A 72089-nucleotide genomic window follows, 5' to 3' on the forward strand; every position below is an offset into this window, starting at 1 on the left:
TACAGTCAACATCCGAATCAACAACACCGATAACATCACAAACTCTGTCAGTTCAAGAATCACTGTGGACATCATTATGAATCAATAACGTGTATATTGTATCAACGAGTTATGAAGAATTAACTCATTCCCTCTGAAGAAATTATATGTAAATTATATATATATATATATATATATATATATATATATATATATATATATATATATATATATATACATATATACATATATATATACATATATACATATATATATACATATATATATATATATATATATATATATATATATATATATATATATATATATTTTGAAATAAATCTTTCCGTGCTAAGCTATTATGTGTGAATCTTAACTACTCGGTTAATTCATATTACAAATATGCAATAATGTACGTCCTTCGACCGCAACTTAGCCAGCGTTAACTACAATCTCTGTCGCAATTCAACAAATTCCAATTCATAATAAATCAAGTATATATTTGATTTTACACTTTCATCATCGATGTACCCGAAACTTTTCAGATAACATCATTCGTACTTTGCGAAATTCACAAGAATTCCACGAACCGAACATCATACATCAACAAATAACGAAGTATTGATTCATAATTTCAATGTCATTAAAGAAATACTGCGTAAAAGTTATGTACTTTTTAAAGCCTTTAGGGATTATTCAATTCTAGTTTCAACCGTAAATCAAATGAGTTTAATTTAACATTAACTCATTAAATCTATGTTACATCTGAAGAAAATATACATATATATATTTTCATAAAGACTGTAATAAAATTCTTTTGTACAAAATATTAATTGTGAAATTTTTTTTTAACGGGTAGGTAATACCCGAGAGATATATAAATTCACAAATAATATGTTACATTCTTCGAATCTGATTCAGCAAATCATCCATTATACTCCCTACTTTCACAACAATATACATTCTTTTATAGAAATCAAAACAACCATACTCATTCAAAATTTAATTACATATTCTGATTTTCAAATCTCAAAATTTAACTCGAGATATGACCAAAATCATCACTCTTAGATCCTTACATCTTTCACAAGCTATATTTTGACTTCAAAACTATGTTAGAATATCAAATGTATGTTAACGATTACAATCTGTGTTCAAACCCTTCGAAAATTTCTGAAGACACTTCGAATGATGAGCAATCGAGATGATGATCCAACCACATGTTATCCACAGTTATGTACCCGAAAAACTCTTGAAACCAAAGTAAAAGTTTAAACAACGTATCCGCGTCAGATTCTTTGGCATTTATTAGCAAAAATAACTTTGCGACTCCTATTCAAAGTAGCCAGTTTTGTCACAGCTCCAGCAAGTCAACTTCGACTTTTCAATCAGACTAACCTTATTATAACCTTGAGATATACACCATCGTTACCAGGGAACCTTTTACATTCCACCACATTATTAGCAGATGTACCAACAAATTCATTACCCTTTGACTTTAGCCTCTCCAAAAAGTCATTATAATTATTTATTGAAACCCCATCATTTACTCATTTGCATCTTGTAATGAGAATTGCCATACGAATCATTGGGAATTAGCAATCAGTATTTTGAAATCTCGCATCATGTCTACGCCAACAGTTATATGTGTATATATAACGTCTATCTTCCGGACTTAATTTGAATGTGAAGTTTCTGAAAAACACTCCGAACTACGAATTGGTTCTCCGAAAATGGAAAAAATGCTGATGAAGCAGCAAAAACTATAAACGACTTTAAACGGTAAAAGCTGGATGATAATGATGAAGTGTGCTAGCAAAACGCAGAAAAAGAGAAGTTTTGGAACTGGAAAACGGATTGAGCAAAGTAGGAAGGAGGCTGTGGACAAATTACAAAGACTGAACCTGACTTCAAAGGATCTAAATGATTCAGTACCTGCTGAAGTCATTAACGAATACCTTGCTCCTGACTCTAAACCCCTGCGAACAATATTCTTCATCAGTCTCTGATATTAGAAATTCTAAAATATCATCATATCTTTCATTATAAATATCCTCCATATTTCTGAAGATATTTTCTTAATTTTTCTTATTTGAAATCATTTACCTCTTCGCGCTATCTGTATTACATCATAAAAGAAACTATTTTAGTTCTAAATTCTGAAACATTCAAGTTTAAATAGGAATATTTTGAAGTAGTGTTGGGAACTGAAGCATGAATTAGTATAATAAAATGACACTTGATCAACGTGATTATATTACAGTAGGTCATGTGGAGTTTCTAAATGGAACGTGATGATTCACAGATCATAACATCATCATGTGCCATGTTATACGACTCTTGTATTCTATTTAACCTCTAAAATATCAAGAAAATATTTCTTGATGATTCGGCCTTTTCCAAGGTATTCTAGTAATTTGACAAGTCAAGATCGTGCCATCACAATTTCCTTCCTAGAACATTAACAATGTTCATTCCGAAATTCATATCTGTGAATTCTGGACCATTACAAGCGGTGCTTAATCGCAAGAAGAAGAAACGAAAGGACAAAACTCCGAAATAGAAATTGGGATATAAATTGCAGCAAATAAAAGAGAGCATTAACTGTGAATGATAATGATTAAAGAAGACAGAAGCAGAGACTTTGAAATATAAGGGAACATATAAAGCCCAACGATAAACTAGAAATTATAAACCATATATATTGATGCATATAGCAATATAAAGACACATGAGAACTAGAAACACTATAAACGCAAGAATATAGTAGAAGTAAATAGATTCTTCCGGCAGTAGATGAAAAAGAAGAATGACCGATATGAAAGTTAGAAGTATATCGAGAATCAAAACTGGATGGAGCATATTTATGAATACTTTAAAATATGAGTTGAGGGGGAAAGAATAGAAGGTGATGAAACATGACTATGATCTTAGAAATCAACAGATTTAACTCACACAATGGCGGAATAAGTGAATCAAACCCTCTAGTGAATAGGTTAAGTTTTTTTTTGATTAATTTAGTCAAACCACAACTAAATCAAGTGTGATTAGATCAACACCTAGAGCTATTATTCACCACCTGAGTGATTTGGACTGAGAGAGAATCGGAGGAGCTCACTAGATCTGAGTGTGTGTAACAAATGAGAGGCTTAACCTAAAATGAAGAACATAAGACTTTATATACCCCTACTGTTGACTCACCCATACGATTCATTCATCACACGTACGAGTTGGCTTCATCAGCCGTACGGGTGATCGCTCACTCGTGTCTTCTCATTTAGGTTGTAATTGTGACTTAGCTCAGCATCAACCGTGCGTATGAGCCTGTCAGCCGTACTAGTGAGGCTTCACTCGTACGTCTGACTAAGTCTAACATAGTCAAACATCTAAATCTCGTTCCCGTAGTTCCTGTAACCACATACAAACATGGATAGGATAATAACTAGCAATCATGGTGGCCTGTAAACTGTTGTACCTGCAATGGACGTGGGTAGATGTCTAGGGACTTGCATAAAATGCATCAACAGAAGGTGTGAGTTGTAAGGAAACGAAGGGGGTGAATTTATAAGAAAATCTTCGATAGAACAATTAAAATGGACGATCGCATTTAAAGCGGATCCTAATTTCCTTGATTACCGGAGAGTCAAATCTTATTAAGAAGATTTTCTTAAAATCCCTTGAAATCTGGGAATCAATCATATCTACGTCAAATGATAAGATGAATCTACACTTACTCATTTCACTCTTCTATGTTAGCTTCATTCGTACTCTTCATATAAATGGATTGTTTATCCAAATTATTCGCTGATGATAAAACTCTAATTTTCAGCCCGTATGCATCATGAAAACATACTTATAATCAATTGAATTTTCAATATTTTTATTAAAAATGATTATTATTATCGTCGTTTTTATCGTCGTTCTAGTTTTATCTCATTATTATCATTATTATTATCTTTATCAATAAAAGGGATTTATCATTAAAAAATGTTATTTTTTTTATTATTACTATCGTTATTATCGTTAAAGTTATAATTAGTATTATTATTATCCTCCAATTATTATTATTATTATTATCATTATTAATATATATATCATTATTTAAAAATGGTTATTGTTATTGTTATTATTATTATTACTATATTATCATTAAGATAATTATTAGTATTATCGTTAATAATGTTATAGTAACTATCATTATTAATATTAGTGTAATTAAAACAAATATTTGTAACACCTAATTATTTTGATTACTATTATTATCATTATTATGAACACGATATAAAAGATGATTAAAAGCTATTAAACGAAACGATTAGGAAATAATGGGTAAGAGTATCATGATGAAATTAAAATATTATAAGATATTGATTTAGATAAAATTATCGTTCTTATTATTTTTATCATTACTATTATTATTAAAAGTATCGTTAGTATTAAAACTATCATTTTAACAAAAATTATCATTTTAATAGAAATATCATTGTTACTATAAAATATCATTATTATTATTATTTTAAATAGAATTATTATTTTAAAGATAATATTAAAAATTATTGTAAATATTAAAGTTATCATAATTAGAATTATTGTTTTATCATAATGTCATCTTAGTAATTATAAATATTGATATTTTTATAATAATAATTATTATTACAAAATAATACAACTTTTACTTACTAACATTATAGATATTATTTTATCAAATAAATATGTGATACAAACATATTTTACTATGTGTAATAACTTATTTTAATAATACCTATCATATTATCTTTATGATATTAAATGAACCCTATAAATTTTATTACTTAATATATATAAAAGTATATTTTATTATATAAATTTAATATAAAATTTTATTTATTAATAACTAAATTATATTATTTACTCTAATAAATCTTGTAAAAATATTTAAAAATATAAAACGACGATATTTAAACTATATATTAATCATGTATTGATTTTTGGAAATTATTTTGAGTCAAATTTACTTTTGTTGACTTTTGCATATTAGTCTCGAGCATTAGGATTGTGGTACACTATGACTTGACCTAATTTGTTAGACAAATATTGACCAACACATAAATATATATAATTAATTTAGGTTCGTAAATCCGAGGCCAACCTTGCACTTGTTCAATGACGTTATATGTATTTTTACTATGAAATACAGTATGGTGAGTTTCATTTGCCTTTTTACCCTTTATATTTTTGGGACTGAGAATACATGCGCTTTTATAAATGTTTGACGAAATAGACACAAGTAATTGAAACTACATTCTATGGTTGAATTATCGAAATCGAATATGCCCCTTTTTATTAAAGTATGGTAATCTAAGAATTAGGGAACAGACACCCTAATTGACGCGAATTCTAAAGATAGATCTATTGGGCCTAACAAACCCCATCCAAAGTACCGGATGCTTTAGTACTTCGAAATTTATATCATGTCCAAAGGAGGATCCCGGAATGATAGGGGATATTCTTATATGTATCTAGTTAATGTCGGTTACCAGGTGTTCACCATATGAATGATTATTTTTGTCTCTATGCATGAGACGTATATTTATGAGAACTGGAAATGAAATTCTTGTGGTCTATTAAAAAGATGGAAATAAATGATTATGATAAACTAATGAACTCACCAACCTTTTGGTTGACACTTTAAAGCATGTTTATTCTCAGGTGTTAAAGAAATCTTCCGCTGTGCATTTGCTCATTTTAAAGATATTACTTGGAGTCTTTCATAGCATATTTCGAAGAACGTTGCATTCGAGTCATTGAGTTCATCAAAGATTATTATTAAATCAATTTATAGTTGGATAGTGGATATTATGAAATGGTATGCATGCCTGTCAATTTTCGATGTAAAGAAAGATTGTCTTTTAAAAACGAATGCAATATTTGTAAAATGTATCATATAGAGGTCAAATACCTCGCAATGTAATCAACTATTGTGAATCATTTATAATGTATATGAACGGGTCCTTTCTAATGTTGTTTGTGAAAAATGCAAAAAGACCGGGCATATTGGCAGAGACTGCAAGATCACCACCATGACTGGGAAGCTGAACCCCACGGGACCGAGAAAGTGCTATGAATGCGGACAGATGGGCTACTTCAAAAATGAGTGTCCCAACAAGCGAAAGGATGGCAGACCAGCGCGTGGCAGAGCTTTCAATGTAAATGCAAGGGATGCCCGTGAGAACCTCGACTTGGTCACATGTATATTCACTATCAACAATCTATTAGCTTCTATCCTATTTGATACTGGTGCCGATAGAAGATATGTATGTAGACACTTTTGCTCTAAGATAAATTGGTCGTTAGTTCCTTTAAAGGAGAGTATGCTTGTAGAGGTAGCCAATGAAAAACTTGAGAAAGTTGACCAAGTTAGACGAGGAGCTATTATCAACATAGCTGGTGTGGATTTCAAGATTGACTTGATACCCATTAAGTTGGGAAGCATTGATGTTATTGTCGGTATTAACTGGTTGACCAAGATAAGGGCTGACATTATCTGTGGAGATAAAGCTCTTCGTATACCCCACGGAGACGGTGAGCCACTGATTATTTACGAAGAGAGATGTAGCTCGAAACTGAATCTCATTAGTTGCATGAAAGCGCAAAAGATCATGAAGAAAGAACGTCTTGCTGTTTTGGCACATGTGAAAACGTTAGAAACTGAAGATAAGAGCGTGGATGATGTACGAATTGTGAACGAATTTCCCGATGTCTTCCCAGAGGAATTTCCTGGATTACTGCCACCGAGAGCAGTAGAGTTTCAGATCGATTTAGTGCCAAGAGCTGCACCTGTAGCTCGCGCACCTTATCGACTCGCACCTTCCGAAGTACAAGAGTTGCAGAGCCAATTACAAGAACTACTAGATTGTGGATTTATCCAACCAAGTTTCTCGCCTTGGGGCGCACCTGTTTTATTTGTGAAGAAGAAGGACGGATCCTTCCGCATGTGTATCGACTACCGTGAACTCAACAAATTGACGATCAAGAATCGATATCCTCTTCCCCGAATTGACGATCTTTTTGACCAACTACAAGGATCGAGCGTTTACCCTAAGATCGATTTGCGATCCGGTTATCACCAGTTGAGGGTGAAAGAGAGCGACGTGATGAAGACTGCATTCAGAACCCGTTATGGTCATTATGAGTTTCTCGTGATGCCATTCAGTTTAACCAATGCACCTGCCGTGTTTATGGACCTCATGAATCGTGTCTGCAAGCCATAGCTAGATAAGTTCGTTATCGTCTTCATAGATGATATCCTCATCTACTCCAAAAGCGAAGAAAAACATGAGCAACATCTTCATCTAGTGTTGGAACTCTTGAGACAAGAGCAACTTTACGCCAAATTCTCCAAGTGTGAGTTTTGGTTGAAGGAAGTCCAATTTTTGAGTCATGTTGTGAGCGACCAGGGTATCAAAGTTGATCCCGCAAAAATTAAAGCTATCAGCAAGTGGGAAACCCCCACTACTCCGACTCATATCCGCCAATTTTTTAGGCCTTGCCAGTTACTACCGAAGATTTATTGAAGGTTTCTCTCTGATTGCGCGTCCTTTGACCGCGCTGACTCATAAAGGGAAGAAGTTCATTTGGGAACCCGAACAGGAATCAGCATTTCAAACTTTGAAAAAGAAGTTAACCACCGCACCTATCTTATCACTTCCTGAAGGCAGTGACGATTTCGTCGTTTATTGCGATGCTTCGAAAAGTGATTTTGGTTGTGTACTGATGCAATGTACAAAGATTATCGCTTACGCCTCTCGACAACTGAAGATTCACCAGCGAAATTACACTACTCACGATCTCGAGCTTGGAGCCGTTGTCTTTGCATTAAAGCTGTGGAGACACTATCTTTATGGAACTAAGAGCACTATTTTCACCGATCATAAAAGCCTCCAGCACATCTTCGATCAGAAGCAACTGAATATGAGATAGTGTCGATGTATCGAGACACTGAACGACTATGATTGTGGACTTCGTTATCACCCGGGCAAGGCAAATGTTGTAGCTGACGCTTTGAGCCGAAAGGAGAGGATGACACCTCTTCGTGTTCAGGCACTGAACATCACCATTCATTCTAACCTAAATAGCCAGATCCGAGCAGCCCAAGAAGAGGCTCTCAAGGAGGAGAACATATCTCATGAATACTTGAACATTCTCGTCTCTCGATTCGAAGTTAAGGAGACTGGACTCCGATGCTATGCCGGAAGAATTTGGGTACCCTGTTATGGAGATTTACGGAACCTTATATTAGATGAAGCCCACAAGTCGAGATATTCGATTCATCCAGGAGCCGGTAAAATGTACCACGATCTTAAGGAACAGTATTGGTGGCCTAATCTTAAGAAGGATGTTGCAACTTATGTTGGGAAGTGTTTGACTTGCTCGAAAGTTAAGGCCGAACATCAGAAGCCCTCTGGATTACTTCAACAACTGAAAATCCCGCAAGGGAAGTGAGAAAGGATAACAATGGATTTCATTACGAAGTTACCAAAAACGGTGGGCGGATACGATACCATCTGGGTTATTGTTGACCGTCTCACCAAATCTTCACACTTTTTAGCCATGAAAGAAACTGATACGATGGAGAGACTCGCTCAACTATACATCAAAAAGGTTGTGTCTCCTCATGGTGTGCCCTTATCGATCATCTCAGATCGCGATCCCCGTTTCGGTTCCAGATTTTGGCTTTCTTTGCAAGAAGCCTTGGGGACTCATCTAGACATGAGTACTGCGTATCACCCACAGACCGATGGACAAAGCGAACGCACGATTCAGACTTTAGAGGACATGTTGCGTGCTTGTGTTATTGACTTTGGAAAGGCTTGGGAAAGGAATTTGTCGCTAGCCGAATTCTCTTACAACAACAGTTATCATTCGAGTATTAATGTTGCACCTTTTGAAGCGTTGTATGGCCGCAAGTGCGGATCTCCTATTTGTTGGGCCGAAGTAGGCGAAACGCAAATCACCGGACCCGAGATAGTCCATGAAACAACTGAGAAGATTGTCCAAATTTAAGCGAGACTTAAGACGGCCCGTGATCGCCAAAAAAGTTATGCAGACCTTAAACGTAAGGACTTCGAATTCAACGTGGGTGACCGTGTAATGTTGAAGGTTGCACCTTAGAAGGGTGTAATTCGTTTTGGAAAACGTGGAAAGTTAAACCCTCAATACATTGGTCCTTTTGAAATCTTGGAGCGTGTTGGACCCGTTGCTTACCGTTTGGATCTTCCAACACAATTGAGCTCAGTTCATCCTACCTTTCATGTATCGAATTTGAAGAAGTGTCTTGCTGAATCGGAACATGTCATACCATTGGAGGAACTTATGATTGATGACAAACTCCACTTCGTGGAATAGCCTGTTGAAATTATGGACCGTGAGGTCAAAACTTTGAAGCACAACAAGATTCCGATCATCCGAGTACGATGGAATGCCAAACGAGGACCTGAGTTTACCTGGGAACGAGAGGATCAAATGATGCGGAAGTATCCTCACCTTTTCCCGACTCCTCCATCTACCTCAGCTTAAAATTTCTGGACGAAATTTTCTTTAACAGGTGGGTAATGTAACGACCCTGGATTTTCTGACGTTTAATTATTAATAATTTATTATTAATGCTTGCATTTTAATAAACGTGTTCTTATACGTGTTACTTGTTACCGTATTTAACTTTACATGCCCGCTTTGTCTTTGTGACACACGTACTTTACACGAATAATATTTTTGAATATTATTTACATTCATGATTAATTAATATTAATCATTTTTAATTAACTAGTGTAAGTAGTTAATTACTTGGGCTTATTTATTTAATTTGTTACATACTTGGACTTGGGCTTTTATTATTTGAACATGGACTTGGAAGCCCACCCTACACTCTTAATGGACTTGTAAGCCCATGTATTAAGCTAATATCACATTAAGTTTAAACTTGAATTAATCAACTTGTTGGAGACTAGTTACATGCATACTTACACCATTTTCCAACACCATTTTACTTTAATACCACTTCTAGCTCACACCATTCTCCCACATATGAAAGTGTATTTGATTCCTTCCTTTTTTTTTTGTTGAAAACCGTCGGCCAAAGTGGTAGGAGGGAGGAGTTCAAGTTTATTTTTTTGTATTACTTATTCACTAGTCTCATTTCATTTTATACACACAACTTACTACACTTTTCTCTCAACTTTCTCTTATTTATTGTAAGTAACATGAACTATTTTTCTCTTCTTTCTTTTCTTTAAAACCGAAATATAAACACATCATCATCATCATTACTTGTTCTTTGTTGTTGTTTAATTACTTGTAGTTGTTTGTTGTTGTTAAGGATCAAGTTCTTTAACTTGAATCTTCATGTAATCTTGGTTACTTTCTAGTTTATGGTTCTACACTTAATGTTTTAAAAGAAATAAAGTTCATGAGTTTTAAAATCATACTTGTATTCATGTTTGTAAACTTAAGGTTTACTTTCTTAAAAGATCAAAGCCTTGGCTTGAATCTTTCTAAGTATGAACAACCATGAACTTATTACTTGTAGATTTAATTTATTTCTTCATTTTATGTACTTTAAAGTTGTGATGTTGTTAAATTGGTCAAGTATTACTAGTTAATCTTGATCTCTTTCTTGAAACTAAAAGTTAACTTTATAAGTTCAAGAACATGGAAGTATAACTTTCTAGTTATAACTTCATATACTTATGTTGGATCTAAGTTTCTATAGCTTATGGTCTTCTAATTTTGTTGTAAATAAGAGCTTACAAGCTTACATACATTTTTCAAGTTGAAAATCTAAGTTTCATAACTTATGGTTTCATTAAAGTGTAGATCCAAGTTTTGTAACTTAGGATCAAACTTAAGAACACTAGATCTAGACTTTCTAGTCTAGGATCTTTAAGATCAAGCTAAGATCTAAGTTCTACAACTTAAGATCTTGATTATTTAGTTTACTTTCAAGTTTGTAGCTTAATATTACTATTAGAACTCATGTATGTGTCGGATCTAAGATCTTGATGTAACTTTGGTTCATCAAACTACATACAACTCTTAAGTGAGTTGTGCTACATATCTTAGACTTACACTAGTGTTATGATGGTCAAACCTTGGTTAATATGATGCAAACCCATCAACGAGTTGTACACTTGAAGCTATACGCATCAAGGATGAGAACCGTGATGAGCATCAAGCACCAAGAACCCACCGGAACATATTTCTTACTATTTCTGGAACTGATTAGACTACCTGGGATACTGGAAAGTTGATTTTCAGTTAGTTCAGTTGGATTAGATGATTTTCCATTTAGACCTCGTCTTAATCCGAGTTACGGTTTAGGATCTATGGCCTCCTGAAAGTCACTACACCCTATTAACGTTGTGCTGAAATTTCTGACCTACTCGCACTTAAACCGTCACCACGGTCAAAAAAAGACGAGTTTGGTTTTGGAAATTGGTCAGCCTCTAGGGGACTCATATATGGAGCCACGGCCACTGGTTTCACCTCATTTCAGTTTGTTTAGAGGTCGTGGCGACTGAACGAAGTCAGCCCTTGTTTCAAACCCTAGTCTTGACTTAAAACTTACTTTACACTTTTTATTTAATGATGAATGATGATGATAATTAAGACCTAATTTACATACATTTAAACCTTTGGGAACGATTTACTGACTTAGTAACTTTTGACTTAGGTTGAGGACCTTTCGGACCAACCACTTGCTTACTATTCCCGCGTATCGACTTTTACTACTTTCCACTGTGAGTTATAGCATCCCTTTTTACTTTAACTATTTTGGGAACTGAGAATACATGTGCATTTTACATTTTACATACTAGGCACGAGTACTTAAACTTTATATATGTGTGGGTTATACAACGGCATAAACTTTCCCCTTAGCTCGGTAACGTTTAGTCATTGGTCTTTGAACCGGTGAACGCGCATCTTAGATATGAATCCATAGGGTTTGACATCCCCACTCGGGCTAGTAGCGCTAGCATTTAACGGGTGTTTAATACTTTGTAAACATACGCACTCGCCAAGTGTACTTTTAGGGGGTGATAAACGTTAAGTTAGTTACCAAGTGCCCACGGTTATACATATACTTTTCATACTGTTTTGAAACGCTTTTGAAGCACTGAAATCTCGTGGCCTACCTTACATTACTGTTATGCTTAAACTATAGCTCACCAACCTTTGTGTTGACGTTTTTAAGCATGTTTTTCTCAGGTGCTTAAGGTTTGCTTGCTTCCGCTGTACTAGTCATGCTTTGTAGACACCCGCTGCGCTTATTAGAGATGTCACCGCATGAAACGTTTAATTTGCATTCAAACAATGTTATTTTTGAAACAATGTATTTGTAACGACCTATGGGTCACATACTATTATTTTTGCTTGCTATTCGTAGAAGCATACTTTGGTTGTTAAACATTTGACGTTGGTTAAAACGTCACCTTTATTCATGAAAGCAAACTTATTTTGAAACAGCATATAGTATTTGACCTTGTAATGATCCTGTTGTTGATGGTCCGTACATGTTGATTTAGTACGGGGCGTCACACACACACACACACACATACACACACACACACACACACACACATATATATATATATATATATATATATATATATATATATATATATATATATATATATATATATATATATATATATATATATATATATATATATATATATATATATATATATATATATATATATATATATATATATATATATATTTATTTATTTATTTATTTATTTATTTATTTTAACAGTAACCTAATTATTCTAATTATTATTATTTTTTTCATTTTTAAAGTGTACTTTATTAATTCCCAATTATATATACACTTTTATATATATATATATATATATATATATATATATATATATATATATATATATATATATATACACACAATTGTTCGTGAATCGTCGGGAGTAGTCAAAGGGTAATTGCATAAATGTAAACACTTCAAAAATTTTGAGATTCAACATTACAGACTTTGCTTATCGTGTCGAAATCAGATGAAGTTCAAATTTGGTCGGAAATTTCTGGGTCGTCACACATAAACTGATCCAGTAATGGATAGTTGATTTTTAATTGCTCAATCTTCTCATCAGTCATGTATAATGAAAACTTATCCGCAGATACGGCGAAAGAAGACTGATGAGTAGATGGAGATGCCATATTGAATGTATAAAAGAATTAAATTTAAAAGTGCTAAAGGAGATAATGAAGGAAGAAAGTGAATGATAATCGTCAGAAAGTTGCGAGTATTGATCTGCGTGATTAATGCTTTAATAGAAAGATAGTTGAATGCAAATGAGTAAAAGGAAAATTGAATTACAATCGATCCTATTTATAGTGGTAATTGAAGGGATCAAATTTATTCGCAATGATTATAATCAACAACTATAATGTAGCAGCATTCTATCAACGGCTAGAAAAGAGCAGTTAGGCAATCCTGATTGGCCACGTACAGTTTGTCAGACGCAATATAATATGTTGTATGCGTAATGGAATAAAATTTTGTGGATCGTTTGAGAAGTGCATTTTAAACTACATTTTTAGAGTTTATTATGTTATATTTTCTACGTAAATATATCACAATAATCTGAGGGGAATTGATCATATATATAGGCATATATATGTATATTTTAAGTGCAAAAGCAAACAGATGCGCAGAAGTAAACAAGTAACTTTGCGCTGTGTTTAAACTCTCAGGAACATGCGCAAAGAATATCTGCGAAAGTGTCCCGCACAATTACTGCGGATATGTCGGTAATGCGCGGTTGTTAGCTCCGCGGAAATCCGAAGCCTATAAATAGGGAGCTTGGCCTCTCATTTTAGGTTGTTGATTTTGTGCAATTGCTAAGGTTTTTATGGTTCGCTTGTGAATACGCCCAAGCCTTAATCATAATCAAGCCAAGGTAATGCAATCAAGACCGGGACATGGTGATTGATCACTTGAATCTAAGTGAAAGACGATCATAAGGTCTCAAAAACATTATCAACACCACCATCTGAAATGTCCCGTTCATAATGATTATAAACGTTTCATATTAATTGATTTCGTTGCGAGGTTTTGACCTCTATATGAGACATTTTTCAAAGACTGCATTCGATTTTTAAAACAACCATAACCTTTATTTTATCGTTAAAGGTTTTAAAAACATTACGACGATTATCAAATAATGATAATCTAAAATATAGCGTTATCACATGACCATTACATAATGGTTTACAATAATATTACACATCAACTTAAGTCTTCGAATGCAGTTTTTAAACAATATTATACAAGCATGCAGACTCCAATCTTGTCTTTATTTAGCATGCAACAGCGGAAGCTCTTAATAATCACCTGAGAATAAACATGCTTAAAACGTCAACAAAAATGTTGGTGAGTTATAGGTTTAACCTATATATTTATCAAATCGTAATAATAGACCACGAGATTTCATATTTCCATTTCTCATAAACAACATGCAATCTGCATAAAAATTATTCATATAATGAACACCTGGTAACCGACATTAACAAATGCATCTAGAATATCCCCAATATACAGGTACACTCATCTGTATATAAAATCGAAATACTAAAGCATCCATAACATGGATGGGGTTCGTTAGGCCCATAGATCTATCTTCAGGATTCGCGTCAATTTGGGGGTCTGTTCCCAAATTCTTAGGCTATCAAGCTGAAAGGGTGATATCCGATATAATGATTCAATCATAGAATATAGTTTCAAGAACTTGTGTCTATTTTGTAAAATATTTATAAAACTGCATGTATTCTCATCCCAAAAATATTAGATTTTAAAAGTGGGACTATAACTCACTTTCACAGATTTTTCCTTCGTCGGAAATAAGACTTGGCCACGGGTCGATTCACTAACCTATAACAAATATATACATATATATCAAAGTATGATTGAAATATATTCACAATATGTTTTATTATGTTTTAACGGTTTAAGTTTGTTAAGTTAACTGTCCAACGTTCGTAGTCTACAGTTAGTTGTCCACAGTTAGTAGTACAGAAGTAAATCAATATCTATTATCTCGAATCAATCCACAACCCAGTGTATACAAGTCTCAGAATCGATCACAACTCAAAGTATATATATTATTTTAGAATCCACCTCAACCCTGTATAGCTAAATCGAACATTACCGCATATAGAGTGTCTATGGTTGTTCCAAATAATATATATAGATGACGTCGATATGATATGTCAAAACATAGTATACGTGTCTATGGTCTATCAAGATTACATAATATATGTTAGAATATATGTATAATACAATATAAGTTAGTTAGGATATGGTTAGTATAGATTTTTGTCAATTCATCCCATAGTCATATTAACCATTTTTAACCAATTTTGTTTTACCCATAACTTCTTCGTTTTAAATCCGTTTTGAGTGAATCAACCTGCTATGGTTTCATATTGAACTGTATTTTATGAAACTAAACATAAAAAGTATAGGTTTATAGTCGGAAATACAGTTTACAAGTCATTTTTGTAGAGGTAGTCATTTCAGTCGAAAAAACGACTTCTTGATGACCATTTTGAAAAACATATTTCCACTTTGAGTTTAACCATGATCTTTGGATATAGTTTCATATTCGTAAAAAAAATCATTTTCCCAGAAGAACAACTTTTAAATCAAAGTTTATCATAGTTTTTAATTATCTAACCCAAAACAGCCCCCGATTTTACTATGACGGAGTATGTCCGGTTTTACGGTGTTCTTCGTGTTTCCAGGTTTTATATCATTAAGTTAGCATATCATATAGATATAGAAAATGTGTTTATTTGATTTTAAAAGTCAAGTTAGAAGGATTAACTTTGTTTGCGAACAAGTTTAGAATTAACTAAACTATGTTCTAGTGATTACAAGTTTAAATCTTCGAATATATATATGAATTGAATGATGTTATGAACATCATTACTACCTCAAGTATAGTAGGTAAACCTACTGGAAATGACAAGAAATGATCTAGAGCTTCAAAGGATCTTGGATGGCTTGAAAGTGCTTGAAGTAGAATCATGACACGAAAACAAATTCAAGTGAGTTTACTACTCGAATTAAGATTGTTATTGTTATAGAAATTGAATCAAAGTTTGAATATGAGTATTACCTTGAATTAGAAAGATTACCTACTATAAATAACAAAGATTTCTTGAGATTGGATAATCACTCGAAATGGATTTGCAAGATTGAAAGTAAGCTAGTAAACTTGAAAGTGTTCTTGATGTGTTCTTGAGTTGTTATTTTGTAAGTTGGTTTATGTATGGATTTATGAGCTAGATTGATGTAGATTCTGATGAAGATGATGAAGAACACTTAGAACATCAAGAGAGAATTTGAGAGAGATGTGTTTGATGCAGAAAAGTTGGAATGAAAATGTGTTTGTGGTGGGTGAAAGAAAATGTGAATATGGAGTCAAGATATAGGCTCCATTAGTTTGATTTTTAGTGTAATCATTCATGCTAGTTGCTAAATGATGGTTCCCACATGTTTGATGACTCATTAAGGCTACTAAGGAGCTGATCATTGAGTGTATATACCAATAGTATATACGTCTAGAGGCTGGGTATTGTACGAATACGAATACGGATTGAATATGAGTAAATAGTGTACTGTAGTAAATAGTATTTGCTGTAGCAAATAGTATTTTACTGTAGCAATAGTATTTTACTGTAGCAAATAGTATTTTAATGTAGTAAATAGTATTTAACTGTAGTTAAGTGAAAATTTACTGTAGCAAATAGTGTTTTACTGTAGCAAATAGTGTTTTACCGTAGCAAATGGTGTTTTACTGTAGCAAATAGTGTTTTACTTGTACATCTTTGATTTAATTGTATTTCTTCTTATATATATATATATATATATATATATATATATATATATATATATATATATATATATATATATATATATATATATATATATATAATAAAAACTTACATCATAAAAAAAATAAAATGATTATATAATCATCACAAGTTATGACGTTCGTGAATCATCAGGCAAACGGGGTGGTCAATTGTCTACATAAACTCATTTCAATTAATCAAGTCTTAACAAGTTTGATTGCTTAACATGTTGGAAACATTTAATCATGTAAATATAGTTTTCATTTAATATATAAACATGGAAAAGTTCGGGTCACTACAGTACCTACCCGTTAAATAAATTTCGTCACGGAATTTTAAGCTGTTGAAGGTGTTGACGCATCTTCTGGAAATAAGTGCGGGTATTTCTTCTTCATCTGATCTTCACGTTCCCAGGTGAACTCGGGTCCCCTACGGGAATTCCATCGAACCTTAACGATTGGTATTTTATTTTGCTTAAGTTGTTTGACCTCACGATCCATTATTTCGACGGGTTCTTCAATGAATTGAAGTTTTTCATTGATTTGGATTTCGTCTAAAGGAATAGTGAGATCTTCTTTGGCTAAGCATTTCTTCATATTCGAGACATGAAAGGTATTATGTACGCCGGCTAATTGTTGTGGTAATTCAAGTTGATAATTAAATGGCCCAATATATCTCGGGTTTAGTTTTCCTCGTTTTCCAAAATGAATAACGCCTTTCCAAGGTGATACTTTAAGAATGACCATGTCTCCAATATCAAATTCTATATCTTTTCTTTTACTGTCTGCGTAGCTCTTTTGTCGACTCTGAGCGGTTTTCAACTGTTGTTGAATTTGAATGATTTTCTCTGTTGTTTCTTGGATAATTTCTGGACACGTAATCTTTATATCCCCCACTTTACTACAACAATTTGGAGACCTGCACTTTCTACCATAAAGTGCCTCAAATGGCGCCATCTCAATACTCGAATGGTAACTGTTGTTGTAGGAAAAAATTGCTAACGGTAGATGTCGATCCCAACTGTTTCCAAAATTAATAACACATGCTCGTAGCATGTCTTCAAGCATTTGTATCGTCCTTTCACTCTGCCCATCAGTTTGTGGGTGATAAGCAGTACTCATGTCTAGACGAGTCCCCAATGCTTGTTGTAATGTCTGCCAAAACCTTGAAACAAATCTGCCATCCCTATCAGAGATAATAGAGATTGGTATTCTGTGTCTGGAGATAACTTCCTTCAAGTATAGTCGTGCTAACTTTTCCATTTTATCATCTTCTCGCATTGGTAGAAAATGTGCTGATTTGGTGAGACGATCGACTATTACCCAAATAGTATCATAACCACTTGCAGTCCTTGGCAATTTAGTAATGAAATCCATGGTAATGTTTTCCCATTTCCACTCTGGGATTTCAGGTTGTTGAAGTAGACCTGATGGTTTCTGATGTTCAGCATTTACCCTAGAACACGTCAAACATTCTCCTGCGTATTTAGCAATATTGGCTTTTATACCCGGCCAACAAAAGTGTTTCTTGAGATCTTTGTACATCTTTCCCGCACCAGGATGTATTGAGTATCTGGTTTTATGTGCTTCCTTAAGTACCATTTCTCTCACATCTCCAAACTTTGGTACCCAAATTCTTTCAGCCCTATACCGGGTTCCGTCTTCCCTAATATTAAGATGTTTCTCCGAACCTTTGGGTATTTCATCCTCCAAATTTCCCTTTTTTAAAACTCCCTGTTGCGCCTCCTTTATTTGAGTAGTAAGGTTAGTACGAATAATTATATTCATAGATTTTACCCGTATAGGTTCTCTGTCCTTTCTACTCAAAGCGTCAGCTACCACATTCGCCTTCCCCGGGTGGTAACGAATCTCAAATTTGTAATCATTCAACAACTCAATCCACCCACGCTGCCTCATGTTCAGTTGTTTCTGATTAAATATATGTTGGAGACTTTTGTGGTCGGTATATATAATACTTTTGACCCCATATAAATAGTGCCTCCAAGTCTTTAATGCAAAAACAACAGCGCCCAATTCTAAATCGTGAGTCGTATAATTTTGTTCGTGAATCTTCAATTGTCTGGACGCATAAGCAATTACCTTCATTCGTTGTATTAATACACAATCGAGACCTTGCTTTGAAGTGTCACAATAAATCACAAAATCATCATTCCATTCAGGCAATGATAATATAGGTGACGTAGTTAACTTTTTCTTCAACAATTGAAATGTTTTCTCTTGCTCATCCTTCCATTCAAATTTCTTCCATTTATGCATTAATCCAGTCAAGGGTTTTTCTATTTTGGAAAAATCTTCGATGAATCTTCTGTAGTAACCAGCCAATCCTAAAAATTGGCGTATATGCTTCGGAGTTTTCGGGGTTTCCCACTTTTCAACGGTTTCAATCTTTGCCGGATCTGCATGAATACCTTCTTTGTTCACTATGTGACTGAGGAATTGAACTTCTTTCAACCAAAATGCACACTTTGAAAACTTAGCATACAGTTTTTTTTCCCTCAACAATTCTAGCACTTTTCTCAAATGCTCTTCGTGCTCTTGATCATTCTTTGAGTAAATAAGTATGTCATCGATGAAAACAATGATAAACTTGTCAAGGTATGGTCCACACACTCGGTTCATGACGTCCATGAACACAGCTGGTGCATTAGTCAAACCAAAAGGCATAACCATAAACTCGTAATGACTGTAACGCGTCCTAAAAGTAGTCTTCAGAATATCATCCTCCTTCACCCGCATTTGATGATACCCAGAACGTAAATCAATCTTCGAATAAACTGACGAACCTTAGAGTTGATCAAACAAGTCGTCGATTCTTAGCAGTGGATAACGGTTCTTGATGGTAAGTTTGTTCAACTCTCGATAGTCGATACACAACCTGAATGTACCATCCTTCTTTTTGACAAACAAAACAGGAGCTCCCCACGGTGATGTGCTTGGTCGTATGAAACCACGCTCTAAAAGTTCTTGTAATTGACTTTGGAGTTCCTTCATTTCACTGGGTGCGAGTCTGTATGGAGCACGAGCTATTGGTGCAGCTCCTGGCACAAGATCTATTTGAAATTCAACAGATCGGTGTGGAGGTAGTCCCTGTAATTCTTTCGGAAATACATCGGGAAATTCTTTTGCGATGGGAACATCATTGATGTTCTTTTCTTCAGTTTGTACCTTCTCGATGTGTGCTAGAATGGCATAGCAACCTTTTCTTATTAGTTTTTGAGCCTTCAAATTACTAATAAGATTTAGCTTCGCGTTGCTCTTTTCTCCGTACACCATTAAGGGTTTCCTTTTTTCTCGTACAATGCGAATTGCATTTTTGTAACAGACGATCTCTGCTTTCACCTCTTTCAACCAGTCCATGCCGATTATCACATCAAAACTCCCTAACTCTACTGGTATCAAATAAATCTTAAACGTTTCATTAACAAGTTTAATTTCTCGATTCTGACATATTTTATCTGCTGTAATTAATTTACCGTTTGCTAATTCGAGTAAAAACTTATTCTCCAATGGCGTTAATGGGCAACTTAATTTAGCACAAAAATATCTACTCATATAGCTTCTATCCGCACTCGAATCAAATAAAACATAAGTAGGTTTATAGTCAATAAGAAACGTACCCGTAAAAAGCTCCGGGTCTTCCTGCGCTTCAACCGCATTAATGTTGAAGACTCTTCCATGGTTTTGGGCATTATTATTTACTTCATTCGGGCATGCAGTTTTGTAATGGCCCATCTTTTCGCACCCAAAACAAGTAATGGCGGCATTAAATGTTCCGACATTATTTGTTCCTTTACTCCTGTTAATCTTCGGTCCATAGATTCCACACTTTGCAGCACTGTGACCCGTTCTTTTGCATTTTGTGCATAACTCCCTACAGTAATTATCCTGATGGTATTTCTCGCACCTTAAGCACCTGGTTTTCTGCCTTATGTTGTCATTATTGTTGTTGTTGGGACGATTGTTGTTGTCGTTGGGACGGTTGTTGTTATTGTTGGGACGGTTGTTGTTGCGATTAATGTTGCGGTTGTTGGGATAGTTGTTGCGATTGTGGTTGTAATTGTTGTTGTTGTTGTTGTATTGGTGACCCTTGTCATTGTTTTCCTCCCACTTTCTCTCGACTTGTTTCGTGTTGGCTTCTTCGGCCTCCTGTTCTTTAATCCTTCCCTCAATCTGATTTATGAGTTTGTGAGCCATTCGACTTGCCTTTTGTATAGAGGCGGGCTCGTGTGAACTCACATCTTCTTGAATCCTTTCCGGTAACCCTTTTACAAATGCATCGATTTTCTCTTCTTCATCTTCGAACGCTCCTGGACACAATAGGCACAACTCTGTGAATCGTCGTTCGTACGTGGTAATGTCAAAACCTTACGTTCGTAATCCTCTAAGCTCTACCTTGAGCTTATTGATCTCGTTTCTGGGACGGTACTGTTCGTTCTTCAAGTGCTTGAATGCTGACCACGGTAATGCGTAAGCAGTATCTTATCCCACCTGCTCGAGATAGGTGTTCCACCATGTTAACGTAGTACCTGTGAAGGTATGCGTAGCGTACTTACTTTGTCTTTTTCAGTACATTTACTTATGCAAACACCGATTTAACCTTTTCAGTCCACCGTTTTAATCCGATTGGACCCTCAGTTCCATCGTGATCAAGCATATTTTCACGGGGTCAAGGAGAACCTACACTTGAGTGCATAAAAGGGGTTTAAGGACTAACAATATTCAAACCTCCGACGCTTAGTCATGGATAACCCACATCGGTATCGTTTCGATTCTGATAGAGTGGCCGATTTGAGAGTCCACCAACAATCTAGCATACGAGGTTGAGTGGCCCAAAGACATGAAGGTTTTATAGTTCAATACATACCTAAAAGTCTTTAGAGATCGTAAGAAGCTTTGTTCGTACGATAGAGATTTGTACGCTGTAGTTTACGTATGATTAAACAAGTGAACATATATGTTTTTAGGGTTTATGAGCTATATATTTATAGGCTCACAAATTAGGGTTTCGGTAGAATCTTTTCCCTAATTAAATGCAATCTCATCCTTAACTAACTTTCGTTATTTAAGGAAGAGAATCCGACTTGATTATACCGTACACTCTTCTAGAATGTACCGAACCCCTGTGCAAGTATACAAAACTCGCACCAGATGGTATAGGCGCATAGTGTGCAGCTATACCCGTAACGTATGCCTTTGTGTGTGACTAAATGCTTTGGATGCGCATCCGCACAACCTTGCGGATATGCGTACCATTAAGCCCCCCCAGTTCGATGTTATATACAATGAAATATAGTATATGACGTCGAACTAGCAAGAAAAGAAAAATGGATACACAATGACTCTTAACAATTTCTTTAAATCAGATAAGCATACTTAATAGTGCCAATATGATTCCTAGTCGGATTTCAAATGTAACCGGACAGTTTGTGAGGTTATTTAAATATATTTGCGTAACCGGATACTGTATTAGCATTAAATGCAATGTATGCGTGCAGTCACCAACATGTCTTTTCGGCTGCAATTCCTGCACCCGAGGTGATAACTGTCACTGTTTATCGAAAAGGTAATGATTGTAATTATACAACCGCCTGTTGATGCTAACGTGCACTGGACCTCTTAACAAGGTAATTAACTTGAGATTGATACACGTGTACGGCTGTCATTATACCCGTGTCGCCTTTTAACTCTCAAATTTTCTCTATAAATAGCCTTTTGGCTTTTTCGCATCCCACAATCTTTTTGCTTTTCAAGACAATCTTCCCTATTCATCTTCTCCGCCAATACTCAAAAAAGGTATATCTTATACTTTTACGCTTTTGCATAATGTAACCCCAGCCATAAATTTTTCTAACTCATTGTTTTGACTATTGTCGCTGCAGATAAGTTGGAATCGTACACGCCAAACCCGACCGTCAACTCTAGTAACCCGTCAAGTTCACCAGCCAGCCGGTCAAATTTGCTACCGTCATTGTACCATACGCCTGGTTCAAGAGGGTTGTGTAACCAAAAAAGGTTACCCGACGAAGGTATGAATTTCATCCGACGACCGTTCAGTTTACTTGTGAAGTTATGATATTTATACACCATGTTTATTGCTTTTGCAGGTCCAAGCTGTTCAGCTCATCCATCAAAGCGTGTGTGCCTCAACCTGGAAGATTTTTCTCAACTAATTCCAAATATCTATGAACTTATGAAGGTTTCTCTACCAACATTTGCCCAACAGTTTTCTTTCCTACAATCGTGTGCCCCCAGTCATTGATTCAGAAGCTTTCTTCACTTTCTCCCACCGAGGAACTATATATGGACACGTAAACAACATTGTTCAATTTTGCAAAAGATCTCAACCGCTTGCAGCTTAAATCTACTGCGCTTGCACATCCACCTCAGCCATCACCAACAGAGACTACACTACAACAGGAAAATGCCAAACTCACTGCTCAACTTGCGGTTGATGTAACTGCGCACAAGCAAGCGGAGGAGTGAATTAATGTGATGATGTTCAAGAGGCATCAAGAGGAAGATCAGCACATGGCTGAGAAGGCATTCATGGAGTCTGAAATTACGGCTCTTTCTGCAAAGCTTAAAGAGGCAGAGAGCCATGTCATGTTTTTGAAAGAGAGCTTTAGTGACTGGATTTCAGCACGGGAGTCCTGGGGTGCAAAAAACGGTGTTATAAAAGCGCAATACGACATTCTCCGCCAGGGCATTCCGACAATTGTCCAACACGCTCTCGACTGCAAAGCGGTCGAGCAACGTTTTGGTGCAGCGATGGTAGCTGCTCGCGCCTATGAGCGGACCTTGTTTTGGAATGTCATTTGCTGGGAGATGTGCGTACCTCCAGTAATTCCCCCCAATACTGATGAGTTGCTTATTGATAGAGCTAAAGAAAAGTGTGATGAAGCTTGTTCCCAACTCCAACATATTTCAATCCCCCGTCTCAAAGTTCTTGTCAATGATCCCAGCATCTCCTCTCAGGAGATAATTTCTGACAAACTCGACTGAGTTTGTGAAGCTACCTTGGGTGGTTACTTTTTACCATTCATGGTGGCTTGTTTTTTGCCAGCGAGGGATGGGCCTTGCAGTCTCGGAGGTTTCGCATCCCTATAATATATTTTCTTTTTATGTTTACAGCGAAGTATGCATCTGATTGCTGCGTGCGAGGATGGCATACTCTCCTTAGTGTAGGGCAAACGTTCTCGCCAATTGCCACCCCCTTTTTTTTATTAGCTTATAGCGTATATTGACATATATTAGGTCAAATTTTAGTGTTTGTCCCGCTTTTATGCTAAGCGGTTGATTTTAATATTCTCCAACTGTAATATGCTATATTTTGATTGAATATAATTTTGATGACTTTTTTGGTTAAGGTGCATTTATTGTGTTTTTACGAAATCAAAATGGCGGTTATAATGATTTGTTACAATATGATGCATTCAATAACTCATATGTACAATAAATGCCATGATTTCATAACGGGAGCGACCCTTCAATCATTTCATGATCTTTTTATTCTTGCGTCAACAATCCAATATTGTACGCAAAAGTAAGCAAACCAATGCTTATAAGTTTATACTCAAGACTTTTATAAAAAAATTTATAAGTATGTATGCGTATACAATCCAATGCAAATTACCCGTACTATAGACAAACCAATGTCTATACTCAAGAGTCTTCCGGCCACACCAATGTCCGGGTTATTTAAACAAGTAACTAAACTTGTAATTTATAGTCTAGACTGTGCAAGTCTCCGTCTTGCGCGGTGTACAAGCGTTTGAAACAAACCAATGTTTTACTACTGTCACCATTAAAAATAGTATTAGTAACCAAACTAAACTATGCCACTTGAGACTCGGAGTGTGTCCCTGTGCAGCTTAAGGAGCATGCAATCAACAAATGTAAAAAAATACACAAGTTATTGGCTTAAATTGCAGCATTCAATTTATTTCAAATATGTCTTTTGACCAGCACTTAGCTGTCATGTTTACAATGGAAAATAAAAAAATTCACATAATAAAAACTTTAAACAGTTATGTGGGGTGATCAGTCCTTTTGCAGTTTTTCATATGTAGCACCATTTTAGTGTCTGCGCATGCCAAGTGTGCTTTATTGCTCTTCCATCCAAATTTGCTAGTCGATACGCCCCTGTATCGCTTACGCCAATAACCTTGTAAGGTCATTCCCACTTAGGCCCAAGATTACCCGTATCCTCTGCCCTGCTTGCTTCGTTTTTTCGCCACACCAGATCATCCAATTGGAAGGATAATGGTTGGACGCGCTTATTATAGTAGCTTGCGATTCTTTGTTTGTTGATTGCTTCTTTTATTGCCACCATTTCTCTGCGTTCTTCAACTAAGTTTAGATTTTCACACAGTTCTTCGATGTTGCTACTTTCATCGAAGGATGTTATGCGCAAGGTTGGCACATTTATTTCGGCGGGTATTACAGCCTCGGACCCGTACACCAAACTAAAGGGTGTTTCATTAGTTACACCCTTCGGATTTGTGCGGTGCGCCCACAAAACGTTAGGCAATTCATCTATCCAACCCCTTCGACACAATCCCAGCCTTGCTTTGATTCCTAAAACGATATCCCGATTCGTAACTTCACATTGACCATTCGCCTGAGGGTGTGCGACTTATGTAAATGTTTGCTTTATATTCAATTCTTGGCACCAACCACTAAATGGATTTCCTTCGAATTGCGTACCATTGTCGCTTACTATTTCATTTGGTATTCCAAACCGACAGACGATGTTTTCCCACACAAAATTTCGAATTTTCTTGCCCGAAATTGTCTTTAGCGGTTTGGCCTCTACCCATTTCGTGAAATAATCAATGGCCACTACCAGGAATTTTACACCCCCTGGTCCTGCGGGGAATGGCCCCACTATGTCGATTGCCTACTTGCAGAATGGCCATGGAGACACGACCGGTATCATAGGATGTCGCGGAGCCTTGCTTACTGGTGTATGAAGTTGACACGATTGACACTTACGTATTACCTCTGCGGCATCTCTGTACATTGACGGCCAGTAATATCCAATCCGCATTATTTTGGACGCAGTGCGCACATTCTCTCGTGTACTTCCCTTATAATTGACTCCGCTTGAGTTGGATTGAGACACCGCAAGTGAGGCCCCAGAAAAGATTTTCTGTATAGGACTCCCTTGTCTAACAGATACATTGGTGCTTTCATCTTAATCTTTCTTACTTCACTTGAATCTATCGGAAACATACCTTTGGTTAGAAATTCTATAATTGGTGTCATCCAACTCCAATCTTCTTCTTCAACCGCAGCCGAAACACTGTCTTCTTCAATAGATTTTACTTTAACTTCCTCAACCCAAATTTCTTTCTTAAAATGACTGAATGTTAATGCGGCTAACTTACTTAGCGCAACTGCCTTTTTATTCAGCGTCCTCGAAACCTGAGTTATCTGGAATAAATCGAAGTCGACTGCTAGCTCTTGCACAAGCTTTAAGTATTTTTTCATCGACTCATCGTGTGCTTCGAATATTCCGTTAAATTGGTTTGCAACCAACTGCGAATCAACATATACTGATAGTTCTTTAACCTCCAGATATTTTTCTTCCCGCATCCCAGATAACAATGATTCATATTCAGCTTCATTATTTGTGACAGAGAAGCTAAATCGTAGTGCGAAGGTATACTCTTCCCCTTCTGGACTTTTTAGGACTATTCCTGCCCCTGCGCCTTCTGGACCACAAGCCCCATCTGTGTGCATTTCCTACAGCTGTTCGGGCGGAGGTGGTATTTCTTTAGATTCATGCGAGACTTCGATATCTCCTGCTGTTTCAGCCAGATAATCTGCTACGACTTGTCCTTTTACCGCACTTCGTGGTGAGAAGCTTATTTCATGCTCTCCCAATTCAATAGCCCATTTGGCCATGCGACCAGAATTTTCTGGTTTATATAGCACCTGCTCAACAACTATCAGCGAATGTGAATTTGCTAGAACTTATCAAGCAATTTTGTGTTTATTGACAACAAATAGTTGTTTGTCATACCTACTTTATCGGCTGATCTGTTAGGACCCTTATTGGGTGCACTTAGAAATATCTCCGTAAGCGCCTAGTCGTATGCACGAGTGCATAAACCAGTTTTTCGATTGCAGGATAATTTAATTCGCTCCCTGTCAAAGCTTTGCTACCAAAATACACAGGCATTTACACCTGTTCGCACAGCATATTTATATAATTTTAAATTCCTATTGATTGAAAATTAGCTATATTTAATTTTTATAGTGCGTACCTATCCTCTGTACGCTATCAACACTGAACTTATTGCTTCCTTCGATGCCGCTAAGTACAGTATCAACGTTTCTCCAGCAATTGGCGCAGTCATTGTTGGCAGCTCTTTTAGCAAATTTTTTATTTCTTGAAACGCCACTTCTGCTTCCTCCGTCCACTTGAAGTCCATTTTCTTCAAGCAATTCTTCAATGTTCTGAAAAAGGGGAGTGACCGCTCTGCGGATTTGGATAGGAACCTTGTCAAGGCCGCCAACTTACCCATTAAGCTTTGCACTTCTTTTTTATTTCTTGGTGACGACATATTCTCGATTGCCTCTATTTTCTTTGGATTTACACGTATCCCTCGCTCAGTTATTATATGACCAAAAAACTTCCCTTCTTCTTCCCCAAAACTGCACTTCGATGGGTTAAGCTTCATATTAATTTTTCTTAACGAAGCAAACGTTTCTAATATGTCCTCCAACAAACCTTGTTCTGTTGTGCTTTTTATGACCAGGTCGTCAACATATGCTTCTAAATTTCTTCCAATCTGACCTTTGAAAGCTTCATCTATTACCCGTTGGTAAGTTGCTACAGCATTTGAAAGGACCCGTCCTAATCCACCTGGACGAAGTCATCAACATTTGGTCCCATTGCGATGATCGGCTCCAAGTAATGTCCTTATATTGAGCAAATGCACAGCGGAAGACTTAATTCGTACCTGAGAATAAACATGCTTTAAAGTGTCAACCAAAAGGTTGGTGAGTTCATAGGTTTATCATAACAATCATTTCAATATGTTAATAGACCACAAGATTTCATAATCATAAACATAATACACTCGCAAGAGTATGTAAAGCATTCTAAGTGGTTGAGCACTTGGTAACCATACTTAACATTTAATCAACGTCGCATATTCCCTTTATTATGAAATTTCACTACACCGTACCAAGTGTAGTCACTAAAACGAAGTACTGTGCAACGGTTGAATATGTGATGACCCGAGAATTTCCGACCAAATTTAAACTTAATCTTTATATGTTTGCGACACGATAAGCAAAGTCTATAATGTTGAGTCTCGAAAACTTTGAATTATATTCATGTAATCAATTACCCTTTGACTGTGCCCGACGATTCACGAACCAATATTTGTAATTAAATACATATATATTTGAATATATGAATATATAATAATAATTTGAAATATAAATTGGAAATATATATTGTTGTTATTAAAGTTATTACTAGTAATATCATTATTAAGTATTATTGTATTATTATTATTATTATTATTAAAATGATACAATTCATTATTACTATCATTAATAATATTAGTATTATTTAGTATTTAATATTATTATCTTTAATAATAATATTATTATAAATCTCATAGATATTATTATTTTCAATAATATTATTATTTTTATTCTAAATGGTTATTATTATTAATTATAACATTAAGAGTATTAATATTATAGTTATATTTATAAATTAATAAGATTAGTTATATTATACAAAATATATATATATATATATATATATATATATATATATATATATATATATAGCTATATAATTACAGTTATATACTAATATGTATATATATACACAGGTACGTATAATATACTGATTCAATATACAAATCAGTATGTTTGATTTAATAACATAATCAGTAAATTTATAATAATTAAGGATTTAAAACAGGATTATAATGACAAATAATTTACGCTTATAGTTTGTTACAATTCATTGTCCATCACTATCTGCTTGTAAATGAATTTGTTTGTGTCTCAAATTTGTTTCACATTGCTATCATACTATTTTTTTGATTTCCAAAATTCGTACCAATCACAATACAACCAAGGGAATAATCCAAGAAGCTGTTAATGATCGATGTCTTTATCTGTTTATTTTTTTTTTCTTTTGCTCTTTGTTTTATCTTCCCGAGGGAATCATTCTGTCAACCTCAATTCATATAATAAGAGATCACATTCAGTGTTAATTGATAACAATCGACTTTACATTATCAAACCTCAATCACAAACATCCCAAAACAAAACCCAAACATCGCTCATGGTTTGCAACTCAAACCATACAACAAATCACCACCTTGTTTTCTCCTTCCTTCGTCACCATGCCACCACCGTAAGCACCTCTAAACATCACTAAACTGCCACGTCTTAAAACATCAACACCCATCTTCTTCTTCCTCGTGAGTGCTCAACACCTCACACAAATAGACTTTAGTCAATCTCAAAACAAAACCGAACCACTTTAGGTTCTTGTTCTCTAAACATTAAGTCCACAACATCCCACATGATTGAACCATGTAGTTATGAGTCGATTATTTGCTGCTGCTACTGTGTTCAGTTTCCGAGCCCCAAACCGAAGACCCACTCGACTTAGCTGTTGTTCGACGAGTCCCGAACCACCATAAAAGTCGACTGTTTGTTGCTACTGTCTTGGTCGAGCTTCAACACCCATCAAAACCACGAAACCACCACCATCATTGATCACCCTTGAATCACCATTTCACCACCTCCAATCATCATCGCAACTAATCATCTTTGGTCACCGAGCCCCACACAGCAGCCTTAGGTTCGATAAAATCCAATACAGAAACAACCGAACACTACTCGCTATATATATATTTTTTAAACCTGCAACACCACCATGATCATCATATCCGTCACCTTTCTCTCTCCCTCTCTATACAACTCATTTCTTTTTCTTTTTAAAAACCTGCAACACCACTCGCTATATATATTTGTATCAGCCGACAATTTATAAAGTAAAGAACCCCATGTGTTAATGTAATCGAGCTATTGGTCATATATGATTAATTTTCCCACCACCACCGAATATATTTTTTTTTCCATCCACTTGCTATCTAAAAAAAACATATTAAACTGATACCCCACGTTCCTTTTGATTAATATTCTCAAGCTTTATTAAAGGTGTCATCCTAGATATTGATGAGTACAAGTGCCGAGTGGGGATAAGCTTTTTATGGGTTCCATAAACTCAATTGTTACTATGAACCGTAATAGTAATATTTGGTGATGTAAGTAGTACCTGTATCGTGATAATGATAACCCTAGTTTAACGGCGACGATGAGGATGATTATGGTAGTACCGCAATAACATAGGAATAATAGATGATGATCACGAATATGATGTTGATGATGATGATCATGAAGAGATTACGATACATGTAGGTTAGTTATGATGATTGCCGATTATGATGATAACAGTAAGCCTTGATGATCGATGGAGGACCAAAACCTAGCTGGGTGTGTTGTGCAAGTCGACTGGAATAGACCACGAAACATTAAGATTTTAACTATCGGGCTACCGTGATTATTTGGGTTTAAATGAGTTTAAATCGGGCTTGAGAAATTGTTTGGGTTTGTAAACTGCAGTTGGGCCGAAACAAATCTTGGGCCAGTTTATAACACCAAATATTTTACATGTTAAATAAATAAGTATTCGGGTTATTGCAATAAGATATCGAGTGGTTTAGTGGTTTGGTGTTTGTGGAGTGAGCGGGAGGTCGCGGGTTCGAGCCTGGGCATTAGCAATTATGTTTGGAACTTTTCTTGAGAGGTAGTTATAATTATTACTCTTACTTGTTATTATTATTATTATTATTATTATTATTATTATTATTATTATTATTATTATTATTATTATTATTATTATTATTATTATTATTATTATTATTATTATTATTATTATTAATATTGTTATTGCAAGTATTAATTATTATTGTTATAACTGTTATTATTATTACTAATACTATTATCAGTACTTGGTATTATCATTAATATTATTACTAATATTAATATATATATTATTATTATTATAACTATGATTATTATTATTATTATTATTAACATCATTAATATGAACATAATACAATTTATTATTTTATATATGATTATTAGTATCATTTTATAAGTTGTTAGTATTATTATCAGTATTATCAACAAACGTATTAGTAAGGATATCATTAGTATTGTCAGTACAATTATTAGTACGAGTATAATTAAACTTATTATCATTATTAACATTAGTAGTAAAATAGATATTTTTTTTATAATTATTATTATTTTAAAGAAATAAGTATTATTTTTTATATTATCATGAGTATTATTATTATGTAATTATTAAAATCAATATCATAACTATCATTAACAGTAAATTAATATTTTTACAAGCATTAATATTAGTATCATTGTTATTATTACTAATAGAGTTATTATTAACATAATTATATGATTAATGTTATCATCATTATTTTTACTAATAATAACTTAGTATAATTTGAATTACTATTTTGATAAACAAATGAGACACATAAATATATATATTAAACACATATAACATAACAAAATATTTTATTATATAAGAAGAATATATGAAATATAAATATATTTTTAATATAAAAATAATAATATCATTAATAGGTTATATATATAAACTTGTTCGATTATGATTATGTGTATTAATATATATACACAAATGATATAGGTTCGTGAATCTGAGGTCAACCCTATACTTGTTCAATGACGTCGTATGTATTTTTACTACAAAATACATTAGGTGAGTTTCATTTACCTTTTTACCCTATATATTTTTGGGCTGAGAATACATGCGCAATTTTTATAAATGTTTTACGAAATAGACACAAGTAATCGAAACTACATTATATGTTTGAATGATCAAAATCGAATATGCCCCTTATTTAGTCTGGTAATCTAAGAATTAGGGAACAGACACCCTAATTGACGCGAATCCTAAAGATAGATCTATCGGGCCCAACAAGCCCCATCCAAAGTACCGGATGCTTTAGCACTTCGAAATTTATATCATGTCCGAAGGAGGATCCCGGAATGATGGGGATATTATTATATGCATATTGTGAATGTCGGTTACCAGGTGTTCAATCCATATGAATGATATTTTTGTCTCTATGCATGGGACGTATGTTTATGAGAAATGGAAAAATGAAAATCTTGTGGTCTATTAAAATGATAAAAATGATTATTTATGTTAAACTAATGAACTCACCAACCTTTTGGTTGACACTTGAAAGCATGTTTATTCTCAGGTATGAAAGAAATCTTTCGCTGTGCATTAGCTCATATTAGAGACATTACTTGGAGTCATTCATGGCATATTTTAAAAGACGTTGCATTCGAGTCGTTGAGTTCATCAAGATTATTATTAAGTCAATTATAGTTACATGTATGATGAAATGGTATGCATGCCGTTAACTTTCGATGTAATGAAAGATTGTCTTTTCAAAAACGAATGCAATGTTTGTAAAATGTATCATATAGAGGTCAAGTACCTCGCGATGTAATCAACTGTTGTGAATCGTGTATAATCGATATGGACTTCATCCGGATGGATTAGGACGGGTCTTCACAGTTGGTATCAGAGCGGTGGTCTTAGCGAACCATGTCTGCATTAGTGTGTCTAACTGATAAGTCGTTAGGATGCATTAGTGAGTCTGGACTTCGACCGTGTCTCCATGTCAAAAGTTTTGCTTATCATTTTGTGTCAAAAATTACCTGCTTGTCATTCTTAGAGAATCACTTGCTTATCACTCTTAGTCTAGACACGTTTTACTGCATTGACTGCATGAATAGTGTATAGACAAAATTCATATCTTAGCGTATCTGCTACTTCATATCTTAGCGTATCTGTTACTGTAACTTTGCCTGACAACTTCCGTAGATTCCTCCGTAACTTATGGGATTTTAGTATTATATATGCATTTGTAAATTATGTATTGCAGGGTACTAATCTACATCCTATAATCTATTTCTTATCGAAAATCCTTCATCTGATCGTACGAGATGAATCCTGCAACCAGTTCGAGTCCCTCAGATTCCGATAGCTATTCCGATAGTTATTCCGACAGCTATTCTGACATAGATGTTCACCTAAGCTCCGAAAACATCGTCATCGGCAGGAATCAACCAATCAGCCATTATCAATTCATCTGATGGGTTCGTAGTCAACTTAATTAATGGAAACGCGCAGAAGGCAATCCCTTCCACCAACCGAATTCACCTCTTAACAATGAACCTGAAGCGTTTACCGGCGAACCTGTTCGAGACATCATTTTCAGTCTCATTTCTAGGGTAACTCAACAAGATTATATTCTATCCACAATTCTGAACACTTATTCATCCGCTCGTTCTGACCGACAATCATCCTGGAGTAATAAGTCAACAAACTTCGCGCTCGAATAATCAATTCGGAGAATATGGTGCAAAATGTACCAGCTTCAACAATATCACCGGCACCAATAGTACCATCAATAACAGCACCAGTACCATCAATAATCCATGCTTCAATATCATCATCTGTACTTTGAGTATGATTTTCGTTCTACGTATCGTTCTACCTTATTTATCTTCGTTCGACATGGCGAATATGTAATCTCTAAAGTTTTAGAGATTATTTAATCTAGCTCCAACAGAAAAGCAAATGAGTTTAATATCATATTAACTCATTAAATCCATGAATACATCTGAAGAAAATATATATGTATATATGTTTTCATAAAAATTGTAATTAAAAATTCTCTTGTACAAACTGTTAATGGTGAAAATATTTTAACGGGTAGGTAATATCCGAGGACTATTTAAATTTCACATTAATAAGTTACATTGTACGTTCTTCGAATCTGTTTCAACAGTCATATACTATCCTACTTACATCCACCGATATACAAATCCGTTCACCACAGAGTAACCATATTCATCCAATTACATATTTGGATTTTGACCTATCAGAATCCAACAAATGGCATAATGAAGAAATAATGGACACAATAAAAATTGACTAGAAACAGATTAATTAACAATATGAAATTCTATTAAGAATCCACGCTAACAAAATCCTAGCTAACTGTTCCAAGCTAACTGTTATTTCCGTATTACCATTTATTATTCGCAATTTATTTTATCGCAATTTTAATTATCGTCATTTAAATTGTGTTATTTACTTTACGCATTTTATTTATCGTCATTTAATTTCTGTATTTATTTTACGCACTTTAAATATCGGGACACGTATACAAGGTTTTGACATATCATATCGACGCATCTATATATATTATTTAGAATCACCATAGACACTCTATATGCAGTAATGATCGAGTTCTCTATACAGGATTGAGGTTGATTCTCAAATAATATATATACTTTGAGTTGTGATCGAGTCTAAGACGTATACGGGTCACAATACGTATTAATTAATTCGAATATTATATAGTAACTTATATATGAATTATTATTTGTACACTGCTAACTGTGGGCTATCAACATTGGACAATTAAAATGAATTAAAATATTAATTATAACATATGAAACTAAATAATTCTTCAAGTTTGCCACTTGATTTCATCTTAAACCTCATTTGTATCTTGACAATTCTAATCTGCGTTCAAACCTTTCATGATTCTTGAAAACACCTCAATCGATAGGATGAATCAACCGCACTTCATCTATGGAAGGAAAGAGAGATGCATATAGTTATACACCTGAAAACACTCAGAACCTGAGTAAACGTTTAACTCGTAACTGTACTAATTCCTTTAGCGTTATTATTACCGAAAATAACTTTGCATCTGCTGTTCGAGATAGCCAGTTTTGTCACAGCTCCAGCAAGACAACTTCGACTTTTCATACGAAATAACCTTATTATAATGTTGATATGTACGCGTGCTCTTTTATTGTTACCTGGGAACCTTTCATATTCCACCATATTACCATCAGCGTTTAATCATCTAAAAACACAATTTTCCTGAAACCACCTCGGATTAATAACCGATGATTCAGATATCATAGCAATAAATGCAGAGGAAACAAAAAATGGGTAGATGGTCTAAACGACCAAAAGTTTGAGGATAAAGAAAGGAGTGTTAGGAACGCTCGATAGAAAATTGGGTATTGAAAAACAGATTGAGCTACCCATGAAGGAGACCAAGGACAAATATAGGGACCAAACCCTACATTCAAAGGATTCAAGTAATTCTGGACCCGTTAAAATCTTTAGAGAATATCTTGCTCCGAAGTCATGTTAAAATCTTACGGAAAATCTTTCTCCATCAACCATCGAACTTAGAAATTCCAAAATATCATCATCAATATCTTCGATATTTCTGAGGATATTTTCATAAATATTCTCGTCCGAAATTATATACCTCCTCGTGCTTCCTGTGTATCATTATATTGGGAACATTCAATAGAAAATTTAGTACCGAAAAGCGGATTATGCTAAACTATGAAGGAAGCCGTGGACAAATCACAAAGAATAAGTTTGACTTCAAAGAATCCAAATGATTCTGTTTCTGATGAAATCTTTAGTGAATACCTTGCTTTCGAATCTAAACCCTTACGGATAAATCTTTTTCATCACCCATCGATATTAGAAATTCCAAGATATCATCGTATCTTTCATTATAAATATCCTCCATATTTCTGGAGATATTTTTATAACTATTCTTATCTGAAATCATTAATCTCTTCGTGCTATCAGTATTACATCATATAGAAACTGTTAGTTTCTATATTCTGTAAACTTTCGAGCTTAAAATATGAATGTTATTGAAGTAATGTTGGGAACTGATGCATGAGTTAGTATAATATAATGACACTTGATCAACGTGATTATATTACAGTAAGTCATGCTGAGTTTCTAAATGGAACGTGATGATTCAAAGATCATAACGTCATCATGCGCCATGTTACAAAACTCTTTCATCCTACTTAACTCCGGAACAAATCAAGAAAATGTATTCTTGATGGTTCTATCTTCCGTGATGTTGATAAATTTAAAAATCAAATCGTGCAATCACGTTCATTCCTGCTTAGAACATTATAATCATTCGAAACTCTATATCTACAAATTCTGGACCATTATTCGCTTGACTTGAAGTCGGGAAGAGAAAACAAAAGCATAGAGCTTTGAAATATAAGGGAGAATATAAAGCTCGATAACAACACATAAATTACAAACCGTGTATATCAATGTTTATCGCAACATAAAGACACGGGAGAAATAAAAACATTATAATCCCGAGGGCAAAGTAGAAGAAAGCAGATTCTTCTGGTGGAAGTTGGAAAAGGAGAATGATTGTTGCGATAGTAAGGATGAGGACAAGGATCAGAACTGGATTAAGCATTTTCAGAATCTTTTGGATGTATGAAACAAGAAGGAAAGTATAGGAATGGTGAGAATAATGGAACGGAAGAGTTTAATTTATAATGGAAATATCAGACAGGGTAATCGAGACAGATCACCGTATTTAATTATAGAGATCTTAATCTCCTTATTAGCCGAAGAATCAAATCTCTCAGATTTCGAAGATTTATTTAAATCCCTTGAATTTCGGAATTCAACCAAGACAACGTCAAAAGTTGAAATACATCTTATTTTCTAAATCCAACCATGACTAGTCAAAAGTTATGATGAAACTAGTCTTTCTCGTTTCACCATTTAGTGATAGCTTCATTAATACTTTTCGAGTAATCGAATTATCTTATCCATATTACTCTATAGTAATAAAACTCTTTTATCAACTCATATTCGTCAGGAAAACATATTTATTGTTAGCCATGATGACCTCACTCAAATTTCGGGATGAAATTTCTTTAACGGGTAGGTACTGTGATGACCCGGGAATTTCCGACCAAATTTAAACTTAATCTTTATATGTTTGCGACACGATAAGCAAAGTCTATAATGTTGAGTCTCGAAAACTTTGAATTATATTTATGTAATCAATTACCCTTTGACTGTGCCTGACGATTCACGAACCAATATTTGTAATTAAATACATATATATTTGAATATATGAATATATAATAATAATTTGAAATATAAATTGGAAATATATATTGTTGTTATTAAAGTTATTACTAGTAATATCATTATTAAGTATTATTGTATTATTATTATTATTATTATTATTAAAATGATACAATTCATTATTACTATCATTAATAATATTAGTATTATTTAGTATTTAATATTATTATCTTTAATAATAATATTATTATAAATCTCATAGATATTATTATTTTCAATAATATTATTATTTTTATTCTAAATGGTTATTATTATTAATTATAACATTAAGAGTATTAATATTATAGTTATATTTATAAATTAATAAGATTAGTTATATTATATAATATATATATATATATATATATATATATATATATATATATATATATATATATATATATATATATATATATAGCTATATAATTACAGTTATATACTAATATGTATATATATATATATACACAGGTACATATAATATACTGATTCAATATACAAATCAGTATGTTTGATTTAATAACATAATCAGTAAATTTATAATAATTAAGGATTTAAAACAGGATTATAATGACAAATAATTTACGCTTATAGTTTGTTACAATTCATTGTCCATCACTATCTGCTTGTAAATGAATTTGTTTGTGTCTCAAATTCGTTTCACATTGCTATCATACTATTTTTTTGATTTCCAAAATTCGTACCAATCACAATACAACCAAGGGAATAATCCAAGAAGCTGTTAATGATCGATGTCTTTATCTGTTTATTTTTTTTTCTTTTGCTCTTTGTTTTATCTTCCCGAGGGAATCATTCTATCAACCTCAATTCATATTATAAGAGATCACATTCAGTGTTAATTGATAACAATCGACTTTACATTATCAAACCTCAATCACAAACATCCCAAAACAAAACCCGAACATCGCTCATGGTTTGCAACTCAAACCATACAACAAATCACCACCTTGTTTTCTCCTTCCTTCGTCACCATGCCACCACCGTAAGCACCTCTAAACATCACTAAACTGCCACGTCTAAAAACATCAACACCCATCTTCTTCTTCCTCGTGAGTGCTCAACACCTCACACAAATAGACTTTAGTCAATCTCAAAACAAAACCGAACCACTTTAGGTTCTTGTTCTCTAAACATTAAGTCCACAACATCCCACATGATTGAACCATGTAGTTATGAGTCGATTATTTGCTGCTGCTACTGTGTTCAGTTTCCGAGCTCCAAACCGAAGACCCACTCGACTTAGCTGTTGTTCGACGAGTCCCGGACCACCATAAAAGTCGACTGTTTGTTGCTACTGTCTTGGTCGAGCTTCAACACCCATCAAAACCACGAAACCACCACCATCATTGATCACCCTTGAATCACCATTTCACCACCTCCAATCATCATCACAACTAATCATCTTTGGTCACCGAGCCCCACACAGCAGCCTTAGGTTCGATAAAATCCAATACAGAAACAACCGAACACTACTCGCTATATATATTTTTTTTAAACCTGCAACACCACCATGATCATCATATCCGTCACCTTTCTCTCTCCCTCTCTATACAACTCGTTTCTTTTTCTTTTTAAAAACCTGCAACACCACTCGCTATATATATTTGTATCAGCCGACAATTTATAAAGTAAAGAACCCCATGTGTTAATGTAATCGAGCTATTGGTCATATATGATTAATTTCCCCACCACCACCGAATATATTTTTTTTTTGCCATCCACTTGCTATCTAAAAAAAACATATTAAACTGATACCCCACGTTCCTTTTGATTAATATTCTCAAGCTTTATTAAAGGTGTCGGCCTAGATATTGATGAGTACAAGTGCCGAGTGGGGATAAGCTTTTTATGGGTTCCATAAACTCAATTGCTACTATGAACCGTAATAGTAATATTTGGTGATGTAAGTAGTACCTATATCTTGATAATGATAACCCTAGTTTAACGGCGACGATGAGGATGATTATGGTAGTACCGCAATAACATAGGAATAATAGATGATGATCACGAATATGATGTTGATGATGATGATGATCATGACGAGATCACGATACATGTAGGTTAGTTATGATGATTACCGATTATGATGATAACAGTAAGCCTTGATGATCGATGGAGGACCAAAACCTAGCTGGGTGTGTTGTGCAGGTCGACTGGAATAGACCACGAAACATTAAGATTTTAACTATCGGGCTACCGTGATTATTTGGGTTTAAATGAGTTTAAATCGGGCTTGAGAAATTGTTTGAATTTGTAAACTGCAGTTGGGCCGAAACAAATCTTGGGCCAGTTTATAACACCGAATATTTTACATGTTAAATAAATAAGTATTCGGGTTATTGCAAGAAGATATCGAGTGGTTTAGTGGTTTGGTGTTTGTGGAGTGAGCGGGAGGTCGCGGGTTCGAGCCTGGGCATTAGCAATTATTTTTGGAACTTTTCTTGAGAGGTAGTTATAATTATTACTCTTACTTGTTATTATTATTATTATTATTATTATTATTATTATTATTAATTATTATTATTATTATTATTATTATTATTATTATTATTATTATTATTATTATTATTATTATTATTATTATTATTATTATTATTATTATTATTATTATTATTATTATTATTATTGTTGTTGTTATTGCAAGTATTAATTATTATTGTTATAACTGTTATTATTATTACTAATACTATTATCAGTACTTGGTATTATCATTAATATTATTACTAATATTAATATATATATTATTATTATTATAACTATGATTATTATTATTATTATTATTATTATTATTATTATTATTATTAACATCATTAATATGAATATAATACAATTTATTATTTTATATATCATTATTAGTATCATTTTATAAGTTGTTAGTATTATTATCAGTATTATCAACAAAAGTATTAGTAAGGATATCATTAGTATTGTCAGTACAATTATTAGTACGAGTATAATTAAACTTATTATCATTATTAACATTAGTAGTAAAATAGATATTTTTTTTATAATTATTATTATTTTAAAGAAATAAGTATTATTATTTATATTATCATGAGTATTATTATTATGTAATTATTAAAATCAATATCATAACTATCATTAATAGTAAATTAATATTTTTACAAGCATTAATATTAGTATCATTGTTATTATTACTAATAGAGTTATTATTAACATAATTATATGATTAATGTTGTCATCATTATTTTTACTAATAATAACTTAGTATAATTTGAATTACTGTTTTGATAAACAAATGAGACACATAAATATATATATTAAACACATATAACATAACAAAATATTTTATTATATAAGAAGAATATATGAAATATAAATATATTTTTAATATAAAAAATAATAATATCATTAATAGGTTATATATATAAACTTGTTCGATTATGATTATGTGTATTAATATATATACACAAATGATATAGGTTCGTGAATCTGAGGTCAACCCTATACTTGTTCAATGACGTCATATGTATTTTTACTACAAAATACATTAGGTGAGTTTCATTTACCTTTTTACCCTATATATTTTTGGGCTGAGAATACATGCGCAATTTTTATAAATGTTTTACGAAATAGACACAAGTAATCGAAACTACATTATATGGTTGAATGATCGAAATCGAATATGCCCCTTATTTAGTCTGGTAATCTAAGAATTAGGGAACAGACACCCTAATTGACGCGAATCCTAAAGATAGATCTATCGGGCCCAACAATCCCCATCCAAAGTACCGGATGCTTTAGCACTTCGAAATTTATATCATGTCCGAAGGAGGATCCCGGAATGATGGGATATTCTTATATGCATATTGTGAATGTCGGTTACCAGGTGTTCAATCCATATGAATGATATTTTTGTCTCTATGCATGGGACGTATGTTTATGAGAAATGGAAAAATGAAAATCTTGTGGTCTGTTAAAATGATGAAAATGATTATTTATGTTAAACTAATGAACTTACCAACCTTTTGGTTGACACTTGAAAGCATGTTTATTCTCAGGTATGAAAGAAATCTTTCGCTGTGCATTAGCTCATATTAGAGACATTACTTGGAGTCATTCATGGCATATTTTAAAAGACGTTGCATTCGAGTCGTTGAGTTCATCAAGATTATTATTAAGTCAATTATAGTTAGATGTATGATGAAATGGTATGCATGCCGTTAACTTTCGATGTAATGAAAGATTTTCTTTTCAAAAACGAATGCAATGTTTGTAAAATGTATCATATAGAGGTCAAGTACCTCGCGATGTAATCAACTGTTGTGAATCGTGTATAATCGATACGGACTTTGTCCGGATGGATTAGGATGGGTCTTCACAGAATACTGGTCGTCCAGTCCGGTTGGGGTTGTCAGGCCCGATAGATCTATCAACAGGATTCGCGTTTACAATACCCATGTAAATAGTAGTTATCAAGCTACAGGAAAATATGCCAGTGGTATAACTCAACGTAGAATATATTTTTAAGTACTTGTGTCTATTTTGTAAACATTTATAAAAGCAGCGCATGTATTCTCAGCCCAAAAATATATATTGCAAAAGCAATTAAAAAGGGAGCAAATGAAACTCACTTTTGCCTTGAAGGTATTTAATTCGACTTGGTCTCCGATAGATATCACGAACCTAACCATATATATAATATATCAACATATTTTCTTTTTAAGTAATCGTTACATATATATATACTTTTAATATTTTCTTAGTCCGTAGTTAGCAGTCCGATGTTGATCAGAATTAATCTCAACCCATGGTACCATGTTGTCAAATTAATCTCGACCCATGGTACCATGTTGTCAAATGACGTGTTGCGTACATAAAGTACCGTGTTGTCAAATGACGTGTTGCGTACAATCATGAGGTCTTATGATTAATCTTCTCGTGTTATTTACGGGTGGTCCTGAAATATATAAAATCAAATCATAAGTAATTATATATAAAATATCATATTAATTAGAAAAGATATGATTAATTTACTATTTCTCCAAATATTTTCGTAGCTAAACTAGCTTCGGATACCCAATCTTGTTTTAGTCGTAGTTTCTTCATTACAACTCCGTTTTTGTTGGTTCAACTTGCCACTTCCTTGGATCGAGTCAAATTTTAAGAATATGAACTGAAAATACCTTAGTTTGTATTCAAAATCATAGGTTATAGGTCAAACTTTGGTGAAACTTATGAAAGTGATCATTTTCCATCATAAAAACAACATTTAATGATCATTTTTCTAAAAATACTTACACTTTGAGTTAAACCATGAAATTTTTATGTGTTAACATATTCATAAGAAATATCATTTTTCCAGAACATGAACTTCCAATTCAAAGTTCAAGATGGTTTTTAATTATCCAACCCAAAACAGCCCCCGGTTGCACTCCGATGACGTAGATTCAGTTTTTAAGATGTTCTTTGTAAAACCAAGTTATATCTTGTCAGGTTAGCATATCATTATGATATATTACAGGTCTTGAAGTGTTTTAAAAGTCAAGTTAGAAGGATCTAGTTAGTTTGCGAACAAGTTTGAAATCATTCAAACTATGTTCTTGTTGTTAAAATTTTATACCACAAAATAAGATAGCTATATGAATATGAATTGAATAAGATTATGAACAAGGTTACTACCTCAAGTTACTTGGACAAAGTTACTACAAAATATAAGAAATAATCTTGGAATCAAAGAGTGGTGGAGTTAGATCAAAAGGTTGGAAGTAAACTTCTTCAAATGGGTGGTTATTTTGATATGTTCTTGAAAGAGTTTTCTTATGGTGTTTAAGGCTTGTAATTGAAGCTAAATGATGGGAAAAATGCTTGGAGATGATCAAGTATGAAGTTAGGAGTATTTTGAGAGAGAAATGAGGGAGTAGGTATGAGAAAATGGAGTGAAGAAATGGTGTTCATTTATAAAAACGTTTTTAGTTTATAAAGAAAGAAAAGGATTCCTAATTTTGTTTTCTTACTAATAATTCATACTACTTTAAAAATTCTAGTTACCTCATATCTAGGGCAGTAATAATGTTGATTAGGATGTTGATTTGATGTGTATATACCAATAGTAAATACGTATAGAAGCTGGGTATGATACGGGTACATATACCCTAGATATACGTATAGAAATCTTGAGGAAACGGAACGAGAATTCAAATATAGCTATCTTTTGTGAATATACTTATATTGTTTTATGTATTTAAGTCCTTAAAAAGTGATTAAATACATTATATATACGATACATGTATAAGCATTATAGATTATAAGTATATATATCAAAGAATGTTACGTATAGTTATCGTTTTGAAAACTTAAGTTAGTAGTTTCAAAATATACTTATAACTCATTGTCATTAGTACACAATGAGATGTTAAACCATCCTTAGATCATGTTAAATATATATAAATACATATATATACACAAACGTATAATTATCGTATGTTATATAGTTCGTGATATCATCGGTCATATTGGAAGGTCAAACGTTGTGTAAAACTCTTTTCAAAAACACAAGTCTCAACAATTTGGATTACTTATCATGTTGGTATGGTTTAATTTATGTAAATATTAATCTCATAAGTATAATTTGGTCGGAAAATTCCGGGTCATTACAGTACCTACCCGTTAAAGAAATTTCGTCCCCGAAATTTGATAGAGGTTGTTATGGATAACAATAAGAAGGTTTTCATGAAAAATATAAGGTGATAATGGAGTTTTATCATCATTGAGTAATGTAGATAAAACGATTCAATTATGCGAAGAATATAAATGAGACTATCGTAAAAGAGTGAGATGAGTAAAATATATTCGTCTTAACCGATGACGTAGTTATGATTGATTTCTGGGATTTAAGGGATTTAAAGAGAATCTTACGTAATAAGATTTGGTTCTTTGGTGATTAAGGAAATCAGGATCTTCTTTGATTATATGCAATAATCTGTTTCGATTGCTCTGTCGGATATTTCACTATAAATTCACCCCTTCGTTTCCTTATTTTCCACGACTCCCACCTTCTATTCTTTCTCCCTTGATTCTTACTTTAAAGCATTCATCAATATGCTCCATCCAGTCCTAATTCTTGATATACTCCTAACTTTTATATCTGTCATTCTTCTTTTTCATCTACCACCAGAAGAATCTATTTACTTCTACTATACTCTTGTGTTTATAGTGTTTCTAATTCTCCCGTGTCTCTATATTGCTATCTGCATCGATATACATGGTTTGTAATTTCGGGGTTATTATCGAAGTTTATATTCTTCATTATTTTTCGGAGCTTCATGCTTTCGTTTTCTCTTCGCGACTTCGAGTCAAGCGAGTAATGGTTCAAAATTCGTAGATATGAAATTCAGAATGAACATAGCTAATGCTCTAAGAAGAAAATGGTAATAGAACGATTTTGATTTGTTAAATTACCAGAATACCCTGAAGAAGACCGAGTCATCCAGAAAAATATTCTCTTGATATGTTTAGAGATTAGATAGAATGTAAGAGTCGTGTAAATGGCACATGATGACGGTACTGTGAATCATCATGCTTCATTAGAAACTCAGCATGACTTACTGTAATATAATGACGTTGATCAAGTGTCATTATATTATACTAATCCATGCTTCAGTTCCCAACACTACATCAAAACATTCATATTTTAAACTCGAAGGTTTCAGAATTTAGAAACTAACACAGTTTCTTTTATGTTGCAGATATTACGGAGAGATAAATGATCTCAGATAAGAATAGTTGTGAAAATATTGCCAGAAATATGGAGGATATTTATAATAGGACATACGAGAATATCTTAGAATTTCTAATATCAATGGATGATGAAGAAGATTTGTCTGTGAAGGTTTAGAATGAGAAATAAGATGTTTGCTAACGATTTCAACAGTCACAGAATCATTTGGATTCTTTGAAGGCAAACTTATTCTTTGTGATTTGTCCACAGCTTTCTTCATAGTTTCACATAATCCGCTTTTCGGTACTAAATTTTCTATCGAGCATTCCTAACACTCCTTTCTTTATCATCAAACTTTTGGCCATTAAGATCATCTACAACATGCTGCTTCGTCAGCATTTTCAAAGTTAACTGATCTGGGTCATCGGTTATCAAACCGAGGTAGTTTCAGGAGAATTGTGTTTTTAGAATGATTAATCGCTGATGGTAATATTGTGGAATATAAAAGGTTCCCCAGTAGCAATAAAGAGTACGCATATATATCGCGGTTATAATAAAGTTGTTTCGGATGAAAAGTCGGAGTTGACTTGCTGGAGCTGTGACAAAATTAGCTACTTTGGAAAGGGATTGCAAACGATCTTCGGTAATAACAATGTCAAAGGAACTAGAACAGATACGTGTCAAACGTTTACTCAGTTTCCGAGGGTTTTTCAGGTGCATAACTATATGCATCAATCTTTTCTTCTGTAGATGAAGTGCGGTTGGTTTATCCTCTCGATTGAGATGTTTTTAAGAATCATGATAGATTTGAACGCTGATTGTAATTGTCGAGATACAATGAGGTTTAAGATGAAATCAAGTGGCAATCTTGAAGAAATGTTTAGTTTCATATGTTATAATCAATATTTTAATTCATTTTAATTGTCCAATGTCATTAGTCCACAGTCGATAGTCCATAGTAACAGTCCAATAATTCATATATAGTTTAATATATAATATACGAATTAATTAATACGTGTCGTGACCCGTATACCTCTCAGACTCGATCACAACTCAAACTATATATATTATTGTAGAATCAACCTCAACCCTGTATAGAGAACTTGATCATTACTGCATATAGAGTGTCTATGGTGATTCCAAATAATATATATAGATGCGTCGATATGATATGTCAAAACATTGTATACGTGTCCCGATATTTAAAGTGCATAAAATAATTACAGAAATTAAATGACGATAAATAAAAGTGCGATAATTAAATTGCGATAAATAAAATGTAATCAGTTAGCTAGGAACAGTTAGCTGGAACAGTTAGCGTGGATTCTTAACAAAATTTTTCATAGTTAATTTGTTTGTTTCTAACAGATTTTATTTTGTCATATGTTTTCTTCATATGCCACTTGTTGGATTTTGGGAAGTCAAAATCCAAATATGAAATTGAATGAAAATGGTTATTCTGCGGTGAACGGATACGTATATCGGTGGATATAAGTAGGATAGTAAATGACTGTTGAATCAGATTCAACGAATGTACAATGTAACTTATTAAGATGAAATCTAATTATTCCTCGGGTATTACCTACTCGTTAAAAAAAAATTCACCATTAATATTTTGTACAGAAGAACTTTTAATTACAATCTTTATGAAAACATATATACATATATATTTTCTTCAGATGAAATCATGAATTTAATGAGTTAATATGATATTAATCTCATTTGCTTTTCGGTTTGAGCTAGAATAAGAAATCTCTAAAACTTTTTGAAACCACATATTCTTCGCAGAATATCAATGAAGTTATGGATCAATACTTCATCGTTCATTATTGTTGGTACTCCTTGGTATCTATGGTGCGTATGATGTTGATGTTTGTGGGACAGATTATGATGTCGAGACGTGTGATGCGGATGTTGTTTGTTAGTGGTGATGATGGTATTGTTGATGTTATTGATGGTGGTGCTGATTATGCTGCTGGTGCTGCTGCTGGTGTTTGCAACCTTCGCACCATGTTCTCCAAAGCCGTCACGCGAGTGCGAAGTTCGTTAACTTCTGCTAGTACACCGGGATGATTGGCGGTTGGAGCGAGCGAATGAACAAGATTTGTAATATGGGATAGTATATAATCGTGACGAGATACTCTAGAAATGAGAGAGAAAATGGTATTTCGAATAGGTTCGCCGGTAAGTGCTTCAGGTTCATCGCCAAGAGGGCAATTTAGTGGATGGAATGGATCACATTCTTCTTGTCTCCAGTGATTTAGTATATTACGAACCCATCCCCAATTCATCCAGAATAGATGATGGGAAATTGGTTGATCCATTCCGGTGACGCTGCTTTCGGAGCCCGAATGGAAATTCATATCGGCATAACTGTCAGAATCTGAAGAATTCGAACTAGATGCGGAATCCATCTTGTATAATGGGGAAAATGAATTTTTGGTATGGAATAGATTATAGGAGTTAGATTTGGTACTCTTTAATACATAATTTACATATGTATATATAATACCAAAATCCCGTAAATTACGGAGAATCTTTGAAAAGATATCAGTCAAAGTTCGCAATAACAGATATGCTAAGATAAGAATTTGTCTATACACTATCAATGCAGTAAATGCAGTAAAACATGTCTAGACTTATGAATGATAAGCAGGTAATTTCCTAAGGATGATAAGCAGATGATTTCTGACTAGAAATGATAAGCAAAACTTTTGACATGTAGACACGGTCGAAGTCCAGACTCATTAATGCATCCTAACAACTACTAGTTAGACACACTAATGCAAGACCTGGTTCGCTACGACCACCGCTCTGATACCAACTGAAAGGACCCGTCCTAATCCACCTGGACGAAGTCATCAACATTTGGTCCCATTGCGATGATCGGCTCCAAGTAATGTCCTTATATTGAGCAAATGCACAGCGGAAGACTTAATTCGTACCTGAGAATAAACATGCTTTAAAGGGTCAACCAAAAGGTTGGTGAGTTCATAGGTTTATCATAACAATCATTTCAATATGTTAATAGACCACAAGATTTCATAATCATAAACATAATACACTCGCAAGTGTATGTAAAGCATTCTAATTGGTTGAGCACTTGGTAACCATACTTAACATTTAATCAACGTCGCATATTCCCTTTATTATGAAATCTCACTACACCGTACCAAGTGTAGTCACCAAAACGAAGTACTGTGCAACCGTTGAATACTGGTCATCCAGTCCGGTTGGGGTTGTCAGGCCCGATAGATCTATCAACAGGATTCGCGTTTACAATACCCATGTAAATAGTAGTTACCAAGCTACAGGGAAATATGCCAGTGGTACAACTCAACGTAGAATATATTTTTAAGTACTTGTGTCTATTTTGTAAACATTTATAAAAGCAGCGCATGTATTCTCAGCCCAAAAATATATATTGCAAAAGCAATTAAAAAGGGAGCAAATGAAACTCACTTTTTCCTTGAAGGTATTTAATTCGACTTGGTCTCCGATAGATATCACGAACCTAACCATATATATAATATATTAACATATTTTCTTTTTAAGTAATCGTTACATATATATGTACTTTTAATACTTTTAATATTTTCTTAGTCCGTAGTTAGCAGTCCACAATTAGTTGCTTAAATAAAATAAATAAAGACCCCATCATATTCGTATTTATCAGAATTAATCTCGACCCATGGTACCATGTTGTCAAATGACGTGTTGCGTACATAAAGTACCGTGTTGTCAAATGACGTGTTGCGTACAATCATGAGGTCTTATGATTAATCTTCTCGTGTTGTTTACGGGTGGTCCTGAAATATATAAAATCAAATCATAAGTAATTATATATAAAATATCATATTAATTAGAAAAGATATGATTAATTTACTTTTTCTCCAAATATTTTCGTAGCTAAACTAGCTTCGGATACCCAATCTTGTTTTAGTCGTAGTTTCTTCATTACAACTCCGTTTTTGTTGGTTCAACTTGCCACTTCCTTGGATCGAGTCAAATTTTAAGAATATGAACTGAAAATACCTTAGTTTGTATTCGAAATCATAGGTTATAGGTCAAACTTTGGTGAAACTTATGAAAGTGATCATTTTCCATCATAAAAACAACATTTAATGATCATTTTTCTAAAAATACTTACACTTTGAGTTAAACCATGAAATTTTTATGTGTTAACATATTCATAAGAAATATCATTTTTCCAGAACATGAACTTCCAATTCAAAGTTCAAGATGGTTTTTAATTATCCAACCCAAAACAGCCCCCGGTTGCACTCCGACGACGTAGATTCAGTTTTTAAGATGTTCTTTGTAAAACCAAGTTATATCTTGTTAGGTTAGCATATCATTATGATATATTACAGGTCTTGAAGTGTTTTAAAAGTCAAGTTAGAAGGATCTAGTTAGTTTGCGAACAAGTTTGAAATCATTCAAACTATGTTCTTGTTGTTAAAATTTTATACCACAAAATAAGATAGCTATATGAATATGAATTGAATAAGATTATGAACAAGGTTACTACCTCAAGTTACTTGGACAAAGTTACTGCAAAATATAAGAAATAATCTTGGAATCAAAGAGTGGTGGAGTTAGATCAAAAGGTTGGAAGTAAACTTCTTCAAATGGGTGGTTATTTTGATATGTTCTTGAAAGAGTTTTCTTATGGTGTTTAAGGCTTGTAATTGAAGCTAAATGATGGGGAAAATGCTTGGAGATGATCAAGTATGAAGTTAGGAGTATTTTGAGAGATAAATGAGAGTGTAGGTATGGGAAAATGGAGTGAAGAAATGGTGTTCATTTATAAAAACGTTTTTAGTTTATAAAGAAAGAAAAGGATTCCTAATTTTGTTTTTCTTACTAATAATTCATACTACTTGACAAATTCTAGTTACCTCATATTCAGGGCAGTAATAATGTTGATTAAGATGTTGATTTGATGTGTATATACCAATAGTAAATACGTATAGAAGCTGGGTATGATACGGGTACATATACCCTAGATATACGTATAGAAATCTTGAGGAAACGGAACAAGAATTCAAATATAGCTATCTTTTGTGAATATACTTATATTGTTTTATGTATTTAAGTCCTTAAAAAGTAATTAAATACATTATATATACGATACATGTATAAGCATTATAGATTATAAGTATATATATCAAAGAATGTTACGTATAGTTATCGTTTTGAAAACTTAAGTTAGTAGTTTCAAAATATACTTATAACTCATTGTCATTAGTACACAATGAGATGTTAAACCATCCTTAGATCATGTTAAATATATATAAATACATATATATACACAAACGTATAATTATCGTATGTTATATAGTTCATGATATCATCGGTCATATTGGACGGTCAAACGTTGTGTAAAACTCTTTTCAAAAACACAAGTCTCAACAATTTGGATTGCTTATCATGTTGGTATGGTTTAATTTATGTAAATATTAATCTCATAAGTATAATTTGGTCAGAAAATTCCGGGTCATTACAGCATTTTTTAAACCAAATGGCATCTTTGTATAACAGTATATGCCTTGACTTGTGTGGAAAGCAGTCTTATCCTCATCGTCCGCTACCATCTGTATTTGATGGTATACTTTGTACGCATCTAGGAAACATTTGTATCGGAAGCCAGCTAACGATTCAACTTTCCAGTCTATTTCTGGCAGTGGATAATTGTCCTTAGGGCAAGCTTTATTAATATCCGTGAAGTCAACACACATACACCAAGACCCATCAGGATTTTTTACCAACACTGAGTTTGCTACCCATGTTGGATACCTTACTTCTCGCAAGATGTTTACTTTGATCAACTTGTCGACTTCTGCTTTCAACCATTCGCTTCTTTCAGGAGCCATGCCGCATTTCTTTTGTGGTACTGGCGTCAGACTAGGATTTGCATTAAGCTTGTGCTCAGCAATTTCCCTTGGTACACCCGTCATGTCTGCTTCTTTCCAAGAAAATACGTCTGTGTTAGAAGCTAATATATTGCGAAGCTTAAACTTCGTCTCATCAGACAATCCTCCGCCAATTTTAATTTTCTGCTCTGGATACCCTGGGTTTGCAATGATCATGCAGCTTCTAAGTTGCTCTGCCTCACTCGGCTGCTGCTCTGCATGTTCCACGGCCGCAACGCTTGCATCTTGCTTTTCTGACCTGATCGTTGCAATTCCCAATGGTGTTGGGAATTTGATAAGGATAGCTGCTAATTTTTGCAAAGTCGTGCGACCCAAGAGCGCATTATACTTTGAGTACGACCTTACGACGGCAAATTCTACTGTCGTACTTCTCACTAATTCCTTATTATCATCGTCCACCAGCTCCAACTCTAATTCAATGATCTCGATTGCCCATGCGGACTCACCAGAAAATCCTGATAACGCAGTGTTAGGAGCCACTTGATTGGCTGTGACAGCCCCTGGTAACAAGCGAAAACAGTGCTCGTACATTATATCAACACCGCAACCGGTGTCTACATTCAATCGCTTGATGATGTACCTGCAACTTTTGACACGTCCTTTAATTGTAATGGGCGCATCCGAGGGTTCCTGTGCTATGGTCGAGAATGTGATGGGAGTATTTTCCCATTCCTCAGATACCTCAAACTTGCGCCTCTGATATATCCGTCCGCTGGTTGCCATGTTTATGGTTTTATCCATTTCATTTCCCTCATTCTTCTTTTGCCACGGATATTCTTTTTCTCCCTTTGGCTTGTCAGCTTGTGCTCTTGCGCTTTTCTTCAAGTGTTGCAATCTTCCTTTTTTGAGTTCAGCAACAACTTTTTCAATTAAGTGCCGACATTCATTGGTCTCATGACCGTAATCATCGTGAAAATCACAAAATTTGCTTCTGTCTCTGTTTCCATAATACTTTGACAAAGGCACTGGGGGATCAAAGCTTTTGCACACTGCCTCTGTAGCCAAAATTTCTTTTGGTGTTTTGGTGAGGTCTTTTATTAATGCAACATTTTCAGCATGGCTGCTTTTGAACCTCTGGCTTCCTCCCCCTTTATTGTTGTTGAACTTGCGATACTTATCATTATGATAGGTACCACCCCTAGGTTGGCCATTACCACCATAACGTTTACCCAGCTCCGAACCTCTTCCCTGCACTCGATAATAATCATCATCGATGTCCATGTTTGAAGAGGTATTTCCGCAATTATGCTTTATATCTTCTTGTGCCCGCATGTAGTCATGCTTTTCTTTTACGGCTTCCGCGAAAGTTTCAGGCACTCTTCTTTGTAACCGTTGCCACAAAGACAGGTGTCTGTCAGCATCTATACAATGAATAAAGCCGGATACCTTCTGGCTTTCTGGCAAGTTTTGTATCTTAGCCACCTCTTTAGTATATCTGTCTATTATTTCTCCCAAGCTCTCTTTCGATTTCTGCTTAATGTCGTGACATTCGACATGTGTTCTTTTGCGTGCGCGCAAATTGTGAAAGTTCAATAAAAACCTTGAGCGCAAATCCGCAAAACCTGTAATGCTTTGGGCTGGCAAATTATTGAACCATTCCCTTGCCACTCCTTGCAACACTATTGGTAGCATATGGCATGCTACTGCATCACTCCAACTGTGTGTTCTTGCAGTTCCTTCAAATTTTTGTAAAAAGTCATCCGGATCAGATAACCCATCATAACTTCCGAGTGTTAGAGGCAACACCGGTGCAATTGTGAAGGGATGATTGGCGATGTGTGGCACAAACTTTTCTGTTGTAGGAGCTAGCTCAAGACTTTGCTTAGCTTTTTGCCCTTGCATCACTGCGAACCAATTGCTCATAAACTCTTGTACCCGCGCTGGCTCATTGAAAGCGGGTGCCAAGTGTGGTGGCGCGACTTACTGTAATTGAGATATGAAGCTATTTGACTGGGTTGCGGCATAGTGCGTTCCGCTATATTGATTGCTTGCAACAGTATGGACTGATTGCGGAAACGCACGTGCCGTTGATCTTTGTTGTGGTGTCAGCATGATGTATGAACGATCTGGATTTCTCAGACCCATCTGCCTGATTCTTTCCTGGGCTTTCTCGGTAGTAACCCTTTCAATCGGTGTTTTGGGTTCAATCGAGGAGATAATTGGTATTGTAACCACACATGTAGTTTTAACTTTAAAGCCTGGTGGAACCGTTTCGCTTGGAAAACCAAAGCTCAGGATTTTTAGTGACAGATCCTCGAATGGTTTAAAGCCAGTTCCTGTTTCCAGTAAACTTCCATCGGCAGTGTGCCACCATCCCTTAGATGACTCATTCAGGACAGTTTCTGATGTAACCGGCCCTGTTCCAACACTTGGTGTTGATGGAGGCTTTGATGTGCCTTTGGTTGGTGCTGGCGGCGTCGACGGTGTGTTCGTAATATTCGCCTTAGGTGTTTGAAACCCTGGACTTCCTGGAGAGTCAAATCGCCCTTGATTCTTTGCATTCTTACTTCCTCCACCCATTCTTGCTGACAATAAAGAAAAACCTGAAAGTGACCGATTAGTTAAACAAAAAAGTTTTATGGAAAAAAGGTACGAAATCATATACAACATAAATTCCAATCTTCTTTGTTTCATATAACCGGTCCCACGGATGGCGCCAAATGATCAAACATATTTTCACGGGGTCAAGGTGAACCTACACTTGAGTGCATAAAAGGGGTTTAAGGACTAACAATATTCGAACCTCCGACGCTTAGTCGTGGATAACCCACATCGGTATCGTTTCGATTCTGACAGGGTGGCCGATTTGAGAGTCCACCAACAACCTAGCATACGAGGTTGAGTAGCCCAAAGACATGAAGGTTTTATAGTTCAATACATACCTGAAAGTCTTTAGAGATAGTAAGAAGCTTTGTTCGTACGATAGAGATTTGTACGCCGTAGTTTACGTATGAGTAAACAAGTGAACGTATATGTTTTTAGGGTTTATGAGCTATATATTTATAGGCTCACGAATTAGGGTTTCGGTAGAATCTTTTCCCTAATTAAATGCAATCTCATCCTTAACTAACTTTCGTTATTTAAGGAAGAGAATCCGACTTGATTATACCGTACACTCTTCTAGAATGTACCGGACCCCTGTGCAAGTATACGAAACTCGCACCAGATGGTATAGGCGCATAGCGTGCGGCTATACCCGTAATGTATACCTTTGTGTGTGATTAAATGATTTGGATGCGCATCCGCACAACCTTGCGGATATGCGTATCATTACATCGAATTCCAAAGGTTTACAAGCAGTGAATTCTTTGTAGGAGCATCCTACATGATTTCTTGTGGAATTAGTTCCACTGCTAGAACCAGAGTTATTGTTGTTATTTTGCATTGCGGCATGTACTGCGGCTATGTTCGCAGCAAGGAAAACACGGAAGTCTTCCTCACTCATGTTCATGTTCTGACGAGTCGTCGGTGCCATTTCCTTCAAAAATAGCCAAAAGAATTGAGTTAATTGTGACGACCCGGGAATTTTTGACCAAATTTAAACTTAAATCTTTATATGTTTTGACACGATAAGCAAAGTCTGTAATGTTGAGTCTCGAAAATTTTGGAAACTATGTTCATATATTTAAATTTCCCTTTGACTATTTCCGACGATTCACGAACAACTATTTGTAAATAGGTATGTATATATTTAAATATATATATATATATATATATATATATATATATATATATATATATATATATATATATATATATATATATATGATTTGAAATATAATTTATGATGTAATTGTTAGAAATTAATTATGTAAAAATAATAATTAATATATAAAACATATCTATATACAAATAAAGTATATTAAAAATAAATATTAAATTATTTTAATACTAATTGATGTTCCGATTGATATTAAGCAAACTAAATTTCAAACTCATATTATTTTAAAATAAACGGTGATCCGAAAATGAGTGATATCAATTATAGGCTCATTAAAAATATATTTAGGAACTATTTGTTAAATTTTAAAACTTTTTATATTTTACTTAGGGTTGGGAGTGAATAATTAATGTAATTTTTATTTAATAGTTAATGATCGAATTTTATACCATAATGACTAAAATAAATACATATAGTTAAATTAAAAATTTGGAATTTATCTGAGTACTTTTTATCCGCCACTAATTAACAACGGAGTCCGAACTTATCATGTCCATCCAACTGATCCGGCTGCTATCTTATTTCTTCTTTTCACATGATTACTAATTTTTAATATATTATTTTATTTATTGATATTGATATGATCAATAACCGAAGTTGTAAATATATACATATTGTATGCATTATGAAAGTCAAAAAGGAAACCCACTAACTTTTGTTTCTTACTTCCTGGTTAAATGTCACACTCTCACTCACCAACTTATTCGTTTATGTTCATACTACCCTATCTTTTCTCATATCTTCTTTTATTCCACTATTATTATATATATCCCCATCGAAGACAACCCTCAATTGGACACCTTCGATCTTCTTCTAAATCAAACGATTACCATATTCGAATATGAATGACATTGATCACCACACTATAATCACTTTAAAACACACCAAACCTACTCAATGTTTCTGTTTACTGCTGCACTGCATGCTTCAGTTTTGTTCCATCGTAAACCGCCAAAACCATTGTTGAACTTGCTTGATTTGTAGCTACGGCTGTGATAATGCTAAAAACGAACATATATTTCATAGCATTATTCCTCAAGAAAGACAAGCTTTTAGTTGCAATTGTTCTATTTACAAGAGATATTCGTTTAAATAATAAAAGGTGAAGACAAAAGACAGATTCGACGAATTGAAGACGCAAACGACCAAAAAGCTCAAAAGAACAAAAGACAATCAAAAAGGTTCCAATTATTGATAAGAAACGTCTCGAAATTACAAGAGTACAAGATTCAAAACGCAAAGTACAAAATATAAAATTGTACGCGAGGACGTTCGAAAATCCGGAACCGGGACCAGAGTCAACTCTTAACGCTCGACGCAACGGACTAAAAATTACAAGTTAACTATGTATATAAATATAATATAATATATAATTAATTATATTAATTATATATATATTATATATATATATATTAAAAACCGTCGGCAGAGAAAACTTCAAGGACTGAGCTGTAATTTCTATCTCCGCGACTCGCGGAGTTTGGAGAGGCTTTTGCCGCGAGTCGCGGAGCCCCAAATTTCACTTCTGGCTATAAAGCAAACCGAATTCTGATCAAATTTCATATTCTATTTTTCAATCTCTCTCTCAATATATACGTAATATATATATATAATTTATATTTTAATTTTAATTTTAATTTTAAATCCTAATAATAAGGGTATGTTAGCGAATGTTGTAAGGGTGTAAGTCGAAATTCTGTCCGTGTAACGCTACGCTATTTTTAATCATTGTAAGTTATGTTCAACCTTTTTACATTAATGTCTCGTAGCTAAGTTATTATTATGCTTATTTAAAACGAAGTAATCATGAGGTTGGGCTAATTACTAAAATTGGGTAATTGGGCTTTGTACCATAATTGGGGTTTGGACAAAAGAACGACACTTGTGGAAATTAGACTATGGGCTATTAATGGGCTTTATATTTGTTTAATTAAATGAAAGTTTGTTAATGTTAATATAAAGATTTACAATTGGGCGTCCCTATAAATTACTGTATACACTCGATCGGACACGATGGGCGGGGTATTTATATGTACGAATAATCGTTTATTTAACCGGACACGGGAATGAATTAATAGCCACTAGAATAATTAAAACAGGGGTGAAATTACATTCAAGGGTAATTGGTGTAATTGTTAACAAAGTAGTAAAACCTTGGTTTACACGCAGTCGATAACCTGGTGTATTCATTAAACAAAGTATTAAAACCTTGTTACAATTCGAATCCCCAATTAGTTGGAATATTTAACTTCGGGTATAAGAATAATTTGATGAGGACACTCGCACTTTATATTTATGACTGATGGACTGTTATGGACAAAAACCAGACGGACATATTAAATAATCCAGGACAAAGGACAATTAACCCATGGGCATAAAACTAAAATCAACACGTCAAACATCATGATTACGGAAGTTTAAATAAGCATAATTCTTTTATTTCATATTTAATTTCCTTTATTTTATATTTAATTGCACTTCTAATTATCGCACTTTTATTTATTGTTATTTAATCGCACTTTTAATTATCGTACTTTTTAATTATCGCAATTTTATTTTATCGCATTTTTATTATTGGCAATTTCATTATCGTTATTTACTTTACGCTTTAATTTAAGTCTTGTATTTATTTAATATTTTACATTAGGTTTTAACTGCGACTAAAGTTTTAAAATCGACAAACCGGTCATTAAACGGTAAAAACCCCCCTTTATAATAATAATATTACTTATATATATATTTGTATTTTTATAAAAGTAAACTAATATAGCGTTGAGCTTTGTTTAAAGATTTCCCTGTGGAACGAACCGGACTTACTAAAAACTACACTACTGTACGATTAGGTACACTGCCTATAAGTGTTGTAGCAAGGTTTAAGTATATCCATTCTATAAATAAATAAATATCTTGTGTAAAATTGTATCGTATTTAATAGTATTTTTTGCTAAAATTTAATAGTATTTTATACCCCTTAGCTTTAACATCAAGTATTTTTGGCGCCGCTGCCGGGGAACTATCTTAAAAGCCGGAAGCGCAACGCTAATAATAAGAAAGAAAAAAAAAAGATTTTTTAGTTTACTTTTATTAAAATTCGCTTTTGTAAAAATACGTTTTAATTATTCAAAAATATAAAAAAAAAAAACAAAAATATAAGCATTTTTAAGATTTTGTTAAATATTTAAGTTTTATAAGTTTCTTTATTTCTATTTTAGTTTATAAAAATATAAGTTTTATTTTAAAATCTTTTATTTATTTAAAAAACAGAAAACATAAAATAAAAAAAAAATAAAGAAAAACGCGTAAAAATTGAAAGCTGTCAACAGAATTTCTGAACCCCGCGACTCGCGGGGTTTTCTTCTTTAATTGCCGCGACTCGCGGAGATCATCTGACACGCGCACAGGAAGCCCTAATTCAGCATTAATTACGGTTTTTAATTAATTATTATTAATATTTAAACCTAATTATTATTATTATTATTATTAGTTTTATTTTTACTTTTACTTTTTATTTATATATTTTAGTTAAATTAGTTTTATTAAATTGTAAAATTAGTAGTTTTATAAAATAAATAATATAAAAATAATATTTTTATAAAAATTGTACTTTTTACAACTTTTTGTATATTTTTATATTTTGTCCCTTTTTAATCGTTGTAGCGTAATATTTATATTTTTCGCTCATATTTAATTTTAAACTTAGTTTTTGCTATAGTTATTTTTACTCCTATATTTTTAGGCTTTGCCGTAGAATTCCTTAAGTGCTTTTTCTTTAGACTAAGATTTAGGTGCTTTAGAATTTTGCGACGCCTTTTTAAGTTTTAGTTTTTTTTTAAGTTATTTCCATTTGGGATTTAGTTTTTCCTTGTAAGCTTTAATATTTTTAGACACCTTTTACTATGTACCAATTATCATTCCAATTAATAATTTCAATTTGCGATTATAATTTTAAGTTAGTTGTAGTAATAAGGTTAGGTTAGTTAAGTATTTTTAAGTTTTTATAAGTTTCTTTTATTTTTCCGTCACCTTTTATTTTATTTTTTTTATTTTTTTTTTTTTTTTAAAAACCATTTTTTCTTTTTCGACCTTTTTCGACGAACTCTTTTTCTCTCTTATTTCTCGCTATTCTAGTTTTAGGACATAGATTTTTATTCTACTTCTTATCTAAATTTCTTAAAATTACGAAAATTTATTTTAAGTGGTTAAATTGATAGACATCAAAATTTTCTGGTTCGTAGTAATAGTTGGATTTGTACGTGGACCGGGTTATTGGAGCCAAACAGTCCTCAATTATATTGAGACCAAACGAATCCTGCCCCTCTGCTGCATCTTTTGGCTATTCGAAACGTGGGCAAAATCAGAAAAGTCTATTAATTGGATAACTTATTATAATTTTTCTTTCCTTTTTAAAACTAATAGGATATTCAGTGAATGCACCGAGCAAGACGTTCATCACTTTTTGTACGTTCACCACCTGTAACTAGATCAAGACATCGTTTAACAAATATAACCGCCGTTGATTTTTCTTTAGAATCGTCATCTAGTCAACCAAGTACTTCAGTTCAAATTTCCGATAATCCATTTTTTGAACCCGACCTCACAATTGAGAATCCAGAGAATATTCAGGAACGGTTCGTAGATCCTGAACCATTAAACTTTCCTCCGGAACCACCAATCATTCAAACAGAGATTTTTGAGGAACGAACTATTAAAACAGAATCATCTAGTGATACCGATTCAACAAATTCAATTATGGAGAATCTGGAACCTTTAAGTATGGAAGACCGAATGAGAGCTAAACGCACTGGCCAAGGACACGCAATTACTCATCCAGACATTAATGCGCCAGATTATGAAATCAAAGGACAAATTCTACACATGGTGACTAATCAATGCCAATTTAGTGGTGCGCCGAAGGAAGATCCAAATGAACATCTACGTACCTTTAATAGGATCTGCACACTATTTAAAATCCGAGAAGTGGAGGATGAACAGATATATCTCATGTTATTTCCCTGGACTTTAAAGGGAGAAGCCAAAGATTGGTTGGAATCGTTACCTGAAGGGGCGATAGATACATGGGACGTTTTAATTGACAAATTTCTTAAACAATTCTTTCCTGCATCTAAAGCCGTAAGACTTCAAGCAGAAATTGTTACGTTCACACAGAAGCCAAATGAAACTCTATATGAGGCGTGGACAAGATATGGAAAGTTGTTAAGAGGATGTCCGCAACATGGTTTAGACACCTGTCAAATAGTACAAATATTCTACCGAGGATGCGACATCACTACAAGGAAAGACATAGATATAGCAGCTGGTGGTTCTATTATGAAGAAAACCGAAACTGATGCTTACAAAATTATTGATAACACTGCTTCCCACTCACATGAGTGGCACCAAGAAAAAGATATCGTTAGATCATCTAAAGCAGCTAGAGCCGATTCTAGCCATGACTTAGATTCCATTTCGGCAAAGATAGATGCTTTCGAGAGACGAATGGAAAAGATGACTAAGGATATTCACTCAATACGAATTAGTTGTGAGCAGTGTGGAGGACCACATTTGACAAAAGATTGTCTCAGTATTGAATTAACAATGGAACAAAGAGAGAATATTTCATACATAAACCAAAGGCCTGGAAATAATTATCAGAATAATTATCAACCGCCAAGACCGATTTACAATCAAAACCAGAATTATAACCGAAATATTCCATACAATAACCAACAAGGTCCTAGCAATCAACAAGTATCCAATAATACTTACAATCAGCAAAGACCTAATTTTCAAAACAAACCACCACAACAAACCGATGATAAAAAGCCGAATTTAGAAGATATGATGACAAAGCTAGTTGAAACTCAAACGCAGTTTTTCACATCTCAAAAACAAACCAATGAACAAAATGCTCAAGCATTTAGAAATCAACAAGCTTCTATTCAAAATCTGGAACAAGAAGTAAGTAACCTAGCAAGGTTAATAGGTGAAAGAAAACCGGGAAGTTTACCTAGTGATACAAATGCTAACCCCCGGAATGAAACAGCTAAAGCTATTACCACAAGAAGTGGTACAACACTTAAATCACCTGAAATACCTGTAACTTCTGATGAAACTATTCCTACTCCACAAGAACCACAACCTGATCAAGATAAGGAAAAAGAACCGGTAGTTGAAAAGGTTAATGAAGATAACACAGTTAAGGATAAACCTTATGTTAAACCATATCAACCACCACTTCCTTATCCGAGTAAAATGAAGAAAGAAAAACTTGAAGCCGAGCAATCCAAATTCTTGGATATGTTTAAACAGATAAATGTAAATCTTCCTTTCATTGATGTGATTTCAGGAATGCCAAGATATGCTAAATTCTTGAAAGATCTAATCTCAAATAGAAAGAAAATGGAAGAACTCTCGGCTGTTACTATGAATGCTAATTGTTCAGCAGTGCTGTTGAATAAGATACCAGAAAAACTATCTGATCCAGGAAGTTTCACAATTCCATGTTTTCTGGGTAGTCTTAGTTCAATAGAAGCATTGGCAGACTTAGGTGCTAGTATAAATCTAATGCCGTATTCACTATACGCTAAACTAGACCTTGGAGAATTGAAACCAACCAGAATAAGCATACAACTAGCCGATAGATCAATAAAATATCCTAGAGGGATAATGGAGAACATGCTAGTTAAAGTTGGTACTTTAGTATTTCCAGTAGACTTTGTTGTTCTGGACATGGAAGAAGATTCTCAAGTTCCTCTCATATTAGGAAGACCATTCTTAAACACGGCTAAAGCAATGATAGACGTGTTCGGTAAGAAACTGACCCTAAGTATAGAGGATGAGAGTGTTACCTTTTCAGTTGATAGAGCAATGCAACAACCACAATCTGCAGATGATACATGTTATTATATTCAAACTATAGATGCACATGCAGAATTATTAGAAGAATTTCCAGAATTACAAGGAACAGGAGAATGTTCTTTAGGAGAAGGTAATGAACCAATTAATGAAGCTGAAATGTTAGCTACACTTATAGCTAATGGATATGAACCAACAACAGAAGAAATTCAAATGCTAAAAGAAGAAGACAGATATCGATATAAATCATCGATAGAAGAACCTCCGAAATTAGAGTTAAAGCCACTTCCAAACCATTTGGAATACGCTTATTTACATGGTGAATCTGAATTACCTGTAATAATATCGTCTTCTCTTACTGAAAATGAGAAATCACAACTCATTTCTGTGTTGAAAGCTCATAAACCAGCCATTGCATGGAAGATTCATGATATTAAAGGAATAAGTCCTTCGTATTGCACACATAAAATCCTTATGGAAGAAGGTCATAAAACGTATGTGCAACGTCAACAAAGACTAAATCCTAATATGCAAGATGTAGTTAAGAAAGAGATTATTAAACTGCTAGATGCAGGTTTGATATATCCAATCTCTGATAGTCCATGGGTAAGCCCAGTTCAATGCGTACCTAAGAAGGGTGGCATGACTGTCATTACAAATGAGAAAAATGAGCTTATTCCTACTAGGACTGTAACAGGATGGCGTGTATGTATTGATTATAGAAAATTAAATGACGCCACCAGAAAAGATCACTTTCCCTTACCTTTCATAGATCAAATGTTGGAAAGATTAGCCGAAAATAGTTACTATTGTTTTCTAGATGGATTTTCCGAATATTTTCAAATTCCAATAGCACCCGAAGATCAAGAGAAAACCACATTCACGTGCCCTTATGGTACTTTTGCTTACAAACGCATGCCATTTGGACTTTGTAACGCACCTGCAACCTTTCAAAGGTGTATGATGGCGATTTTTCACGACATGATAGAAGAATGCATGGAAGTATTCATGGATGACTTTTCAGTTTTCGGTGATACATTTAAATCATGTCTAGTTAATCTGGAACGAATGTTAATTAGATGCGAAAAATCAAATCTAGTACTTAATTGGGAGAAATGCCATTTCATGGTTAAAGAAGGCATCGTTCTTGGACATAAAATTTCAAAAGAAGGAATTGAAGTGGATAGAGCTAAAGTAGATGTAATTGCTAAACTTCCACATCCCACCAATGTTAGAGGAGTTAGGAGTTTTCTAGGGCATGCCGGTTTTTACCGACGTTTCATAAAAGATTTTTCTAAAATTGCCACTCCTATGAATAAACTCCTAGAAAAGGATGCGCCATTCATCTTTTCAGATGAGTGTATCAAATCTTTTAATATTCTTAAAGAAAAACTCACTAATGCACCGATCATGATAACACCAAATTGGAATCTACCATTTGAACTAATGTGCGATGCAAGTGATTTTGCAATGGGAGCCGTTTTAGGACAAAGGATTGAAAAACGATTTCAACCTATATATTATGCTAGTAAGACATTACAAGGAGCACAAACGAACTATACAACTACTGAAAAAGAACTCCTTGCTATTGTCTTTGCTTTTGACAAATTTCGATCATATCTCGTTCTAGCAAAAACGGTGGTCTATACCGACCATTCTGCTCTTAGATACCTATTTTCAAAACAAGATGCTAAACCAAGATTAATCCGTTGGATCTTACTCTTACAAGAGTTTGATATTGAAATCCGAGATAAAAGAGGAGCAGAAAATCTCGCCGCTGATCATCTTTCTCGTCTTGAAAATCCTGAATTAGAAGTTCTAAATGAATCAGCCATACAAGACAACTTTCCTGATGAATATCTATTGAAGATAGATTATAAAGAAATCCCATGGTTTGCAGACTATGCAAACTACTTAGTTTGTGGATTCCTTGAAAAAGGATTATCGTACCAAAGACGAAAGAAATTCTTCAGTGATATAAAACACTATTTCTGGGAAGATCCACATCTGTTTAAAAGTTGTCCCGATAGAATAATACGCCGATGTGTATTTGGAGATGAAGCTAGTAAAATTTTAAATCATTGTCACACAGGACCAACAGGAGGGCATTATGGGCCTCAACTAACAGCAAGAAAAGTTTATGAAGCTGGATTCTATTGGCCTACAATTTACAAAGACGCACACCTTCTTTGCAAATCCTGTGATGCATGTCAAAGGACCGGAAAAATAAGTCAACGTGATGAAATGCCACAAAATGTCATCCAAGTATGTGAAGTATTTGACATTTGGGGTATTGACTTTATGGGTCCATTTCCAAAATCTCATAATAATCTATATATACTCGTAGCCATTGATTATGTATCTAAATGGGCGGAAGCACAAGCTCTCCCAACTAACGATGCACGAGTTGTAGTCAACTTTTTAAAACGTCTTTTTGCAAGGTTTGGAACACCGAAAGCTTTAATAAGTGATCGGGGTACTCATTTCTGTAATAATCAACTTGAGAAAGTTCTTAAAAGATATGGAGTAACTCATAAAATCTCCACCGCATATCATCCACAAACAAGTGGACAAGTTGAAAATACCAACCGAGCTTTAAAACGTATTCTAGAGAAAACCGTAGGATCAAATTCGAAGGAATGGTCCATTAAATTGGAGGATGCACTCTGGGCTTTTAGAACAGCCTACAAAACTCCAATTGGAACCACACCTTTTAGACTTGTTTATGGAAAAGCATGTCATCTTCCAGTAGAAATTGAACACAAAGCATTTTGGGCTTTGAAGACATGTAATCTTGATTTACATGAAGCCGGACGTCTACGATTAAGTCAACTAAATGAATTAGAAGAATTAAGACATGAAGCATACGAAAATTCGTTAATCTATAAAGAAAGAACGAAGAAATGGCATGATAAAAGAATCAGAAGTTCAAAAGAATTTAAAGAAGGAGACAGAGTTCTTCTTTTCAATTCACGATTCAAGCTATTTCCTGGAAAATTGAAATCAAGATGGTCTGGACCATTCATAGTCAAAAGAGTTTTCCCATACGGAACGATAGAATTGATAAATTCAAATGGGATTGAATTTAAAGTTAATGGTCACAGAGTTAAACATTACATACATGGTCCGATGGAAGTCGACAACGAAGTTAATCACAATTTCGACACCACAGCTAACTAAGTGTGGGGAGAATCAAGTCTTTAAAGGATAATATATATTTCTGTTAGAGTTAGATTGTCTGTTTTCGTGTAGTTCTCGAAAATGGAACACGTATGGTCTTTCCCTAGCAGACCCTAAAGAACTAGTCTTCTCCCCCCATTCTGAATTTTTATTTTTTTAGGTTTTTACGATATGAAGACTGCCTGTGAACTAAACCATGGTCTAATGCTACACGCTTTGATCACTAAAAGAAATAATGACATACTACCGAGCGAATTAGTATCAGTAATCAGAGAAAGAATGGACGGAGTTAGAAAAAGATCCAGATGCGAAGATAATAAGTTACAATTTGGTAAAGGAAAATCAAAATCCGCAGCGAAAAGAAGAGCACGACACCTAGAACGATGTCACAAATGCGAAAAATGGTCACATGGAGGTAAATGTTCAAATAATCAAACCTATTCAAATACCGAATTTGTTACTTTATGCAGAGACGGACCGTTCATATGTTTAGAAGAAAAGACACTGAATGCTCGAGGTTACGCCTTTGGAGCCATGGAAAACCAATTAAACCGACTATCTTATGAATGGGATAGATCATATAACTAAGAAATCTATTTCACAGGTATGTCTGTACAGTTTTTATTTTTATTTTTATTTTTAACCTTTTGATAATAAACGCTAATTTGTTCGCTAAAAAGTATTAAATTGGTATTGAATAAAATTAGGTTTGGCGACCGAAATTATTGATATCATTCAAAAATTTATTACATCACTGCGAAATTTAACGTTTATTCTTAAGGTATAAATATCTTTAATCAATCAACCCAAAATATTTCAAAAATTCGTCATGAGTTAAATTAGGTCTTGGAACCGAAATTACTTTACCGAAAAGAGGGGCGCATATTTTTGATAATATTTGATTGATTAAAGTGGGATAAAAAGACAAAAAGATTTTTAATTTTATTTTTACCATGTTTTTAAAATTAATATTTAAATCTTAAATTAATATTGTAAACTTTGTAAAAACAATATATTTAAAATTGTAAATATTTGAAAAATTAATATAAGTTTGATATGAATTTATAAATTTTTAAATTAAGTTTGGTGTGAATTTTTAATTTTTAAAATATTAATTTTTAATTTTATGCATTTTAAATTTTGAGTTTGGTGTGAATTTTTAATATTAATTTTGAATTTTATATTTATGTTGTGTGAATTTAAAAACAAAAATTTACTTTATCTCATTAAGTTAAGAATATGATTTTTAAAATTCGTCGTAAGTTGAAGACTAGGTCTTTGAACCGAAATTGCTTTACCCGAGGGAGGGACGAGAACTTTTATTATCATTATTTTTAATCTTATTGATTTAAAGTATGCCAAAAACATTGAAAAAACCCAAAAATCTTAGCTTTTAAAACAATCGCTACAAAAAGACAAATTTTAAAATTTTGTCGAAGGACGGACTAGGACATCGATCCGAAACGACCTCGTCCTAAATAACAAGGGAAACAAAATTTTAAAATTAATTACTAAATTGTTTTAATAAGTTAAAGATTATATAAAAAAAAAAAAAAAAAAATACCAAACTCCGCGAGTCGCGGAGTTTGGAGGGTAAATCCCCGCGACTCGCGGAGGGACCAAAACCCAGAAAAAAAAATAAAAGAGCTGCACGAACTGATCAGCTCCCACACACAAAAACAACTCGAAAACACTGCGAAAAACCCACGAAAAACCACCCAAAAACACCCCAAAAATCCCAATTTTTAACCGTTAATCACCAAATTTTTTGCTAAAATCATGTTGAGAAGGATGCTATCTAAGAATTACTCAAGAAAAACGGTAAATTTCTACACCTAAACACCATTAATTCGAAATTAGGTGTTCTTGAGCTATTTTTTCCCCAATTTGATTTTGATGCTTTTTAGTGTAATTAGACTTAAATTGTTTATGTATTATGCTTGTATAACCTAGATTGATGCTGTTTAACATGATTAGAAGCCTTAAACTTCAAATTTTGAATAATCTAGGGTTTGTGTTCTTGAGCAAATTTGGGGCTTTTTGATATAAACAGGTTATGGCCGATTTTTGTCATGAATTGTTGCTAAATTAAGTAGTGTAACATGTCTAGGTAGTTAAATGATCCAAACTTTGAGCCTAAACATGATTTTGAGAATTAAAGTGGACTTTTTCAAGTCCAAAATTCATGAACTTGATTTTTGAAAGATAATGCCATTTGAGACTTGTTTGATTGCTAGTAATGATTATTTTGACATGTTATTTGAGTTGAATGCTTATGAACTTGGCGAACATTTTCGTATATGCTTATTTGAAAAAGTGTAGATTTGATAAAAATATGAAAATGAGCTTAAGTTTGATATAAATTGATAATGTCATTGTAATTATTTTGATTGATGATTTTGCTGACACTAATGCATATTTGGATGCACAAAATTTGTGTTTGATGTGTTTTACAGAATGAAAGGGGTGAATCTTCATCCCAAGCCCGCAATGCTCCTGCCGAGAATTTGGAACAACAGGAGGTAGATAACTACTACAAGCAGGATGTACCTCATCCAGTCATGACCTTTTCCGATATGCATTTGGAAGAGTTGCACCCGAACCTGCGATTTGACAGACTTTGGATAGATTATCCAAAATATCAACGGGGTTTGCATACTCTTCACTCTAAGGTTGTTGAGGTACCGAGGGTCATAGAATGGGGACCCTTAGAAGCTGTAGAATTGGCCGGGCCAATTAGGGAATTACTTGTACAGAGGTATGGTAATTCTTCTTTTAATGACTGGATATGTTTATTCACCATACGCAGACCTGTATATAAAGTATGGTGTGAAGAGTTGTTATGTAGTATAGAGTTGAATGATCGGGTAGCTAGTTTAACCGATCGTTCTTTTATTAGATTTCTGTTAGGCGGTTCGATGCGCCACATGTCTTTACTGGACATGGCTCAGGCTTTACGTATATATACGCCTGAGGAGTTAGCGTCTGCCGATTGTAGAGGATTGATACTAAACGGTAGAAAGATAGATGAAAATTTTGATACACACGGTGTGTGGAGTCAAATGACAAGCCATCACCGTTTCAAAGGGGGAAACTACTCTTATTTGGATATAGATAGAGCCGAATTAAGAGTAATACATAGGTTTTTAGCTAATTCGATTACACAAAGGGGTAAAAACAAAGAAAAGGTAAATGAACAAGATTTGTTTTACCATATGTGTATTCGAGACCCACAGAGCGCTGTAAGTATACCATATTGTGTGGGTTATTATTTATCAGCTATGGTTCGGGGGATGCGCCAACATAGCATAATAGGAGGTGGTATTTTTATTACTTTGATTGGTGAATATCTTGGTGTGGATATAAGTCGGGGGGGATTATTACTAGAAGAGCCGGAACCCCGCGACACTATAGGTTTAAATGTATACCATGGTGCGAAAGTTTTGAAGCGGCGAAATAACGCCGCAGTACGATACCATGGTAGACATCCACAGGTGGAGAGAAACCAGGAACAAGGTAATGTAGGAGGGGGGAATGAGATGCAAGAAATGCATAGGTTTATAGCTTCTCAGGAATACGAAAATGCTAGACAGAGAGCATTTGAAGATTGGCAAGTTCATCAGAACCAGATCATAGCGCATTGCCAACATATAGGTAGAAACTATATTCCTACACCGAAACCCGTCTTCCCTCCTTGGTCGATAGAGATGCAGCCACCATATCCTACGTATGACCCTGCCGAAGCATTCTATAGCACTTATGGTTATGCCTGGAACCCCTATTGGTACCAATATCATCCTTAGTTTACTTATTATTTTTTTTATTATTTTGTAATTTGTAATTATTGATACATTTAATATTTTTGTTAATATTGTAATCATTTTTATAATTATCTAACTTTTATTCTTAGATTTTAATAATTTTTGAATGTGGGGTAATAAACCAAACTTCAAAAATATGTATATATGTTTGCAGTTTATCTTATGTACACAACAGGGTAAAACAACGCATTTTCAAAGACTGGCATTAAGTTCAGCAAAAGCAACTAATTTTGACGACAAGATGCAAAATATATGTGAAATAACAACAAGACGGAATGAACAAATGATGTGCACCATTTATCATTCAGCAAACAAACGCCAATATATTTGGAAACTTTGGTAAAAATTTAATCATTTTCACACAAATCACCCTCAATAATTTAAATTGTTACTGATTTCTTGCAAATGAGGGCATTGCAAGATCTTAAGTGTGGGAAAGGGTTAAATTCTTTCGGATTTTAAAATTTTTATATTAAACACTTGGTTACCATTAAAAATACTAGTAAAGCAGTAGTTGTATTAGAATCTAGTGCTCTCTGATAAAAAAGAACAGCCCTAGTCTTATATACTGACTACCCAATTCTAGTAAAATTTTTCAATTAAATGAATTTAAAATCATGTTTATACATATTTATGAACGATAAAACTAGGTTTTAACACCGAAATTATTGTTACCTCGGAAAGGACATAAATTGAGAAACAAACTAAAATGTTAAAATTCATTTAAAATGGAATAGAGGACGATAAAAAGAAAAATAAAAAGCCAAGTGTGGGAAAATTTACCAAATTATTTTAAACATATGTCACATATATCTATAACAAATAACTGAAAATACTTTGGCTTTGGACTAAACTAAACTGTTTTACCCGATGAAAGAAAAGAAGAGATGGATCTACACGATGAATCAATTCCATCATTAAAAGGAAGTAAAGTCTTCCGAAAAAGAAACGCGCTTCTTGATTTAGGTCATGAAGTTGTCGTTCAGACCAGCTGTAGGTTGACGAAAAATCTAGAAAAGTCATCTCTAAAATCAGCAGGAAATCCACGGACCTCAGCATTAAACAGGGTCGCCAAGTGGTCAGATTTATCCTAACCATGAGAAGGATTTATCTCGTACAATGGGGGGGCACCATGCAAATTAGCTGGATAAGACTAATGAATCAGATCCCCAGAAAGGATAATCTCCTTAAAGGTTAAAAATCAGCTTTTAAGACTGATATTATTCAATCCTAGAGATTGACCTTAAAGATTGAGAATTCAAACTCATGGAATTCAATGATATCTAAACTCGAGCTTAAACGAGAAAATATTTTGATCAAAATTATAAACCGATTTGTTTTCTGAAAACCCTATTTTCAATGCGTTCATTACCATTGAATGTAAAATCCTAGGAATTCACCTGGAATTCATTAGGTCACCTGAACTAAATCGGGTGTCAACCGTAAGAACGGTGGTTGCATAGTGGTCAAAGACAGGACCTTGTGCCAGACCGAAAAAAATTATAAGGGTGAGCTTTACTATTGCTCCTACCAAGGATAGTAATTGCGTCCGACACGTTATAGACCATAATCAAAAGCATGTCACGGGACATTGCCTTAAACAGTTGCTTGTTCAACGCTTTCCTTTACAACCGGACGGTAGTTTGCCGAAAGGTAATATACGGGACAAGTAAACTGGACGTGTTGCTTTCCAAATACAAGGTTAGCAAGTGGGTGACACAAAACCGCAAGTTTGAGCTAAAATTTTCAAATCTGAAACCCACCAAACCCACAAAAATACTTTGCAAACACCGGTAAAGGGTTATCCCAGAAAACTTATCTAGAAAAAAAAACTAGATTTCAAAAGATCAAATGTTTTCATAAAGATCCAATTTCCTTAATGGATCTAAATTTTTATAGTCATGTGGGACTGTAAACCATATCGTTACTACCATTGTTTATACCGCCGTATAGAAATCACTGATGTACAAAGTGTGAAGAATAAAGAAGTGATTCTAGTATTTCAAGACAATATTGCTTGAGGACAAGCAACGCTCAAGTGTGGGAATATTTGATAATGCTAAAAACGAACATATATTTCATAGCATTATTCCTCAAGAAAGACAAGCTTTTAGTTGCAATTGTTCTATTTACAAGAGATATTCGTTTAAATAATAAAAGGTGAAGACAAAAGACAGATTCGACGAATTGAAGACGCAAACGACCAAAAAGCTCAAAAGAACAAAAGACAATCAAAAAGGTTCCAATTATTGATAAGAAACGTCTCGAAATTACAAGAGTACAAGATTCAAAACGCAAAGTACAAAATATAAAATTGTACGCGAGGACGTTCGAAAATCCGGAACCGGGACCAGAGTCAACTCTTAACGCTCGACGCAACGGACTAAAAATTACAAGTTAACTATGTATATAAATATAATATAATATATAATTAATTATATTAATTATATATATATATTATATATATATATTAAAAACCGTCGGCAGAGAAAACTTCAAGGACTGAGCTGTAATTTCTATCTCCGCGACTCGCGGAGTTTGGAGAGGCTTTTGCCGCGAGTCGCGGAGCCCCAAATTTCACTTCTGGCTATAAAGCAAACCGAATTCTGATCAAATTTCATATTCTATTTTTCAATCTCTCTCTCAATATATACGTAATATATATATATATATAATTTATATTTTAATTTTAATTTTAATTTTAAATCCTAATAATAAGGGTATGTTAGCGAATGTTGTAAGGGTGTAAGTCGAAATTCTGTCCGTGTAACGCTACGCTATTTTTAATCATTGTAAGTTATGTTCAACCTTTTTACATTAATGTCTCGTAGCTAAGTTATTATTATGCTTATTTAAAACGAAGTAATCATAATGTTGGGCTAATTACTAAAATTGGGTAATTGGGCTTTGTACCATAATTGGGGTTTGGACAAAAGAACGACACTTGTGGAAATTAGACTATGGGCTATTAATGGGCTTTATATTTGTTTAATTAAATGAAAGTTTGTTAATGTTAATATAAAGATTTACAATTGGGCGTCCCTATAAATTACCGTATACACTCGATCGGACACGATGGGCGGGGTATTTATATGTACGAATAATCGTTTATTTAACCGGACACGGGAATGAATTAATAGCCACTAGAATAATTAAAACAGGGGTGAAATTACATTCAAGGGTAATTGGTGTAATTGTTAACAAAGTAGTAAAACCTTGGTTTACACGCAGTCGATAACCTGGTGTATTCATTAAACAAAGTATTAAAACCTTGTTACAATTCGAATCCCCAATTAGTTGGAATATTTAACTTCGGGTATAAGAATAATTTGATGAGGACACTCGCACTTTATATTTATGACTGATGGACTGTTATGGACAAAAACCAGACGGACATATTAAATAATCCAGGACAAAGGACAATTAATCCATGGGCATAAAACTAAAATCAACACGTCAAACATCATGATTACGGAAGTTTAAATAAGCATAATTCTTTTATTTCATATTTAATTTCCTTTATTTTATATTTAATTGCACTTCTAATTATCGCACTTTTATTTATTGTTATTTAATCGCACTTTTAATTATCGTACTTTTTAATTATCGCAATTTTATTTTATCGCATTTTTATTATTGGCAATTTCATTATCGTTATTTACTTTACGCTTTAATTTAAGTCTTGTATTTATTTAATATTTTACATTAGGTTTTAACTGCGACTAAAGTTTTAAAATCGACAAACCGGTCATTAAACGGTAAAAACCCCCCTTTATAATAGTAATATTACTTATATATATATTTGTATTTTTATAAAAGTAAACTAATATAGCGTTGAGCTTTGTTTA

General features: G+C 33.8%; 3 protein-coding genes across 3 annotated transcripts; all 3 read right to left on the minus strand.

Moving 5' to 3' along the window:
* Window positions 1–25083: 25083 nt before the first annotated feature.
* Window positions 25084–25959, minus strand: LOC139841925 (uncharacterized). The gene is made up of 2 exons (XM_071832112.1): window positions 25912–25959; window positions 25084–25530 (listed from the first exon to the last, which is right to left on the minus strand). The coding sequence occupies exons 1-2, from the start codon at window positions 25957–25959 to the stop codon at window positions 25084–25086; spliced, it is 495 nt and encodes a 164-aa protein (XP_071688213.1).
* Window positions 25959–26654, minus strand: LOC139841926 (uncharacterized). Its single transcript, XM_071832113.1, has one exon. The coding sequence runs from the start codon at window positions 26652–26654 to the stop codon at window positions 25959–25961; it is 696 nt and encodes a 231-aa protein (XP_071688214.1).
* A 527-nt stretch (window positions 26655–27181) lies between these two features.
* Window positions 27182–52506, minus strand: LOC139841927 (uncharacterized). Its single transcript, XM_071832114.1, has 2 exons — window positions 50250–52506; window positions 27182–27774 (listed from the first exon to the last, which is right to left on the minus strand). Exons 1-2 carry the CDS (start codon window positions 52504–52506, stop codon window positions 27182–27184), a joined length of 2850 nt encoding a protein of 949 aa, XP_071688215.1.
* Window positions 52507–72089: the final 19583 nt, after the last annotated feature.

This window comes from Rutidosis leptorrhynchoides, chromosome 4 (genome assembly GCF_046630445.1).
Source record: "Rutidosis leptorrhynchoides isolate AG116_Rl617_1_P2 chromosome 4, CSIRO_AGI_Rlap_v1, whole genome shotgun sequence".
In the NCBI taxonomy this organism is placed as follows: Eukaryota; Viridiplantae; Streptophyta; class Magnoliopsida; order Asterales; family Asteraceae; genus Rutidosis; species Rutidosis leptorrhynchoides.

Excerpts from the sequence above, each read along its gene's own strand:
- LOC139841925 (XM_071832112.1), bottom strand. The coding sequence starts at position 25,959 with ATGCGGATTGGATATTACTGGCCGTCAATGTACAGAGATGCCGCAGAG. Across the intron at positions 25,531-25,911 it reads TGTACAGAGATGCCGCAGAG|GCGAATGGTCAATGTGAAGT; the intron begins GTAATACGTAAG and ends GCACACCCTCAG.
- LOC139841926 (XM_071832113.1), bottom strand. The coding sequence starts at position 26,654 with ATGCACACAGATGGGGCTTGTGGTCCAGAAGGCGCAGGGGCAGGAATA.
- LOC139841927 (XM_071832114.1), bottom strand. The coding sequence starts at position 52,506 with ATGCAAGGGCAAAAAGCTAAGCAAAGTCTTGAGCTAGCTCCTACAACA. Across the intron at positions 27,775-50,249 it reads TTATACAAAGATGCCATTTG|GACGGGTCCTTTCAAATGCT; the intron begins GTTTAAAAAATG and ends CAGGTGGATTAG.